Raw genomic sequence first — 71,156 nt, 5'->3', positions numbered from 1 at the left:
TTGACCACTTAGCCCGTTTCCTTAGGCTGAATCCACCGGTGTTTTCCAGTAGCACCGAGCCAATAGTAGCAGACGATTGGCTCCGCAAGATAGGAAGGGAGTTGACCACTGCAGGATGTACGGATGGTGAGAAAGTGAAGTTTGCCGCACACCAGCTTGACGGACCCGCGGCAGCATGGTGGGAGAATTTCACAGCCACTTACCTAGTTGACACTGTCACATGGGATCAGTTTCAGCAAGCTTTCCGCACTGCCCATGTTTCAGCAGGAGCTATGGCCATAAAGAAGCGTGAGTTTCGCAACTTACGCCAAGGAGGAAGGACAGTTGGCCAGTACGTTGACGAGTTTAGCAAGTTAGCACGTTATGCCCCAGATGACGTTGCTACGGATGCAGCTAAGCAGGAGAAGTTTCTGGAAGGATTGAATGATGAGCTAAGCATGAAGTTGATGGTAGCAAGTTTCAACAACTACCAGGAGTTGGTAGATCGTGCCATCATGATAGAAGGGAAGCAACAGCAGATGGAGAACCGTAAGAGGAAGTATGGACAGGGGAAGTATAACTCTGGAGCCCAGCAGCAGCCCCGTTTTACCCCTAAACCGGGATTTCAGTTTCAGCATACCCATGGAGGAGGTAGCACGCACAACCATAATGGCCACCAGAATGGTAATGGGAATGGAGGAAGCAATGGATAGAACCACACCATCCCATCAACCCCAACCAAGAGAGATCTGAGTAATGTCACTTGTTTCAAGTGTTCGAAGACCGGACATTATGCCAATGAATGTCCTGAAGGCCAGAATGGAAATGGCAATGGAAGCTCTGGGAAGAAGCCGAACCCTTTCAATAGGGGACAGGTGAACCACGTTAATGTGGAGGAGGTCGAAGATCAGCCCGATGCGGTAATCGGTAAGTTTTTGGTTAAGTCATTTACTGCACTCGTTCTTTTTGACACTGGTGCATCGCATTCATACATATCAAGGGGATTTGTGGATAAGTATAACCTGCCAACCCAAGCCCTTAGGTCACCCATGTTAGTAAGCTCACCAGGAGCAGAATTTATGGCTACACAATGGTGTGATCGGTTACAATTAAGGATTGGTAACTATGTGTTTCCCTCAGACCTAATAGTATTGGAATCTCAAGGATTGGATGTGATATTAGGCATGGATTGGTTATCAAAGTATGAAGGGAATATTGAGTGTGCTAGTAAGTCAATTTTGCTTACTACACCAGAAGGGAGAAGGATCAAGTATGTATCCCGGCATGTACCAAAAAGGACACAAGTGAATTGCCTAACAAGAGTTGTGCAAGAAGAAGTACCAGTGGTAAAGGATTTTCCTGATGTATTTCCTGAGAAATTGCCAGGCATGCCACCGGATAGAGACATTGAGTTTTTGATTGAGTTATTGCCAGGCACAGGCCCAATATCGAAGCGACCATATAGGATGCCAGCAAAGGATTTGGTGGAAATAAAGAATCAGATTAAGGAGTTATTGGATAAAGGTTACATTCGCCCAAGTTCTTCACCTTGGGGATCACCCGTACTTCTAGTGGAAAAGAAGGATGGATCATTAAGGATGGTTGTAGATTATCGGGGATTGAATGAAGTAACCATCAAGAACAAGTACCCACTGCCGATGATTAATGATCTGTTTGATCGATTGCAAGGAGCTAAAGTGTTTTCCAAGATCGATTTGCGATTAGGGTACCATCAGTTGAAGATTCGAGATCAGGATATACCTAAGACAGCATTCACCACGACATACGGATTGTATGAGTATACCGTTATGTCATTTGGATTGACTAACGCACCTGCCTATTTTATGAACCTGATGAACAAGGTATTTATGGAGTTTTTGGATAAGTTCGTCGTAGTGTTCATTGATGACATCCTGATTTATTCAAAGAATGAAGAGGAACATAAGGAACATTTGCGTTTGGTTTTGGAGAAACTAAGGGAACATCAGTTATATGCCAAATTTAGCAAATGTGAGTTTTGGTTGAAGGAAGTAGGATTCCTCGGACACGTTATATCCAGAGAAGGTATAGCAGTTGACCCCGCAAAGGTTGAGACCGTAACCGAGTGGGAAGCACCAACAACAGTTGGAGAGATCCGGAGTTTTCTTGGACTCGCAGGATACTACCGGAGATTCATTGAGAATTTCTCAAAGATTGCGAAGCCTATGACGGAATTGTTGAAGAAGGATACTAAGTTCAAATGGACTGAGGAGTGTGAGGCTAGTTTTCAGGAGTTGAAGAAACGTTTGGTCACCTCACCAGTATTGATTTTGCCAGATCAGACCAAGGATTATGAGGTGTATTGCGACGCTTCACGTCGAGGACTTGGAGCAGTGCTTATGCAGGAAGGAAGAGTTGTTTCGTATGCTTCATGACAACTGAAGCCTCATGAGTTGAATTATGCCACGCATGATTTGGAGTTAGCAGCCGTAGTGCATGCATTGAAGACGTGGAGACATTTCCTCATTGGAAATCATTGTGAGGTGTACACGGATCATAAGAGTTTGAAGTACATTTTCACGCAGGAGGAGTTGAACCTCAGACAAAGGAGATGGTTGGAGCTCATCAAGGATTATGACATGAGATTGCATTACCATCCCGGAAAGGCTAATGTAGTAGCTGACGCATTGAGCCGTAAGAGCCATGTCAATACGATAATAACGGGGAAAATACCCAAGGAGTTAGCAGAAAACCTTCGTGAGCTATGTTTCGAAATAGTTCCGAGAGGCTATGTAGCCGCATTGGAGATTCAATCAACATTGATGGATAAGATCAGAGAAGCTCAGAAATCTGACAAAGAGATTGCTGCTATAAAGGAGAAACTTAGCAAAGGAAAAGCAAAGGGATTTCGTGAGGATGAGCACGATACCCTATGGTTTGAGGACCGTGTTTATGTGCCCAATGACCCGGAGATCAGGAAGTTGATTTTGCAGGAGGCACATGATTCACCGTATTCGATTCACCCAGGGAATACCAAGATGTATTTGGATTTGAAAGAAACATTTTGGTGGACCGGAATGAAGAAGGATATTGCAGCATATGTAGCAGTTTGTGACGTATGCCAGAGAGTAAAGGCAGAACATCAGAAGCCAGCAGGATTGTTACAACCATTGCCGATACCCGAATGGAAGTGGGATAAGATAGGCATGGATTTTATCACAGGACTACCCAGGACGAAAGCAGGGTATGACTCGATATGGGTAGTAGTTGATCGTTTGACGAAGGTAGCACATTTCATTCCAGTTAAGACCACTTACACCAGTGCTAAGTTGGCAAAGATATAACATGACTAGGATCATTTGTTTGCATGGAGTTCCGAGGAGTATCGTATCAGATAGAGGAACCCAATTTACCTCAAAGTTTTGGAATCAGTTGCATGAAACTTTAGGAACCAGACTAGAGTTCAGCACAGCTTTTCATCCGCAGACAGATGGACAGACCGAGAGAGTCAATCAGATTTTGGAAGATATGCTGAGAGCTTGTGCACTAGATTATGGATCTAGTTGGGACGATAACTTGCCGTATGCGGAGTTTTCTTATAACAACAGTTATCAAACCAGTTTGAAGATGGCACCTTTCGAAGCTTTATACGGAAGGAGGTGCAGGACACCGTTGTCATGGAATGAAGTTGGAGACCGACAATTCTTTGGACCAGATTTGATTAAGGAGTCTGAACGGAAAGTTAAGTTGATTCGCGATAGGCTCAAGGTAGCCCAGTCCAGCCAGAAGAGCTACGCAGATTCTAAACGCAAGGAGATAGTTTACGAAAGCGGAGACAGAGTTTATCTTCGAGTATCCCCACTTCGAGGAGTTAAGCACTTTGGAGTTAAGGGAAAATTAGCACCGCGTTTCGTTGGACCGTTTAAGATCTTGAAACGTATGGGAGAAGTCGCGTATAAGTTGGAATTACCAGAGGGACTGTCAGGAGTTCATGATGTATTCCATGTTTCTCAGCTGAAGAGATGTCACGCCGAGATGGCGGAGGTACCGCTAAGAGATACGGTGCCGCTTGAAGCGATTCAGTTGAAGGACGACTTAACATATGAGGAGAAGTCAGTCAAGATTCTCGATTATGCCAGCAGAGTTACCCGCAGCAAGGTTATCAAGTTTTGCAAAGTTCAGTGGAACCACCATTCAGAGGATGAAGCCACCTGGGAGAGAGAAGAAGATTTGCTCAAAGACCACCCTCACCTATTTTCTAGCCAACCCGAATCTCGAGGGCGAGATTCATCTTAAGGGGGGTAGGTTTGTAACATCCCAAATTTTCAATTTGGAATGTTATACACTAGATCATCATGCATAACATATTTTCTTGCCTCTTGGCCGATCCTAGAAATTTCACACAACTCAAGGACCTCGGGAGAGATTTGGAAATTTCGTTATTTTCATATTTGAGAGTTTCTCAAATTTTGAAAAGAGGATCGTTTGATTTATTTGTTTTATCTTCAATAAATTTTCCGGTGTCAAAATATGAGAGAGGGAATAATATGACTTTCCCAAAATTTAGGAAAATGAAGATTTAATAAATAGATCAATTTTTGTTTGCCGGAGTTTTATTTGCATTTTATTCGGATAGGGAAAAATGCGCGTTTTCGAAAATTGCATTTTAGGTCCGGAGAAAAGTTCATTTTGTTGGGCTCATTTTTAGGAGTCGGGGAAAATTTACTTTAGATTTTTCGGAGTTCGTTTAGATCTCTTTTTGTTTTTTTTTCTCTGCGCACTGAACCGTTTATAAAAAAAAGACTGGAGCAGGCCGGCCAGGCCAAGGCCCAGCCGGGCCGAAGGCCACCGCGCGCCTAGCGCCAGGCCCCAGGGAGCCGGCGCCGCCGCCTCTTGCTCTACGAATCCTTTTAGGATTCTAGGGTAGCCCTTGCCCCTTTTTCCTTTGTTTCGTTATTCCTAGTCCTACTCCGTTTATTCTTTCCTATTCCTAGTCTAATTCCTTGCCCTCTACCCCAAGTAAACCCCTCCCCTCCCCAATATAAATACCCAAGCACCCCCCCCTCTAAACATCAAATCAAAGCCCCTCTCCTCCACACCGCACCTTGCCACCCCACGCGCGCCGCCCTAAGCCACCGCCTCACCCGCGCCGCCGCCGCACCTTGCCGCCGCCGCCCCACGCCCACGCCGCCGGAGCCCCTCACAGGAGACCTCGCCGAGGTTGCCTCGCGTCTCTTTTTTCTCGGATCGTTTTCTTCTAATCATTCCGATTCTTTTCTTCTCTAAACCGTTCCGGTTTTCTAGATCGGTTTTTCGTTCGGTTTTTCTTCTCCGAAACCCTAGATCGGATTCGTTTTCTTCTCCGATTTAGTTGCCTTTGGACCGCTCGCCGGACCATTCGTCCTAACGAACGTGATCACCGGATTCTTCTAGGTTAACGAACGCCCGTTCGTTTAACCGTTCTTCTTTTTCTTTTCGTCGGATTTATTCCGCGATCGCGATCTTAGATCCGATCTTCTTTCTAGTCTTTCTTTTCGCTCGTTTATCGGAATCAGGTGATTCAAGCGCCTGGAGTTTCGTCTCCAAAACGTTGTTCCGTCTAATCAACTTGAACAAGCTTTTACCCCGATAAAAATTTGACCTAGTTTCAACTTGCTAGAACCGAGTTGTTTTCTTCCGCCGTTTGTTTTCCGTTTCTTTGTTCGGTTCGTTCTTTCTTTGCAACCGGAGTTCTTAAATTGAACTTTATGGTTCGTTCTCTTGTTCGAGTTTTACCTGTGCATTAGATGAGTACTTATTGTATGCTTGTTGTTTGTCTGCGATAGATTACCCGGATTGCGCCGCTTGTTACTTCGAAACCCTAGGACTCGCGGATCATCAGCAAGGCAAGTAACACTTTGATCATACCTTTTCTACAACCCATGTTTTATTGCATTAGATCAATCCTCACACATTGCATGATTAGGATCTAATTAAATTGTGGGATGGGAAGTAGATGAGGTAGTACCTATTACCTGTATTATTATGAAACCTTTGGGAGTTACTTCTACGTTTGCTTATTATTATGCCATGCTATGCTAGTAGACGTGGATTGGGTGAGTGATATCCATGACAGATGTGAGTTGATAATTTTAAAAGGTTTATCTAAGGTGGCAACTTAAACACACATCTGGGTGGATTGAGGCACCTGATGTCTATCAGGACTTGCCTGTTTTTTTGGACCGCCACCCAGGCTCAAAGGGATCATAAGATCTTTCATGCTAGAAACTTCTGTGTGCAGCCACAAGCCATTATGGGCTCTGGCATAGTTGACTAAGTTGTGCGAACTCTTACGGGGTGGACTAGCAGATGTAGGGGTTGTAGGTGGTACGGTCTACCCCACATGTAAGGTGCTAGCACTTCTGAAAGACTGTGTCTCGGTCATCCGTCTTCTCAAACACCATGTAGTGCGAGAAACCAAACGGAGGCGATCGAGTCTTGTGGGGAAAAGTGCGCAAACCTCTGCAGAGTGTACAAACTAATCATGATTAGCCGTGTCCCCGGTTATGGACAACTTGAGTATCTAGTACTTGAATATCATTGTGAATCTCAACATGTTACTTCTAATTAATGTTGTTGGGTTTTAATTATTTTTAATTGGGATTGAGAATGTTGTCAACCATTCTCAATGTTTCACAACCACCATGATAGTTAAATAAATTTATTCCTTTGCAGTAGGGAAAAACTGGCTTTACGCAAAACTGTAACCATAGAGCTTTCCACCAGCCATATATGCATATAGTATAGCTGTTTCATTCCATTACTCTCTATGTGTTACATTGCCAGCATATTCCATGTGCTGACCCGTTTTCGGGCTGCAACGTTAATGTTGCAGACTTTTCAGACGACGATTGAGGTGCGTTTAGGTCGTGGCCCTATACTCAGTGATGCCGCTGGAGTTGATGGACCCATTTATCTTCAAAGTCTTCCGCTGTTATTTTTATTATATGGCCTTAAGCCATATTCAGTGTAATAAGTTCTTTTTGAGCCATCGATGTAATAAGTGTGTGATTGCAACTCTGCTATAAAACCTCGATGTACTGTGTGGTGTCAGCATTACTGATCCAGGGATGACACCGTAGCACAGTAGACGTGATCCATTCGGGTCAGGTCGCTACACTGTAGTGCACCTTTATAGCCACCCAGTTACGTTGTGATGTTTGATACACCCAAAGAATTCCTACGGTATCCGAGAGTTGCACAATCTCATGGCCTAAGGAAATGATACTTGACATTAGAAAAGCTCTAGCAAACAAACTACATGATCTTGTGTTATGCTTACGATTGGGTCTTGTCCATCACATCATTCTCCTAATGATGTGACCCCGTTATCAACGACATCCAATGTCCATGGTCAGGAAACCATAACCATCTATTGATGAATGAGCTACTCAACTAGAGGCTCACTAGGGACATGTTGTGATCTATGTATTCGCACATGTATTACGGTTTTCGGTTAATACAATTATAGCATGAACAATAGACAATTATCATGAACAAGGAAATATAATAATAACCATTTTATTATTGCCTCTAGTGCATATTTCCAACAACCGTATCATCCCATTATCTTTTGTCTTTACTTATTTTAGTTCGATCTTTTGCTTTAGATGAATAAAAGGTTAGTTCGATCCTTTCTTTTCGAGAGTTTGCTTAGTGATCTATCCTTGTAATTGTGTGCAAGATATATAATAAAGTTATAGTTTGAGGTTTTGCTTTCTTTACTTTCATGTTGCAAATTAAAATAAAAGAAATAAGGAAGAAAAAGATAAAGGAAAGAAATAAAAGGAAAGAAATTATGAAAAAGATCATATACTAATCTTATGGTAGGTGATGACACCACATAAGGAAAAGTATAAGTATAAAATTTTATTAGAGATTGACAAACATAGCATTAGTCAATGATGCAACTCATGAAATAATTAATAAGGGAAGAGAAGATTTACAGATAAATATACTATCCTAGAAATCTTTTGTGATTGTGAGCCCCCATCAAAATATTATATGGCAAAATTATTGACGTTGGACAAGGAAGACAACTTAATTGTTTATGTTTGTTTATATTCACATAGAAGTCATATTGTCATGGATCCTTTAATATGTGGTGCTTGCCCCTATCTTTGCTAGCCAAAAATTCTACACTAAGTAGAGATACTACTTGTGCATCCAAAAACCCTTCAACCCAAATCTTATTTTTAAGAGTCCGCCATACCTACCTATCGATTGAGCAAGATCCCTCAAGTATGTTGTCATCAGTGCAAAAAGGCAATAAAAATGCTTCTAAAAGTGTGAGATCATTTAGTGTAAGAGAAAATTGAGCGTTGTACGAACTTGTGATGGTGAAGAATAAAAGCGACAGACTACATAATAAAGGTTGCTATCACAAGGGGCAATACAACGTGACGTTCTTTTGCACTAAGGGGTTGAGCATACAAACAAATAAGCGCATGGCAACCACTGCTTCCCTCTACGAGGGGCCTATCTTTTACTTTTATGTATTTACTTTTATGCAAATAGTCAAAGTTTTCCTTCTATTCCTTTTTATTTTTCTCCTTTGGCAAGCATCATGTGGTGAGGAAAGATCTAGGCACATATGTCCATTTGAATATAGATAGCATGAGTTATTATTGTTGACATCGCCCTTGAGGTGAATACGTTGTGAGGCGAAACTATAAGGCCCTATCTTTCTATGTGTTCGGTTGAAACATTTTGCTCATGTGTACGCGGTGAGTGTTAGCAATCATAGAAGACTATATGATGGTTGAGTATGTGGACTTGCCTAAAGGCTCCGATACGTGACCCTTCCTGAAAAGATGATGAATTGTAGTTGCAAAGTTGACTGAAAACATAGTTTGTTGGTTTTTAATAGAGTTTTTGCTTTATACTTCAATAGTGTGATGAATTGTCACTTGTTCATGAGAAGTCTATGATAAGAGCTTTATGATAAGAGTCTTATGTTCAAGTTTGTTGTTGTTATAATAATGAACATTATGCTTCTATGTCCATATTTTGTTTTTATCAACACGTCTATCTAAGCATGTGGACATGTTTTTCGATTTCGGTTTCTCGCTTGAGGACAAGCGAGGTCTAAGCTTGGGGGAGTTGATACGTCCATTTTGCATCATGTTTTACTACTATTATTTATGATCTTTTTATCCATAATAATGCTTTTTGGAGTAATTCTAATGCCTTTTATCTCATAATATGCAAGGTATACACAAAGAGGTAGAATTCTGGCAGCTGGAAATCTGGACCTGGAAAAGCTACGTCAGGCCACCTATTCTGCACAACTCCAAACAAGCTGAAACTTCACGGAGATTTTTTATCAAATATATGATGAATATTGGAGCAAATAACTACCAGAGGATCCCACCAGGTGGGCACAACCCACCTGGGCACGCCAGGGAGCCCAGGCGCGCCCTGGTGGGTTATGCTCACCCAGGCCCACCTTCGGTGCCCATCTTCTGGTATATAAGTCATTTTGACCTGGAAAAAAATAAGGAGAGGACTTTCGGGACGGAGCGCCGCCGTCTTGAGGAGGAACTTGGGCAGGAGCACTTTTGCCCTCCGGCGGAGCGATTCCACCGGGGGAACTTCCCTCCCGAAGGGGGAAATCATCGTCCTCATCATCACCAACAACTCTCCCATCTTGGGGAGGGCAATCTCCATCAACATCCTCAACAGCACCATCTCATCTCAAACCCTAGTGCATCTCTTGTGTACAATCTTGTTACTGGAACTATAGATTGGTGCTTGTGGGTGACTAGTAGTGTTGATTACATCTTGTAGTTCATTACTATATGGTTTATTTGGTGGAAGATTATATGTTCAGATCCAATATGCTATTTAATACCCCTCTGATCTTGAGCATGATTATCATTTGTAAGTAGTTACTTTTGTTCTCGAGGTCACGTGAGAAATCATGTTGCAACTAATCATGTGAACTTGATATGTGTTCGATATTTTGATAGTATGTATGTTGTGATTCCCTTAGTGGTGTCATGTGAACATCGACTACATGACACTTAACCATATTTGGGCCTAAGGGAATGCATTGTGGAGTAGCAATTAGATGATGGGTTGCGAGAGTGACAGAAGCTTAAACCCCAGTTTATGCGCTATTCCGTAAGGGACCGATTGGATCCAGAAGTTTAATGCTATGGTTAGAATTTATTCTTAATACTTTTCTCGTAGTTGCGGATGCTTGCGGGAGGGTTAATCATAAGTAGGAGGTTTGTTCAAGTAAGAACAACACCTAAGCACCGTTCCACCCACATATCAAATTATCAAAGTACCGAACACGAATTAAACCAACATGATGAAAGTGACTAGATGAAAATCCCGTGTACCCTCAAGAACGCTGTGCTTATCATAAGAGACCATTTTGGCCTATCCTTTGCCTCAAAAGGATTGGGCTGTCTTGTCGCACTTTTGTTACTACTATCGTTACTTGCCCGTTGTAAATTATCTTGCTATCAAACTACTCAGTTACTTACAATTTCAGCACTTGCAGGCATTACCTTACTGAAAACTACTTGTCATTTCCTTCTGCTCCTCGTCGGGTTCGACACTCTTACTTATCGAAAAGAGCTACAATTGATCCCCTATACTTGTGGGTCATCATACCCATGTATGTTGCAGCATGTGACCTCGACACTCTAGCAGTCACATGAGTATCATCTATTGCCCCAATGCTAGACTGTGATGGCATGAAACATAGTGTTATGGTTGTATTCAGAACAATAAAAGCATGTCAAGGCATGAACTATGAGTGGCACTCACCTTGAAATACGGATACATCTTGGGCTGTTTGTGAATCTTGCTAGGAGTTTGCCAAGTTGATGCCTTGACCATCTCTCATTGATCTCCCCAATAGCATACAAGACTTGCTTGAAATGTTGAGAAATGGTCTCAATTTTATCTCTGGGGTGTGTCATGAATAACCCTAAAACTCTTATTATGACCCACAACATGCAGAGCCCCTACGTCGTTGCAGTTGCAATTGTAGTTCAAATTCACCAGCACCTCCCTATCTTGAATTGACATTGGACCATAACAGATGACAGAGGTATCACTCTGAGGTACAACTCTTTTGCGGACCAACCTAACCCAGACTTGAATCACAGCTATGAGTGATGATGCCTGAACAACCAGCTTCATTTGTTTGTCCATAACCTAATGGTGACATCGATGGTGCGATGAGCAATAGAGAAACAGACCCTACACCGTACCTAACGACCTAACATAGGGAAGGGGGGTTGTATGTTGCTTAACCCCATTGGAGCCGCCCACCCACCCATTGCACAGACAAGGAGGATGAGACGGGGTCAGAGACAAAGGAGAGAAGCATCCTGCCGCCGGAGATTGAAGTTGCCACATTCGCTGCCACCGCTTTCGCAGATCTGAGTCACGGGGGTCGCTCGTGGCAAGAACTGAGGTTGGGTTTGTCCTAGCGCTAAAGGTGAGCTAGTAAATAGGGGGGTTGGACAACACAAGGACTCGCTTGGAATCGGTGTATCTTTTTACACCTGTATTTATTCTACATGTGTATTTTACAACCAGTATGTGAATTTCAACTGAGAAAGAAAATGACGGACGGATGTATGTATTTTTTAAAGTGCTGGAAAACAAGAATCCAACATCAGCCTGCCAAACAGTCTATTTGGACTTTCTCGGATTTTCAGAATTATGCGGTATTATCCATCCATCGTAATTCCCGCCAATACCTCTCTACCGAACGATCCCGACATACTGTGATAGTAGACTATGAGGTCAGTGGCGGAGACAGGGGTGCCAGCATGGGCCTGTCCCTCCTAACATCATGAATTTACTACTAAATTACTGGTAAACAGTGTTGGATTAGAGATTTTTAAACATCTATTTTCCTATGGATTGGCCCTCCCCAACCTATTTCAATGGCACTTGGCCCCCCTAATCCAATTTTTCTGCCGCCGCCACAGTACGAGGTGCCTATGGTGGTTTTGTAAAATCTCAAAATGATATGCCAGCTCAATATCTAAGCAAGCAAAGGAATTCTTGGAGCTAACAGAAGTATTACCTCTGGTAACCTCTAGGTTCTGAACTTTTTTAATCTCTTGGGATTTAGCTATGGTATTCTTACCATCTCTAACAATCCTGTTGCTCATCCTAGTGGCAACAACAGGGCCCCATTTTCCTTTATCAGTCCTAGTGGCCTGAGGTCTGGGTGCAGGGCAAGAGAGGGTGGTGATAGCTGTAGCCAGAGAACTAGGGCCAATGTCACTAGTGTTACCCCTCACAGCTTCAAACTGAGCCAGCAGACTGTTCCCACAGCCTTCATAGTTGGCTTTCTTAGCAGCATCTAGATAGCTTTTAGTCACAGGGGCCCCCAGGTGCTTGGAAGAAACTAAGTGGGACTGCTCAATAGGGGTATGAGGTAGAGGATATCCAGATCTAGTCTTAGCTCCACTTGGCGCAGGAGTAGATTTCTTGGCAATCTGATTACTAGCATCTTGATCCATTTCCTCCCCAAGTAGATCATCATCACTATCATTATCCCCATCTCCATTCCTATCAGCATTCCCATGGCCTCCAACATCAGTACAAGGGCCAGGAGGACCATCTGAAGGTTTGTGGTTAGGAGACTCAGCAGCTGTAGTATCATCAACCTCAAAGTTGAGCAGGTACAGCTCCTGTTGAATCTCAAACAACCTATCTTTAGGAATCAGCTGAGGTTCTCTAACAGCAACTTGCACTCTAACCACTTCATAGAAACTCCTGAAGATTTCATGCCAGTCAATATTGACAATGACACCCAGGGAAGAAGCAATTTGAGAGATGACTGGCCAGGTGCACCAGACAGGAGGTATGCCAATGATATTTATCCAGACTTTTTTAAGAGAATCATAAGCAGGGAGGTCACTATGCCAATCCTTGAAGGAGATAGTAACACCTTTCTTCTTCAAGTTAATAGATTTGAAAGCAACCATATCAGAAATTTTCTTGTTGGGTGGTGGGGGAATCTAACTAGGAACTGGGTTTCATCATAAACTCTGATCTGCCAAGGCCAGTTGGTTTTCCACATCCCAACAAAGCAGCTTTCCAATTCTTCAGCAGTGATATTGCCTTCTTCAACAACAACCAGCCCAACATTGCCAAAATTGAGCCAATCACTGTCACTTTTGTCTCCATCTTCAATATGAAAGAATCCAAGGCCACTGTTGGCACTCCCCTAGTACTGAGCTGCAGGGTAAGGCTCATACCACTTGGGGCAAGTATCCATATGGTGGCCTGGGGTTTTGCAGATGAAGCAAACCTTGGGGATAGAGCACATGCCCACAAAATGGCTAGGAAGGCCACAATTGTAGCAGATAGTACCTATATATTTAGGGTCTAGCATAAATTCCTCAGACTCTGAGACTACTTGACCAATAGCACTGTCAGCAGACCCAGCAGCAACCGCAGGTTGTTTTTTTGCACCAGTCCTATTCTTCTTCTTGTTCTTCCCAGCACCAACCTGACCGCTCCCTCCAGAAGCACTTCCAGAACTCAGAGGTTGAGGCTGAGGGAATTGAATTGGAAGATTTTGTTGCATATAAGGGAATTGGAACTACAGTTGTTGCATCCAGGGGGCATTTGAGGGTATTGGTAGTTGTTAGCAGGGAAGCCAGGGTAAAGTTGATTCATAACAGGATGCATAAAATTGGAAGAACTGGGCCCTATAGGGATAATGGGGGGTTTGGTGAAGATAGACATGGGAGGACCCTGCTGGTTGGGGATGGGAGTAGGGGTAGGCAGAGTAGGAGTAGGATCACGGACCGGCGGCGCACTCACTGTAGCTGGTGGTCGCATAGCATCACGGCCACGCCCACCCCCCCGTTCTGCCTCCCCTAGGTCCAGTATTCTGCCCAGTAGCAGCCATCTTCTTCACTACAGTAGCAAAGGTGATTTTTCCAGTCTTCTTCGACCAGAAATCACGGGAAAAACTGAACTTCTTGGGCTCGATAATATGATCCGAAGGGCCAGCGGGGAAACAGTCTGTAGCCGAGAAATTGCTAGAAACGAAGAGATCACGCCTAATCCAGACTAGGTTTTGGTGGTCATGGCGGCGAAGGGGACGGCGATGAACCCTAGTAGGACGAGACACATGGTTGCTGTCGAGGGGGGGGTATAAATCTCCTGCCTACAGGCAGCCCAAGAAGCATCAGCGGTCCTGATCACTTGGGGGGGGGGCATCGGACGGCTAGCCCATCTACTGAGGCAAACAGTTGGGCCCCGCCCGATGATCCCCTTCCTTTGACCATCGATCCTCAATGGGGGTGGAACCACGAACGGCGGCGGCGATGGGGTTCTTCGGCGATTATAGCCATGATGAGCACATAATCTACAACAAGTATTAACTGAGGATCGATGCATACAGGCGCCCACAGCACACGTCGACCTCGCTCCGGTCAGATCTCGACCCTGAATAGCCGCCATCTCCTCCTCTGGACTCTGGATGTGGACACCGCCTCCTCTGCTGCCCAATGCAAAATCAGAGCAGGCGAGATGGGCTGACCCAGCGCGAAAATCCTTGCTCGCTCCAACTCCATGGTTCTGGACATTGCACGCAACGCCAAGTTCATCCGCGCAATCTCCACTTCTAGATTTGCTCGCTCTGCATTCCTCGCCGCCCGATCCGCCGCCCTCTCCCTGCGGGCTAGCTCCACCAGTAGTCGCCGGATCTCCTGGTCCGACGCCCCGCCTCCTGAGTCCATCAGTGGATCTCAGGATTGACGCAGCAGCGGAACCGTCGAAGGCGTCGAATCTGTGGGTGGGATCCCCAATCACCAGGGCGAGCCCCTGCTCCGCGCGCCGAGGGGGGCAGGGTGGGGCGGGGGGACTGTGAGTGTAACGCCCACGATGCGGCTATATCTCCCACGTGTCGAAGCACGACTTAGAGGCATAACCGCATTGTAAGCAATGTCGCAAGTGAGGTAATCTTCACACAACCCATGTAATACATAAGGGAAAGAGATACATAGTTGGCTTACAATCGCCACTTCACATAATACATGAATAAGCATTACATCAACCAGATACAATCAAGGTCCGACTACGGAACCAAAATAAAATAAGACTACCCCAAATGCTACACAGATCCCCGATCGACCCCAACTGGGCTCCACTACTGATCAACTAGAATGAAACAACACAAAGGACAAGATCTTCATCGAGCTCCGCCTTGAGCTCGGTTGCGTCACCTGCATGGTTTCATCGGCACTTGCAAACTGGTTTTGGGAGTATCTGCGAGTCACGGGGACTCAGCAATCTCACACCCTCGCGATCAAGACTATTTAAGCTTATGGGTAAGGTAAAGGTATGAGGTGGAGTTGCAGCAAGCGACTAGCATATATGGTGGCTAACATACGCAAATGAGAGCGAGAAGAGAAGGCAAAGCACGGTCGAGAAACTCTGATCAGGAAGTGATCCTAGAACAACCTACGTCAATCATAACTCCAACACCATGTTCACTTCCCGGACTCCACCGGAAAGAGACCATCACGGCTACACACGCGGTTGATGCATTTTAATTAAGATCAACTTCAGGTTTTTTACAACCGGACATTAACAAATTCCCATCTTCCCATAACCGCGGGCACGGCTTTCGAAAGTTCAAATCCCTGCAGGGGTGTCCCAACTTAGCCCATCACAAGCTCTCACGGTCAACGAAGGATATTCCTTCTCCCAAGACAATCCGATCAGACTCGGCATCCCGGTTACAAAACATCCTCGACAATGGTAAAACAAGTGCAGCAACACTGCCCGAATGTGCCGACAAATCCCGATAGTAGCGGCACATATCTCGTTCTCACGGCACACTCAGATGAGCTAGACGTCGGGTAGGCCAGCCCAGAGTTGCCCCTGGTAGCCCTGGACATCGCTCAGTTGGACCAACACTTAGAGAAGCACTGGCCTGGGGGGTTAAAATAAAGATGACCCTTGAGCCGGCCGACCCAAGGGAAAGAAAAGGCTAGGTGGCAAATGGTAAAACCAATGTTGGGCATTGCTGGAGGAGTTTTATTCAAGGCGAACTGTCAAGGGGTTCCCATTATAACCCAACTGTGTAAGGAACGCAAAATCCGGCAACATAACACCGATATGACAGAAACTAGGGCGGCAAGAGTGGAACAAAACACCAGGCATAAGGCCGAGCCTTCCATCCTTTACCAAGTGTATAGATGCATTAATTAAATAAGAGATATTGTGATATCCCAACAATAATATCCGTGTTCCAACAAGGAACAAACTCCAATCTTCACCTGCAACTAACAACGCTATAAGAGGGGCTGAGCAAAGCGGTAACATAGCCAAACAACGGTTTGCTAGGACATGGTGGGTTAGAGGTTTGACATGGCAATGTGGGAGGCATGATAAGCAAGTGGTAGGTATCGTAGCATAGGCATAGCAAAAGAGCGAACATCTAGCAAGCAAAGATAGAAGTGATTTCAAGGGTATGGTCATCTTGCCTGAAATCCTGCAAGGAAGAAGAACGAGTCCATGAAGAAGACAAGCGGACGTAGTCGAACGAATCCTCACAAACGCGACGTTACCGGATCTAACCCGAAGAAGCAACACCGGAAAGAAGCAAACAACATAGTAAAACAACCACCACATAGACATGGCATGATGCACAATCAAGTATGATGCATGTCCGGTTTAATGAAGCATGGCATGAAGTGCACAAGCAATCCTACAAATTAAGTGGAGCTAAATATGCCACGGAGTTGCATATTGAAGAAAACACCACATGACTTATTTAGTTCTCTCTCGTTTAGGTACTCAACAATATTAAATGTTGTTAAGCATGTCAAGAGGTGAAACATAACAAAACTATACCATCTAAACAATTTAAATGGGGCCGGATATAACAAATAGTGAATCCGGTAAATCCCCATATGCCTTAGTAATTTAATGCAACAACAATTTTAAACATTTAAATGTTATTATCATGATGCGAATGACATGAGCAAGTTTTATGCAATTTTATTAAGAGTTGACATGAGCATAATGAAGCATTTATCATCGTGGCGGAAACAAAAGGGGTGCCACGGCGACGATAACAAAACAGTGCCACGGCAACGTTCCGGTTCCGACAACTCATTGAGACGTCGGTGCAAAATAAAGTGTGGCGGGAGCGTGCAAAAGATGGTGGGGTGATCCCGGTTACCGGGTTCCCACATGTCGGTGGCAAGGCAAAAGAGGGGCAACGTGCACCGATAGTTCAGACTCGAGGCAAAACAAGGGTGCATCTCATACAACATGCATTCATTCGCTCACGGGCGTCGTCTCGAGGTTATACCTTCAAAGCGTGCAAGCGGGACAGTTCTCGTTCGGTGTATAGTAGAGGAAGTAGACGTTCTCGCGATGGCGGTAGTGGAAGTAGCCATTCTCGCACGCTCTAGGGTCGATGGTAGAGGTTCTCGCGATCTCGGCGATGGTAGTGGTACATGTTTATCGTTGCATGAGTTTCCGTAGACGTTCATGTCATCAGTGTCGTGGTACTTGGGGTCTTCGGACTTTCCGGTCCCGTTCTTGCGACGGTAGTCGTTCACGTTCGTTCAGAGAGGTACTTGATGACTCCAACGTCTTCGGAGCGACGGTAGTTGTACACGGTCCACGAGACATTGATCGTTCGGGGTCACGGCGAGGAACTCGGCGTTTCGGTCCGGTGTAGGGGTACATGTCGATGGTCGTGGTGGTACTTGGTGTCCTGCACGGGATGGTAGTTGTACATGTCTGAAGAGCAACTTGGTGCATCCAGGGTCTCTGGGCGTAGCGGTACACATTGTCTTGTCGAAACCGAGCGACGGTAGTGGAACTTGGCGCATGTCCGTCGGACCCATAGCCATTGTGTCATGCAACTTGCAATGTTTAGAAAGGTCTTGCGTATCCAAGCAAGGCAAAAAAAACCTCGGTTCATCGGTGGCCGAACTTGGCGAAAACCACGAAGGGGTCTTGGTGACTTGAACATGGGTCACCCGAACTCGGCGGGAGGCAGAGGCAGGGACTCGTCCTAATGCAGAAGCGAACCAGAGGAGGCGAGCAGTGTGCGGGGAAGGCCAGCGGCAAGGACTTGGCACGATGGAGCGTTCCAGCGAAGCAGCGGCGGCAGCAGGGATTCGGGGCGGCGGAAAGAGCTTGCAGGGGAGGTCCAGGGCGAGCAGAAAAACGAAGGAGGAGGCAAGATGGCACTGTGGTGGCCTGCTGGTCGAACTCAGGCGATTCAGCAAAGCAGCGACGGCAACAACTTCATGCGGTTGATCGAAGCAGAGATGAGGCCCTGCGGCGGGAGGTGAGCACGGATAGGAGGGGATCGGGACGAGGGCGGAGCTGGCCCAATCCGGTAGCAGAGACGATAGGGACGGGAAGGACACGCACGGCGGCCCCGGTCGCCGGCGGCTAGCGATGCAGAGGACTCGGCCTAGCGCGAGTGGGGGAATGCGTTGGTCATGGAGGAGCTTAGGCGTGGCAGGGCCGCGGCGAAGGGGACGTCGAGGGCGAGCCGGGTTGAGGGCGACGATGCTCAGAGCAGGTCAGACCCGGTCATGGCGATGGGAGAGCGACAGAGAGGCATGAGCGAGGAGGAAGATGGGGATCGAGCAACGGCTCTCCCGGCTCGATGCGTGGGGCGTGCGTGTGGCGGCGGCGTCGGGAGGGAACGAGGGAGAGAGGTGCGCGAGGGAATCGGGCTAGGTTTAGAGACTGCAGCGGGGCTGCTAGGCCTTCGAAGGCTGGCTAGGCCTAGGTGGGCCGCGGGGATGGAGCCGTCTTGGCAGGTTGCAGCTGGGCTGGGAGGCCCAGCCGGCTCTTCTCTCTCCCATCTCCTTCTCTTTACAAAAACAAAGAAATAAGAGAAGGGAAAAAAGAGAAGAGAAGGTTAGAAGAAGAATTTGGGCACGGGGATAATTTTCACGGACTCGAAAAAATGTGCACGGTCCGGGAAAATAGAAAAGTTCAAGTTTGAAAGATTAAATTCAAATTCCTTTGAATTTAATTCAAAAGGTTTGAGCTAGGACATGTTTTTTCAAAGTGCTCGAAAATGTTGAGAATTTAGGTGGAGCTCCGGAAAATGACGAAAGGACATATGGCAAAGTTAGAGGCCAAGAGTTGTGATGACTAAAGCATTGGGATTTTGCAAGTGCGTTATGGGTGATTCCAAGTTAACGGAATATTTAATATAGCTCCCTAATATTGGGAGGGTATGTTATAAAGAGAAGTCACCCTTCCCTCGATTTAAATGGATCGGAGATTCGTATGATTTATTTATTTGAGTTGCACAGAGTGATGGCATGATGACATGATGCAATGCAAAAAATAAAAGAGCAAGCACAAATGAAACACACGGCGAAACTCGGAAAAACAAGGAAGGCATCTGAAGCTCCGGTCTTGGGGCGTCACAACACTCCACCACTACGAGAGGATCTCGTCCCGAGATCTAGGAAGGCACCAGAGATAAATGGAAGAGGAAGAGAAGAGGTAAAACTAAGTTGCTTCTATGACCAATTAGTGAAACCAAAGAACCTTGCGAGGTTGAACAAATTGAAAGAAAGAATACAATGGAGATGAACGAAGTTGAAAACACTCCGTTAGAAAAGAGGAACAAGGAAGAACAAATTCGTATAGCACTCCGGTTGAAAAGAGATGCAAGACTTGATAGGAAGAAAAGGACTTGAGCAAAGGGGCACAGCACTCCGGTTAAATGGGTAAGCACGAAAAGAACACCATCCGAGATGATGAGAGAAAAGAGCAACATCACAACGCCTCCGGAAGAAATGAGAGGATGGGATGGAATGAATGGAGGAGAAAAACAATATCTTCTATCTCAAATGATCTTGAAAATCATCTTTAGGGGAAAGTTCGAGCGGAGTTGTTGGAAAACCAACAACGAAAAGACAAGGTTGTAGTGGGCTTATGGAGAACATTTGAAAACTATGAGGTGAAATTCTGCCACTAATGGAAACAAAAGATTGGATTGATATGAACAAGAAGACGAGAAACTTATTTCACTGGGAGGATAGCTGAAGAACTTGGGTCATTTATGAGCACCATAAATAGCAACAATCCTTAGGGAAGGCTTTAGGTGAAACATGACACAAGATAACTCCAACGAAGAGGTTGATGGATTTAAAATACCTCATTCTTAACAACATGTGAATCATGAAACATGAACTCAAATTATCAAGAATGACATAATATCACCTCCGATGATATGGTAGAAAGAATTGCACTCCGGATTGCAAGATGAAGAAAGCTTGAGCTCCTCTAAAAAGGATCTTGATGAACACTTCGAGAAGGAATTAAATCCTTTATGAACCAACATGTAGCACCTCCATGAAGAACTCCGGTAAACAAAAGGATAACGAAAAGAAAGAGAAGTTGAAAACACAAGGTGAAACCTTGTAATGATTGGATAAAGCTTTGAAATGATATAACCGAGAAAACTTGGAACTCCGGAAAGAAAAGATAAAGCATCTCGAACCGAGAATGTGATATGATGAACCACTCCGGAAAGAAGAAATTAGATCACTTGTATGAAACAATAATAAGAATTACGTTGTGCGCATCCTTCACCAATTTAGATTGATGACAAGCAACGGATTTGGCATACTACTTATTCTCGTAGAAAAGGATTAAGAGAGATATAGCGCAAACTTGGGAAGGTCTTCAACGAATCACCAGTCAAGATTGGAAAGAACAAAAAAATCTGCATGATAACGAAGGAAGAGAACTCTTGGACGAACCACCGTAAGGAATTGCAAAACGAACGAAGTAAAGGGATGAATCACCGGTAAGAATTAGCAAATGAACGAAGATACATGAGAGAGTTTAGATACAAGAGAACGAAAAGATCATGAACTTATTAGAGGATATTAGATCGATGCACCGGTAAGATTAGGAGAACAATAACTAAAAGCTGGGAATGAATAATTATGAGATGATGGGCTCCGAAGAATCAAACTGAAAAGACTCTTGAATTGCTCCGGATGGGTGAAAAGAATTATCACGACTGAAAACAATTATGAGAGGACGACATCAGGTTAGCACCATGACTCTTGAAGAAAATGGATCAAGATTAAAGAGAAACTCTTCTTCAGTCTTCAAAATCCTTGAAAGACGACGAGAAACACCACCATGAATCGTTTAGACACTCCGGAAGAATCAAAAGCGAAGAGGTTGAGCCAACGATGAAAAGAATTTGAGAGATCTTAGAGAAATACATATGACTGATGATGAATCATTCTTACGTCAAACTTTGAAAAGAATTTCGGGAGTCACTCCGGGAAAATAAGGCGAGTCAGGTAAGATCCTGGGAAAAGACTTGTGGGTTATGGCCCCACTCAAAAGATACACCGTAGAACAATTTGAAAGAGAGATTGCACCGATTGAATTAAATGGCTTGAAAGAGATTACAATCTCGAAAGAACTTGAATGGATCGAGAATGTAACCGTGAGTCTTCTGAGATATCTTCAGCACCCCGGAACAATAGAATAGCGAGAAGTGAATGATTATGAGGTGCACCAGTATGAGAAGGTATTTGAAACGGGGAAAAGGGATATGATCAACACTAACAGCTTGAATTGAATTCACCGGAGAAGAAAAAGAACGAAGAATGATGAACTTGAAGCTCCGTTAGCATCTTCATAAGCACCACCGGGTAAGAACATTGACGGAAAAGAATGGAGAGACTTTCTATTCATAAGATAGATACTTGATAAAGAAATCCGAGTCCTCGAAGAAAGAGGGTGGGTGGGCGGGAAAACAAAGGCAATTTGGAACGGATTAATCAACACCATTGAGAAGACTTGAGTTGATCTTGCGGATGTTGGAATGATCGGATCCACTAGAAGAGAAACTCACCGGTTGAAAAGGATTGACATGACAATCTCGATTATCATGAAGGATTGGTATTCACATAGAAATATGAGAACACCGGTTAGAAAAAGGTATGGAATCAACACTTGACTTCGAAGCAACTCGAATACCACAAACCAAAACAAAACAAAGGATTGGCTTGCAGAATAAGCCAGAACAAACATATGATAGAGATTTCGTCCAAAGTTTTCGTGGTGGGGCCTACACGGGCTCGATCGTACAGCACCATCATGTACAAGGCAGTGCACATGACATACGAAGCATCCCCGAGTCGGCATAGCCAAGGACTCTTTAAGACACAACGAGACCACTGTAAAACCAACCGTGGATAGGCGGACCACTAGACGTCGAACCCCAATTTCATATCATACATCTGTTGAAAAGATATCCTAAGAGCTACTTGAATTCCCACTTATCAAACTCCCGAAATTTTCCGGTTATGCAATCAGGTGTTGGGGATACAGGGGAAGCATAATATCTCACCCAAAACTAACAAATCCTACATCCAGCTGTATCCATCCTTCAACACATAACCAAGAAACCTTCGGAAATCGTTTACCTCAACCTTTGAAAAGCATCCGTTATACGAGTTATGGCAATGCTCCCGAACTCCCACCCTAGTACTGGGTGGCGTTGAGATTATCTCACCAACAACTGCATAAAAGAGATTTTCGATGTCGGCGAACTCAGGTATTCCCGAACTGCAACGATAAAATTGTGACGACAACACCTCAGAGCTCAACTCCGCGGGACACTGCCACAACCCCTAAATGTCAGGAGGCACCAAGAACAATGTTCTCGTCACAAAACCATCGGAACAATTTCAAGATACCCGCGTGATCCCAAATTTTTTTAGTGAAATTTGAGAAGAGAAGAGTCAAAACTCTATGTCAGGATGCCTCACCAGAGCGACGAAGGGACTGAGGAGTAAAAAGAATCCTACTCTCCTATATATATAAATCCTAAAAGACTCAAAACATTTTTCTAGACTCAACAACGCCAGCGATTCGATCAAGCAGGGGGCTCCTAAGTCGGGGAAGGCTCTGATACCAACTTGTAACGCCCACGATGCGGCTATATATCCCACGTGTCGAAGCACAACTTAGAGGCATAACCACATTGTAAGCAATGTCGCAAGTGAGGTAATCTTCACACAACCCATGTAATACATAAGGGAAAGAGATACATAGTTGGCTTACAATCGCCACTTCACACAATACATGAATAAGCATTACATCAACCAGATACAGTCAAGGTCCGACTACGGAACCAAAATAAAAGAATACTACCCCAAATGCTACACAGATCCCCGATCGACCCCAACTGGGCTCCACTACTGATTAACTAGAACGAAACAACACAAAGGACAAGATCTTCATCGAGCTCCGCCTTGAGCTCGGTTGCGTCACCTGCATGGTTTCATCGGCACCTGCAAACTGGTTTTGGGAGTATCTGTGAGTCACGGGGACTCAGCAATCTCACACCCTCGCGATCAAGACTATTTAAGCTTATGGGTAAGGTAAAGGTATGAGGTGGAGTTGCAGCAAGCGACTAGCATATATGGTGGCTAACATACGCAAATGAGAGCGAGAAGAGAAGGCAAAGCACGGTCGAGAAACTATGATCAAGAAGTGATCCTAGAACAACCTACGTCAATCATAACTCCAACACCGTGTTCACTTCCCGGACTCCGCCGGAAAGAGACCATCACGGCTACACACGTGGTTGATGCATTTTAATTAAGATCAACTTCAGGTTTTCTACAACCGAACATTAACAAATTCCCATCTACCCATAACCGCGGGCACGGCTTTTGAAAGTTCAAATCCCTGCAGGGGTGCCCAACTTAGCCCATCACAAGCTCTCACGGTCAATGAAGGATATTCCTTCTCCCAAGACAATCTGATCAGACTCGGCATCCCGGTTACAAGACATCCTCGACAATGGTAAAACAAGTCCAGCAACACCGCCCGAATGTGTCGACAAATCCCAATAGGAGCTGCACATATCTCATTCTCAGGGCACACTCAGATGAGTCGGGTAGGCCAGCCCAGAGTTGCCCCTGGTAGCCCCGGACATCGCTCAGTTGGACCAACACTTAGAGAAGCACTGGCCCGGGGGGGTTAAAATAAAGATGACCCTTGAGCCAGCCGACCCAAGGGAAAGAAAAGGCTAGGTGGCAAATGGTAAAACCAATGTTGGGCATTGCTGGAGGAGTTTTATTCAAGGCGAACTGTCAAGGGATTCCCATTATAACCCAACCGTGTAAGGAACGCAAAATCCGGCAACATAACATCGATATGACGGAAACTAGGGCGGCAAGAGTGGAACAAAACACCAGGCATAAGGCCGACCTTCCATCCTTTACCAAGTGTATAGATGCATTAATTAAATAAGAGATATTGTGATATCCCAACAATAATATCCGTGTTCCAACAAGGAACAAACTCCAATCTTCACCTGCAACTAACAACGCTATAAGAGGGGCTGAGCAAAGCGGTAACATAGCCAAACAACGGTTTGCTAGGACATGGTGGGTTAGAGGTTTGACATGGCAATGTGGGAGGCATGATAAGCAAGTGGTAGGTATCGTAGCATAGGCATTTGCAAAAGAGCGAACATCTAGCAAGCAAAGATAGAAGTGATTTCAAGGGTATGGTCGTCTTGCCTGAAATTCCGCAAGGAAGAAGAACGAGTCCATGAAGAAGACAAACGGACGTAGTCGAACGAATCCTCACAAACGCGACGTTACCGGATCTAACCCGAAGAAGCAACACCGAAAAGAAGCAAACAACATAGTAAAACAGCCACCACATAGACATGTCATGATGCACAATCAAGTATGATGCATGTCCGGTTTAATGAAGCATGTCAAAGCAAAGTGCACAAGCAATCCTACAAATTAAGTGGAGCTCAATATGCCACGGAGTTGCATATTGAAGAAAACACCACATGACTTATTTAATTCTCTCTCGTTTAGGTACTCAACAATATTAAATGTTGTTAAGCATGTCAAGAGGTGAAACATAACAAAACTATACCATCTAAACAATTTAAATGGGCCGGATATAACAAATAGTGAATCCGGTAAATCCCCATATGCCTTAATAATTTAATGCAACAACAATTTTAAACATTTAAATGTTATTATCATGATGCGAATAACATGAGCAAGTTTTATGCAATTTTATTAAGAGTTGACATGAGCATAATGAAGCATTTGTCATCGTGGCGGAAACAAAAGGGGTGCCACGGCGATGATAACAAAACAGTGCCACGGCAACGTTCCGATTCCGACAACCCATTGAGACGTCGGTGCCAAATAAAGTGTGGCAGGAGCGTGCAAAAGATGGTAGGGTGATCCCGGTTACCGGGTTCCCACATGTCGGTGGCAAGGCAAAAGAGGGGCAACGTGCACCGATAGTTCAGACTCGAGGCAAAACAATGGTGCATCCCATACAACATGCATTCATTCGTTCACGGGCGTCGTCTCGAGGTTATACCTTCGAAGCGTGCAAGCGGGACAGTTCTCGTTCGGTGTATAGTAGAGGAAGTAGACGTTCTCGCGACGGCGGTAGTGGAAGTAGTCGTTCTCGCACGCTCTAGGGTCGATGGTAGAGGTTCTCGCAATCTCGACGACGGTAGTGGTACATGTTTATCGTTGCACGAGTTTCCATAGACGTTCATGTCATCGGTGTCGTGGTACTTGGGGTCTTCGGACTTTCCGGTCCCGTTCTTGCGACGGTAGTCGTTCACATTCGTTCGGAGAGGTACTTGATGACTCCAACGTCTTCGGAGCGACGGTAGTTGTACACGGTCCACGAGACGTCGATCGTTCGGGGTCACGACGAGTAACTCGGCGTTTCGGTGCGGTGTAGGGGTACATGTCGATGGTCGTCGTGGTACTTGGTGTCCTGCACGGGATGGTAGTTGTACATGTCCGAAAAGGAACTTGGTGCATCCAGGGTCTCCGGGCGTAGCGGTACACATTGTCTTGTCGAAACCGAGCGACGGTAGTGGAACTTGGCGCATGTGCGTCGGACCCATAGTCATTGTGTCATGCAACTTGCAATGTTCAGAAAGGTCTTGCGTATCCAAAGGCAAAAAAAACCTCGGTTCATCGGTGGCCGAACTTGGCGAAAACCACGAAGGGGTCTTGGCGACTTGAACATGGGTCACCCGAACTCGGCGGGAGGCAGAGGCAGGGACTCGTCCTAATGCAGAAGCGAACCAGAGGAGGCGAGCAGTGTGCGGGGAAGGCCAGCGGCAAGGACATGGCGCGGTGGAGCGTTCCAGCGAAGCAGCGGCGGCAGCAGGGATTCGGCGCGGCGGCAAGAGCTTGCAGGGGAGGTCCAGGGCGAGCAGAAAAACGGAGGAGGAGGCAAGATGGCACTGCGGTGGCCTGCTGGTCGAACTCAGGCGATTCAGCGAAGCAGCGGCGGCAACAGCTTCATGCGGTTGATCGAAGCAGAGACGAGGCCCTGCGGCGGGAGGTGAGCACGAACAGGAGGGGACCGGGACGAGGGCGGAGCCGGCCCGATCCGGTAGCAGAGACGACGGGGACGGGAAGGACACGCATGGCGGCCCCGGTCGCCGGCGGCCAGCATTGCAGAGGACTCGGCCTGGCGCGAGCGGGGGAATGCGTTGGTCGTGGAGGAGCTTAGGCGTGGCAGGGCCGCGGCGAAGGGGACGTCGAGGGCGAGCCGGGTCGAGGGCGACGACGCTCAGAGCAGGTCAGACCCGGTCATGGCGATGGGAGAGCGACGGAGAGGCATGAGCGAGGAGGAAGATGGGGATCGAGCAGCGGCTCTCCCGGCTCGATGCGTGGGGCGTGCGTGTGGCGGCGGCGTCGGGAGGGAGGGAACGAGGGAGAGAGGTGCGCGAGGGAATCGGGCTAGGTTTAGAGACTGCAGCGGGGCTGCTGGGCCTTAGAAGGCTGGCTAGGCCTAGGTGGGCCGCGGGGATGGAGCCGGCTTGGCAGGTTGCAGCTGGGCTGGGAGGCCCAGCCGGCTCTTCTCTCTCCCATCTCCTTCTCTTTACAAAAACAAAGAAATAAGAGAAGGGAAAAAAAGAGAAGAGAAGGTTAGAAGAAGAATTTGGGCACGGGAATAATTTTCACGGACTCGAAAAAATGTGCACGGTCCGGGAAAATAGAAAAGTTCAAGTTTGAAAGATTAAATTCAAATTCCTTTGAATTTAATTTAAAAGGTTTGAGCTAGGACATGTTTTTTTCAAAGTGCTCAAAAATGTTGAGAATTTAGGTGGAGCTCCAGAAAATGACGAAAGGACATATGGCAAAGTTAGAGGCCAAGAGTTGTGATGACTAAAGCATTGGGATTTTGCAAGTGCGTTATGGGTGATTCCAAGTTAACGGAATATTTAATATAGCTCCCTAATATTGGGAGGGTATGTTATAAAGAGAAGTCACCCTTCCCTCAATTTAAATGGATCGGAGATTCATACGATTTATTTATTTTAGTTGCACAGAGTGATGGCATGATGACATGATGCAATGCAAAAAATAAAAGAGCAAGCACAAATGAAACACACGGCGAAACTCGGAAAAACAAGGAAGGCAACTGAAGCTCCGGTCTTGGGGCGTCACAGCGAGTGAGGTGTGGGGGTGTCGCCGGCGGGGAGTACAACAGTGGTGGGCGCGTGGTGGCTTGGGTGCGCGGGGGAGCGGAGCGAAGGGGGAGGCATCGGCGGTCTTCTTGGACCTTTTACATAATGCTGATTTATCTCGCTTAAAACTTGGGAATGATCCCATTAGCTGCTTTAATAATATTGAGATTATTAAACAAAAAGAACTTGAGAGGCTGTCTAGTTTTCAACAAGACAACCCTGACTTATTCCCCCCTCCTGACACTGATGTCAATGGAGTTGATTGCTTTAATACTAGTAGTGACACTGAGATGAACCCTCCTCCCTACACTAAAAATAACTCCGAGGAGGAGGAGGGTGAGATTCCTTGGATGGAAGTATCCCATCAAAGGTCCAAGAAGTGTCATGGTAGAAATAGATGCTCTAAGAATATTTCCTTATGATTGGTGCCTTCTGGAACATTAGAGGCCTAAATGGCTCTTCTAAGAACACCAGAGTGCAAGAGCTCATAAAAGCTTGATGCCCTGATTTTATTTGTTTATCTGAAACCAAAAAGCCAATTTTACTATTCCACAACTAGAAGCTATTGATTCTAGAAATGGATTTATGTGGAATTGGCTGCCTGTTGTTGGCACTGCAGGAGGTGTCCTAGTAGGAGTTAAAGAAGATAGTTTTGGCATTTTACATTGTGATATTCACACATTCTGCATCTCCTGTATTTTGAAGTTCAAACATAATGACACTAAATGGAGATTGATTTCTGTATATGGCTCTGCCTATGATGAATTTAAACCTGATTTTTTAAATGAACTCAATAGTGTCCTAGCTGAGTGGTTTGGCCCCACCTTAGTTGGGGGTGACTTTAACTTAGTTAGAAACACTAGTGAGAAGAGTACTGGCACCATTAATCAACACTGGGCTGACCTGTTCAATGATCGGGTCAACAAATTTGGGCTCATTGAGATTAAAAATGCTGGTAGAAGGTTTACTTGGGCTAATAACCAAGACAACCTTATCATGGCCACCCTAGATAGGGTTTTTATTTCTGTTGATTGGGAGGGTCTCTTCCCTAGGGCTTCCATGAAAGCTCTACCCAGATTGGGTAGTGATCACACCCCTTTGGTGCTGAACACTTCCACTGGGCCTCCCACCTCCTAATCTAAATTTTTTAGACTTGATAAATGAATACCAAGTGTAATGCCACCAAAGCCATTGATATTTGGCAGTTTAAAATCAGAACCACTAGAAAAGCTGCTAAGGGTTGGTGTGCTAACTATGAAGTAGACCAGAACAGGAATAAGCAGGCTATGGTGGCCGAATACAATTGTTTGGATATTATAGTTGAATCCCAACCTTTATCTCCTAATTCTAAGAAAAGAATGAAAAACATTGCAGGTGATTTAAATGAGATCTGGAGAAAGGAGGAGATCAAGGCTAGACAGAGATCCAGGGAGAAGGAGATTCTAGAGGGAGAGCTTAACACTGGCTATTTTAAAGCAGTAGCCAACCAAAAAAGGAGAAGGAAACAGATTGTTGTACTAGAAACCCCCTCAGGTCCTGTTGAAGACACTAAAGGTATTTTGCAGATAGCTGTAGCTTATTATAATAAGTTGTTTGGTTTTGTGCCTACTATTGATATTGATCTCAAAGATGACTTTTGGGACCATGATAGTTTACTCTCCACAAATCATTTTAATTTGCTAGAAAAGCCTTTCTCTGAGGAGGAAATCAAGGTTGTTGTCTTTGGCTCATATGCTGAGGGAGCACCTGGCCCTGATGGCTTTCCTTTTCTTTTTTACCAGAAATACTGGGATTTAATTAAGCATGATCTTTTTGCTCTTTTTAGAGATTGGGAGGCTGGAGAACTTGATCTATATAGACTCAACTTCTCCCTCCTGACCTTGGTCCCTAAAGAACCTAATGCAGTTAAACTAGATAGGTTCAGACCTCTAGCTATGGTTAATTACAGTTTTAAAATCTTTGCTAAGTGTGCTACAAACAGGTTTGGTCCTGTTTGTAATACACTCATCTCTCCAAACCAGACTGCTTTCCTGAAAGGGAGATTTATTCTTGAAAGCATTGTGGCTGCTCATGAGGTAGTGCATGTTGGGGAACGATGCAGAAAACAAAAATTTTCCTACGGTTTCACCAAGATCTATCTATGAGTTCATCTAGCAACGAGTGATTAGATGCATCTACGTACCTTGTAGATTGCGAGCGGAAGCGTTCAAAGAACGGGGATGATGTAGTCAAACACGACGTGATCCAAATCACCGATGATCTTAGCACCGAACGGACGGTGCCTCCGCGTTCAACACACGTACGGAACGGATGACGTCTCCTCCTTTCTTGATCCAGCAAGGGGGAAGGAGAGGTTGATGAAGATCCAGCAGCACGACGGCGTGGTGGTGGATGCAGGGCGTCACAGTAGCAGGGCTTCGCCTATACTACGAGAGAGAGACGTAACGGGGAGAGAGGAAGCACCAAAGGCTGAGGTATAAAATCCCTCCTCTCCCCCACTATATATAGGAGGGCCAAGGGGGGGGGTGCGCCAGCCTAGGAGATCCAATCTCCTAGGTGCGGCGGCCAGGGGAGGTTTCCCTCCCCCCCAAGGCACTCAGGGGTGCCTTCCACTAGTGGGACTCCTCCCCCATGGAAACCCTAGGCGCATGGGCCTATAGGGGCTGGTGCCCTTGGCCCATATAGGCCAAGGCGCACCCCCTACAGCCCATGTGGCCCCCCGGGACAGGTGGCCCCACCCGGTGGGCCCCCGGGACCCCTCCGGTGGTCCCGGTACAATACCGATAACCCCGAAACTTGTCCCGATGGCCGAAACAGCACTTCCTATATATAATTCTTTACCTCCGGACCATTCCGGAACTCCTCATGACGTCCGGGATCTCATCCGGGACTCCGAACAACATTCGGGTTACTGCATATACATATCTTCACAACCCTAGCGTCACCGAACCTTAAGTGTGTAGACCCTACGGGTTCGGGAGACAAGCAGACATGACCGAGACGACTCTCCGGTCAATAACCAACAGCGGGATCTGGATACCCATGATGGCTCCCACATGCTCCACGATGATCTCATCGGATGAACCACGATGTCGAGGATTAATCAACCCCGTATACAATTCCCTTTGTCAATCGGTATGTTACTTGCTCGAGACTCGATCGTTGGTATCCCAATACCTTGTTCAATCTCGTTACCGGCAAGTCACTTTACTCGTACCGTAATGCATGATCCCGTGATCAACCACTTGGTCACCTTGAGCTCATAATGATGATGCATTACCGAGTGGGCCCAGTGATACCTCTCCGTTATATGGAGTGACAAATCCCAGTCTCGATCCGTGTCAACCCAACAGACACTTTCGGAGATACCTGTAATGCACCTTTATAGTCACCCAGTTACGTTGTGACGTTTGATACACCCAAAGCACTCCTACGGTATCCGGGAGTTACACGATCTCATGGTCAAAGGAAAAGATACTTGACATTGGAAAAGCTCTAGCAAACGAACTACACGATCTTTGTGCTATGCTTAGGATTGGGTCTTGTCCATCACATCATTCTCCTAATGATGTGATCCCGTTATCAATGACATCCAATGTCCATAGCCAGGAAATCATGACTATCTGTTGATCAACGAGCTAGTCAACTAGAGGCTTACTAGGGACATATTATGGTCTATGTATTCACACGTGTATTGCGATTTCCGGATAATACAGTTATAGCATGAATAAAGACAATTATCATGAACAAAGAAATATAATAATAATGCTTTTATTATTGCCTCTAGGGCATATTTCCAACAGTGCATGCAGTAGCCTCCAACAAAATGTCTGGTTTTTGCTTTAAATTAGATTATGAAAAGGCCTATAATATGATCAGTAGAGAGTTTCTTTTGAAAATGCTGAGGAAGAGAGGCTTTGGTCCTATTTGGATGTATAAGCTTGAATCTTTACTCTGCAATGGATCTGTGGGAGTCAGAATCAATGACACCAATAATGATTATTTTATAGCTGGCAAAGGAGCTAGACAAGGAGACCCTGTCTCTCCTCTATTGTTTAACCTAGTGGCTGATATGTTTACTAGAATTTTGATTAAAGCTGCTAAAGCAAATTTAATTGCTGGTGTCCCCCCCTCTAATCTTGCTGGTGTTATTAGCATGCAATATGTTGATGACACTTTACTTTTCTTAGATAATAACCTTGACCATGCCAAAAACCTCAAATGGCTTATGTCATGTTTTGAGCAGATTTCTGGCATGAGAATTAATTTTCAGAAGTGTGACCTGGTCCCTATCAATATAGATAGAGATGAGGCACTAGTTTTTGCTCAAATCTTAGGCTGCAAGCTAAGTGCTTTCCCTATTAAGTACTTAGGGCCCCCTCTCCATTTAGCAAGATTGGGAAGGAAGATCTCCAATCCACTGTTGATAAGATCATTAAGAAAGTTGCTGGGTGGAGAGGTAGACTTCTTTCTTTTGGCAAAAGACTTATCTTAGTCCAAGCCTGTTTAGCCAGTATTCCATCTTACCTCATGGGTTTCATCAAGTTTCCCAAGTAGGCCATCAAACTTATCAATTCCCAACTAGCTCATTGCTTTTGGGATGATTATGAGGGCCACCACAAATACCACCTGACTGCCTGGAATTCCATTACCATGAGAAAGGAGTTTGGGGGCTTTGGGATTACTGACATTGGGGACATGAATTTGGCCTTATTAGCTTCTTGGATTAGTAGATACTATAACTCCGAGGGTAAAATTTGGAAAAATATTATTGATTCCAAGTACAAACCTCAGAGTAATATATTTGCTTGTCCCAATACTGGAGCATCCCCTTTTTGGAAAGGGGTGCTCTGGGCAGCTCAAGCTGCCAAGGTTGGCTTCTCTTGGAAGATTGGCAATGGCAAAAGGGTTAGATTCTGGGAGGATCATTGGTTTGATAATGCCACTCTGGTTACCCAGTACTGGGACCTGTATGTTCTAACTAATGAGCAAAATGCCACCATTGATAAAATCTGGGACGGCAGTAACCTTAAGCTTACATTTCGGAGATGTTTCACCCAGGAACTTATGTCTCTATGGTTCGAGCTCTTGGAAATTGCCAGTTCAATCCAACTCACAGTAGAAGAGGACTCCCCATTTTGGAATATGAATTCCAAAGGAGTTTACTCTGTTAAATCCTTTTATAAGTTTCTTAATTTCAGGGGAGTGCTTCCTGTCGGTTCTCCTGCTATTTGGAAGATCAAAATTCCACCTAGAATTCAGATTTTTCTCTGGCTCTTAACTAACAAGAAGCTGCTAACCAGAGACAACTTGTGCAAAAGGCAGGATGTAGGTGACCCTACTTGTGTATTTTGCTCTGAACAAGAATCTTGTTCTCATTTATTTAGTACCTGTGTTGTTGCTGCTAAATTCTGGAAAGCCATCTGTGTCCTTACTGGGATTAATGAAGACATTAATATAATGTCCATCTCCATGTACTGGATCAGAGGAGATAGTTTTGCTGCGACTAATATTGTTCATGCAACCGGGCTGTGGGCAATCTGGAAAACTCGCAATGACATGGTTTTCAATAATGTTTGTTGGCCTGACTTGCAGGCTATCTGGCGAAAAACTGCATCAAATCTATCTACATGAGAATGCCTTTCCTCAGGGTGTGTCAAGGACAAGTTGGAGTGGGCCGCGAAAGAACTGGAGATGAAAGCGAGAAGCCCACCTCTGCTGTTGTGGCCAGATCCTGGCTGAGGCGTGGAGACACCTTTTGAAGTCCTTCCCTTTGAAGAACCTGCAGTTTCTAGCAGCTCTGCACGTTTAAAAAAAATGATGTTCTCTTGTTGTTGTCTAGGCTGGGGCGTATGTCACCGGAGTCCTTCTCTTTATGTCTGCAACTCTCTACTTTCTAGTTTTATTTGCTGCTACTGCGGCAGTCCGCCGTAAACCTACCTTGTAAGACTTGTACTGGATTGCTGTTTGGAACAGGGACACAACCATTTTCTTCTAAAAAAAATATGTCACCTCAATTTTTCGGAGATGCTCGTAAGAGTAAGGGTGTACGTGGGTGTTCATAAAAATAAGTGTATGCGCGTATATATAAATGTTGTGTCCGTAATGTGTTCAGAAATAATATTAATAAGCGTCCCATACAAGAACGAAAAAAACTCTAGCGGCGTTGATTTAACAAAGCCGAACGCAACGGCCGTTGATTCCGGTCGCCGTGCCCCGTGCGTGGTGTTGCACGCGCGAAGCGAGTGGTGGAGGCTGGACGGCCACCGCGGATTTAATTTGCTCTATCCACTCTCTCCCGTCGACTCGTCCGTGGTCCTCTTCCCCGCCGTCGTCCTCCTCCTCCCCTTCCCCCTCCCCCTCTCCCTAATCCAATGGCTGCTGCTGCCTCTTCCTCGGCCTCGCCGCTTCTCCTCCCGTCAGGGCCGCGTGGCGCTAGCTCGAGGGCCTGGCTTCCCAGCGGCGGCGGCGGCGGCGGCAGGGCGTTCATCAGAGGTGGCAACAGCAGGGCGCCATGCTGCTGCAGGGCTGCCGCTGGCGGAGGAAGCGCGGCGCAATGCGGAGGAGCTGACGACGACAACGGTGGCGTGGTCACCCGGAGGGGCGTGGTCGGGGCGGTGGTTCTGGGGGTGTCGTCGTCCGCGTTATGCCTGCAGGCCGCGCTCGACGCCTTCGCCGGCGGGCTGCCGCCGGAGGAGAAGCCCAAGCTCTGCGACGCCGCCTGCGAGGCAGAGCTCGAAAATGTACGTTCGCCATGACAGCATCATAGGAATGCAGTATTCCGTTTGCTTGATTCATGCAGTATTTCCTGCAAAATCCATGGAATCAGGCCGCAAATTTTTCTCCTGCGTTTTCAGCTGCCTATGGTGACTACGGAGTCCGGTTTGCAGTACAAGGACATCAAAGTCGGGCAAGGGCCGAGTCCGCCCGTTGGCTTCCAGGTGCTCACCATTACCTCTTCTTTTTGCTCTCTCTTTCGACGATTGCCTGCCAACGCGTAAGCTTCTTGATCACCGTGTGTGTAGGTTGCTGCAAACTGCATCGCCATGGTGCCAAACGGACAGATATTCGACAGGTGAGAGATAACTGAGCTGAGCGCATTTGATGGGTGACAGACTGACCGTGCATTCAGCGTGCACATAATTGGTCAGTAACACTTCGTCCTCTTACCATGTCCTGGTGTTGTTGTGCAGCTCGCTGGAGAAAGGCCAGCCCTACATATTCCGTGTTGGCGCAGGACAGGTATTTACTGCAGGCTCTGATGCATTGCATGCCCCTCTTTTTTTTGGAAAGGGGAGTACCCTGGCCTCTGCATCAACCGATTTGCATGCCCCTCTGGAAGTGACGACTAAAATTAACCCACACAGCTGTGAATTGATCTGAACCTAGAAACACTGTTTATTGACAGTGCTCCGCATTCATCTTCATTGTTTTTTATATAGCTCACCATTCATGCCGAATGGTCTCGCCTTCATCTTCAAAGGATATAACCCTTTGTTTTAATAGTAGCACACCTAAATGAATTTCATGCTCATCTTTATCATCTGCAATTCTGGACTAACAAGCAGTTTTGCCTCGTTGCTTACCCTAGGAAATCTAAATTTGTCATATACTTACATATATGCAGTTCATAGCTTCAAAGTTTCAGATTTGGCATGGTGTTCTATCTTCTCATTCATATGTTTGGCAATGTCAGGTGATAAAGGGACTTGATGAAGGGATCTTGTCGATGAAAGTTGGAGGATTACGTCGGTTGTACATACCCGGTCAAGTAAGTAGTCTTGCCTTGTCAAGTTTAACAGAGCAATGCCGAAAACGAAACAAAACAAAACTAGCTGTTGTGCAAGAAAACTTTACCTTTTCCTCCAATGATCATGCGCTGTGTTTCTTCAGTCTGGGGTATCTGGACAGGATAGTGATGATTTCCCATCTTCTTGATCTGAGCAGTTAGCATTCCCTAAGGGCCTTACATCAGCTCCCGGGAGGCCAAGAGTGGCTCCGAGCAGCCCCGTCGTATTTGACGTCAACCTATTGTTCGTACCTGGTCTTGACGATGATGAGTGAAAGCATCATCTTGCATCTTTACAGGAGGCAACTGAAGAGAATGATTTTCTTTTTGTGAATTACCATGTGAGTAGAGTGACAATTGTTTTCGGCAGCAAAATATACAAAACTATGATGATTTGTATTAAGTGCATAGCAACCTTTGGTTGTGAATGGAATAATGTAGCCTTAGTGATATAAAGATATGTGCTAATCCTTCTACTCAATTGCCCAGTGTTTTATGTGGATATTTGGTGTGCATTTCAGTCATGTGTCAGATTCGCTCACCAAAAAAGGAACATGGAGCACCCAATAGAGCAGTTTCTTAATACATATCCTAGTCTTTCAATAAAAATTCATGGGTCTGTGTTTTTCCTTTTTGAGGGATCTGTGATTCCCTTTTACTTGCAAGGCATGTGGTTACGTGGAACCCTAGTCCCAAAACATGTGGTTTGCGCAATCAACTCAACTAGTATAAACGTACTCTGTTGGTGAACCTTTTTTAAATCACTAGTATAAATTACACTTGACAGATTGTCTTTGTTTCTTCTATGAATATGCTGCTAAATACGCATCATTTTGTATTCGAAGAATGCAGAGAGGACATTAAAACTTGCCAGTCACCAAAAGTGACCATGAATCCACGATGAAAAGGCCCCAGATCAAAACAAAGAAAACAATCTGTACATACAAAGGCCAGCGCATGAGATTAAGAAATGCAGCAGCATCTTCCTTTGTAAACCAGCTTCCTAATCAGATTGACAGCGCATCGACAAACCCGAAGAATCTGCATGAGTTGGTAACATTTTCCTTCAACAGACATCCGCACCTGTAGACCCCAGAAGTTCTCAAATCCGAAGAATCTGCATGAGTTGGTAACATTTTCCTTCAACAAACATCCGCACCTGTAGACCCCATAAGAACAGAACTATTTCTTCAGAAGGAAGACTCGACAACTGAACGTAACTTGAGCAGCCTTGAACCCTATATATAGGCTATATACTTGCTGGTGATCAATCTACACTTGGGTGATGCCCCACAACCCCCTGAATCCACCCGGCTCTGACAGATAGCATGAATTTTGCCTGGTGGGGGTTTTCGTTTCACGGTATCCCTGTGAAATTCCTGTATTCCAGACAGGAGCTCGATCAGTTGCCACTGCTCTCGGACCACCCACCAATCCACTGGTTCGGAGCGGAGATGGCCCGTTTCATCTTCGGGTTGGGTGGTGGTGCAGCAGAAGCCTGCTGCTGCAACAGCAGCTGCTGTGCTTGCAGTTGCAGCGGATGCAGCAACGGCTGCTGGTGCTGAGGGTGAATCTGCTGCATCTGGTGCAATGGCTGCATTGCAGCCTGGCCCTGAATGTGGAACATTGGCTGGTTCCCTCCGAAAGAGTGCGGCGGGGGTGGGCCGATCAAGTTCATCATTCCCCCAACGGTGTTGCCCATGTGGCTCGTCGCCATCTTCAGCCTTTGCAGCTCAGATTTCAGTGCGTCATTCAGAGCTGCAACAACAGCAGCAAATGGTAAGTTTTCGACGAAAAACCACAAAATGGTCATGACAAATTATCTTTCCTTCTTGTATGCGCCAGAGCGCCCCTCAAGCTGAGCAAGAAGTTCACAACACCTTTTAATCACCTTCTCCCCCACGGTGAACATGCAAGATTGTCTTACATTCATGGCAGAACGAAGAAGGTGAAAGACAACGAGTAACTGGAATTACTGACTTTACCATCTTGTAAGTGGATTTGTTGCTCCACGTTCTGCAGGCGCATCTTCAGTTCGCTGTTCTCGGTAGAGAGCCCAGCAGTGTCTCTCTGTGTCATTAACCAACGTGGCAAAGGGAGCAAGGTTAGCTATCTGAACAAGGTTAGCTATCGACTCATAATTAACACACCCTCAGTCATATCAAGCAAATTGTTTCTTCTCTCTGTTGTTAGCCATAACAGTGGGAACTGAGATGCAGACCACTACCTAGCAGCTAACAAGGTGGATAAAGCTACCTGACACAAACATAGGGATGATGGCATTGTCTACCTGTTGAAGGTAGCTAATGACATGCTTGGACAATTTTCATTATGATGGTGAAATTACATGAAATCTACAGGAGAGGGATACGCATGATCCGCATCCAAACACAAAAGGGTAATAGTATTCCTCTGTTAGATTTTCTAGTTAGTTCTAGTTCTTGCCGTATAAACAAGCATTATAGGTACCGATCAAAACAGATAGGTCAAGATATTCTTCCACATTTCTAAACATATTGGGAGAAGAGGAATAACAGAAGTTGAGGAGGGGCAGTTCTTACATGTAGAAGTGCCAGCTGGGTTGACAATGTTGTTGCTTCTGCATGCAGGGTTTGCACCTTCCGTTCAAGTTCAGAAATATACCGCATCTTCCTTTCTTTCGATCTGGCCGCCGATTGTCTATTAGCCCAAATCCTATCACATGAATTATGGAGACTAAGTAAACATAGATAATTAGGAACTTTTTGAACAGAAGGACTAACTAGGGTTAGTTGCCATTTTCTAGGTAAAGATTTGCCTGTTCTTCGGATCACATCGTGCATTTAGCTTATACTTATGGCTAGGAAGCATTTTCATCCGAGAGATTTTGACCTTAAAAACACCAGTTTGGCTACATGTCAGTCAGCTGAATTTCGAATTCGGGTCAGTCGATTTTGAATGGAGGAAGGAGAAGGAAGGGCCTCGCCAGAGAGAAGGAAGGGGCTCACCGTCATCGCCCCATTATCTATCTTAGGATTCAGGGTGCGGGCGGTGGTGGGGCTTTGCTAGAGAAAAAAAATTGGACGCGGGCGGGGCTAGAGGGATGGCCCGGGGCGGCGGCAAGACCGGCGGTGGGGGAGGTTAAGGGGAGGGCGGTCGCGGGCGGCGGCAGTAGGCAGCCCGGCCGGTGGCAGCAGTCAGCGGGAGGAGGATAAGAAAATGCAATCTGGAAAACGCATGGAGGAAGAAGACATAATGTGGGCCGTTCATTTTCCATCTAATGCTCCAAACTGATCCAGGATAAATCTTCTAATGTTCTATGTACTCCTAGTGACAAAAATGTTCTTATATTCTGGGACGGAAGGAGTATTTCGTTTCTTTTGACAGCATTTCAGACCCCTTTCATTCTTTGTTCATCCATATAACAGCTGTAAAAACTCGATAAGAAATAGCCTGGGATGAAAAAAATGTACTTATCAAATTGTGATGAACAGTGGATAATCCTACTGATGGAATTTCGCAAGAAGAGAAGATAAGAGACCAAACCTTTTTGCCTTCTTTGGGTCGACAAGCGCCAGTTCTGCGAGCTTTGCGTTGGACATTGCCTTCTTGGCCTCCACCGTCGACATCCCCTCCACCGACGGCGCCCCAAGCAGCTGCTCCGCGTCGAAAGAGCTCGACGCGTCCATGGAATGGCTGTGGTGATGGCGCGGCCTCGGCCCCGCGCCGGCGCCCGCCGAGGCGCACGACGACTCCGTCTCCGACGCCTCGCGCAGCTGCGCGTTGAGCTTCTCGGCGTCGAGGAACATGGAGAAGAACTCCTCCTCGTTCTCGTCCGACAGCGACGGCCCGTCCCCTGCGCAGCCCGGGACACCGAGGTCGAGGTCGTCGGGGAGGCCGATGATCTCGGAGTGCGCGCGGCGGTGACCGAGGCTGCGCGCGGGGGAGTCCGGCATGTGGCTGATGTCGCTCTCCGGAGGGCCCGTCGGCGACGGTGACAGCGACACCGACGGTTTCACTGGCGGCAAGCGATTGCCGCCGCCGCCATCCGGGGCCGGAGACCTGCTCATGTTCTTGGCTCCAAGAATCTCTCTTTAGATTATCCAACGTTCTTCTTGGATTACGGAGTTGAGAGAATGTGGTCAGGAATCGTGACGGAAACCGTTGAGGTCTGGAAGGCACTGCAAAAAGGACAAGATCTAAACAAACCCGTAAAGATCGCAGCATTTTTCTGTTATATCGATCACGCGAGGAAGAACAACAACCACCTTGGATTCAAACGAAGAGAGAAGAAGAGAATCCCTGGCCTATTCGTTCTGTTCATCGGCTTGCAGGTTGGACTCGCGTGCGCCTATTTTCCGGACGACGAACAGTGAAGAGGCCTGGAAAATCGCAGGGACACTCGTTAGGATTTCTATTTAAAACACACGGGGCATTGCACCGTTTATCTCGTGGAGATTGGGCCTTTGGTGGATGAGAGTGAAACCGTGCAAAATATATATAGGAAAACATGACGCCAACACGTTTTACTTGCAATGTAAGCTTAGCTTCATACACGTTTTGGCAAAAAGAGAGGTGTGTTGGAGGGCAACCCATAAACGTTTAGCATTTGTATCATGATGCACTTGTGGAAAGGATTAAGGTTGTACATTAACAAGTGTAAATACATGATGACAACAATGCAAAAAAGTACCAATTCGACCCAAAAATAATATGAATTGTAATTTGTTATTTACTAAATATGGAGAGTGCATTCAGTTTCTTAATGGGCACAACATTAATTGATTTGCATCAAGCTTATGTTACGGTACTTCTCCTTGGGGGGACATGACCTATACTTTAAGCCATTAGTTAACTTACTGCAAAGAACTTATGTTGTGATTCTATCGTATCTTGCAAATGATCATTTTTTTTGTATCAATGGGCATGCTTGTATTCTATTGTTTATATGCATGTGCTTTTCCTTGAAATTTGAAACACGATATAATTTTGATCAAATTTGAGAGCTGGACCACGAGAATGGCGTTTTGGCACATGAGAGCGCGCACTCCTGTTTTTAAAAATGTGTTTTAAACATATTTTGAAATGTCAAAAAAATCCAAACAAAAATTTGACGTCTACATCTCAATGTTGTACATGCTCATAAAGTCGTTTCACAAAAAAACGACAAGTTATGTGTCGCGTGTAAAAAAGACAAAATTCGGTGTTAAAAAGTGCTTTTCACAAGACATAATTTTTGTCTTTTTTACACAAGTCACAAAAAATGTCAGTTTTCTCCGAAACTTAATGTGCACACATATAATGTTGAGATGTATGTGCTGATTTTTTAATCTTTTCACACTTTGAAATATTTTTATCGATGGCAGGAGTGCGCGCTCCCAGAAGCACCAACAGATTTCCGGCTGGACCACCGTGTATTGAGAAACTGTTGCCTCTCGATTGTAACCCTATGCATTTGAAATAAAACTCTTTTACCATCGCAAAATAAAAACTCATATAGGATTAGTACAGTCCGTGTACATGGTTTCAGTGATATAATGTGAAAAGTCAAAAGTTATATATTAAACGTATACGTTTTCGTTTGTAATGACAATGTAACTTTTTCCCTGGACCCTTCCTCTCCGATAGGCGATATCTCGACGCACCACGTCGTCGTACCCCCTCCCTCCAGGAGTAGGCCACTGCCTCCTCATCCATTGTTGAAAATGTCAGCGCGGGGATGCTCCAATCTACTGGACAGAGCTGTAGCTTTCCCATTGTGGGGCTTTTATGTAGGTTTTTGCAGTCTGTCACTTCAACCCTTCCTATAGTTGCAGCTCCAACACACATAAAAAAATCTTATCTGGCGACGACTTCTTTTCTAGAGCGAAGGACAGAGTTGTAGCTTTCCCATGATGCCTTTTTGTCCATGGTTATAGCCAAGGTTGTCAGAATCACGATTTTGAATCGGATCGGAGCTCTGATAATAGAATCGTAAATCGTAGAATCTTCACTACCAGGATCGTAGAAACGTAGATTTTATGAACTAAAATCGTAGAATCAGATGGGTAAATTTGGATCGTAAAGTCGTAGAATCGTATAACAGAATCGCGATTCTGACAACCTTGGTTATAGCACCCCGGCCACGGTCCCCGGTTTCTTCCCGTTACACCTAACAAGATCTAGACTGACCTCATAGATCAACGCTAGCCTTTCTAGCGCATTTTGTACTTATAATTGGGCGCACTCCAGAAAAACTTTTTGATCGGTTAGCCATTCTCAAATTATCTCAAGCCAAACACGCTTATAAACTAATAGTTCTTGAGATATGATTCCAGAAAAGAAGGGCAACATGTTAGTATGAGTAATTTACGATGCCTATTTATGTCATGATGTCACATATAACCCCCACTCAAAAGAATCGACATCCTCATGCCATGCCGTGTGCCATGACTAGCCACACGAATCATGCGCCACATGCCCACACCCTAACCCGCACATGTTCGTGTAACCGCGGGGATTGGCTCTAATACCACCTCTATCACAACCATCACTTCTTGGGCATTACACCTGACGGGATCTAGATTGGCCCCATAAGACCAACACTAGTCTTCCCTAGGTACTTTGTGCTCACTCATGTTCATCCAGGGAAACTTCTAGATCGATCATCCATCCTCAAATTACTTCAGGCCAAGCACACTTAATCTGCATGTTCTTTGAAGATGAGTTTCCAAAAAAGAAGGCGCACCTTCTTGATATGAGTAGTCTATCATTCTTATTTAGCAAGGACGTCACAATGTCTCTGATTTTGGAGCATCATTTGATGGAAGTGTGCCATTAACCCATTATGGAGGACAAAGATTGTCGACTCCCATGGATTTTGACGTAGTTTCTCCTATTTCCGGTGATCTTTATATTGCTGGTTTGGATAATAGTCATGTCTTTTTTAAAACAAAAGTTGAATATGTCCATATCTACTTTTATAACAATCACCGGATATTATTCCATAGGACCACAGCAGTTGCGTTATTCATTCACATACCACTAAAATCACCTGCTTGAAAGCCAATCTGGCATGTTGTGCCTACAAGGCAGGCCAACATTGAATTGTCCCGTGGATGTGAATTTGTTCACACATGTCAGCGTCCTTATTTTTCTTCTTCGTTGCTTGAGCATGCACCAATGGCCAACATCATGAGATGTGGTTCTATGAATTATTAGCACAAAGTTGTGGTTTTATAAAACAGAGTAAGAGTCCAAAGGCTTGGTGATGTGTTATAAGTTCCTCTCAACATGAGATTTTGTTCACTCTAAAAAAAATAAACATACGCTTTAATGGTATAAGATCATGCACTATGCGTGAACCAACAATTACTAAACTATTGAGACGGTCGTATGAAACATAACTAAAACAATTGGGTTCTTATTTGGAACTATTTTAAGTTTTTTTAGAAATATTTTTTTATGGTTATGCTTTCATAGTTGTACATAACATATTATACATAAGAATACAACTAAAGCTTAAATTGAAATAAAATAAAAATCTATATTCGAAGCAAATAGAGTACTTGTTTGCTTTTTTCAAGTTCACCTCATCAGCAAAACAGTCCAACTATGATAGATTAGGTCCAAAAAATTGCATTATAAATTCAAACTTTGAATAGACCCTCTCTCATTTTCAACTAAACAGATATTTGAACTTTAATGCATGATAAATTCGGAAGGATTTTTTTATAGCTGGACTTTAAAAAGCAGTGACGAACCCAAAATGAAATGGAGGGTGTGCACACTTTTAAAAAATGAGGTCTATATTCAATTGGCTTGGGTGAGCCTTGAAAATCAGCTAATTATTACATGGTAAAAAATATTTCCTAGAATTCTGGGTTTGCCATGACACACCCGGCACACCTGCTAGGTACGCGAGTGTTAAAATGTATGTAAAACCAACTTGCTTTTTGGGACGAGGAGCAAAATATAGTAGCTCCAGTATTTACTGTTAATCCATCTGGTATATTTTTAAAATATTTTTTCTGATTTACTCTTACATAAATTACAAAAGTATCTTGATTTCTGAGATCAAGCTTGCCACTATTTTCATGACACAAAGTTAATCTAACTTCATCATGAATGAAATAACACCTTGCCACCCGCAAAAAAGAAGAAGACATAACACATTGCCATTTACCACCACTTTCTCCACTTTTTTCCTGTGAACTTTAAAAACAAAAAGGCAAAGATAATGAAAAATCGCACTAAATGGCCCACACATTTTTCTTTGTGAAAAAGTGAGACACACTTCTTGCCCCAACCAGGCCCGGCCCAACGAAACCTCCTTAGTGCCACCACGAATGTGCACAGCCCAGGTCACCCCTTCCTCCCGTTTGCCGCCGGCGACGTCTCGCCGAGCACGGCGGCGGCCGAGTCGACGTTGGTGAGGAGGTACTCGTAGATCTTCTTCCTCAGCCGTTCTATCGTCTGCTCGGGCACACCGTTGGATGCAGTGGCGGGCGCTGCGGCGGCGACCTCCTCGTCGCCCGCGTCGTGGGGCGGAGGTTCCACCGCCACCGGGGGCGGCTTCCCGATCTCGCTGAGCCAGTCGTTGACGCGCTTCAGCTGCGGAAGCATCCTCGCCGCACGGTCGCGGTCCCATGGCGCAGCTGCCGCCACGTCGGCGTCAAGGAACCGCTCTACGAACTCCAGGAACCACCGCCTTGCCTCCTCACCGAGCCGCCTTGCGAGCTCGCCCCTCTCCTCCGCGCCGCCTCCCCTCTCCCACTCCAGCGGTGGGGCGGCCGTTGCCGCCGCCGCCGCCACGACATGGACCGGTCTCCCCTTCCCCTTCGCGGGCGACAGCCGCGACTTCGCTGGTGGCGATGCCTTCGTTGTCGCGGCCGGCTTCACCGACTCGTCGACGAGCACGACGGCCAGCGGGGAGGACGTATTGGCGGGGGGCGGCCTGAGGTTGTAGAGGGAGAAGGCGGAGAGGTCAGTGGCGAGACCGGCGCCCACCCAGGATACCGCGCGGCGGCGGCGCTCCGCTGCAACGGCAAGGGATTCCTCGTCGATGCTCGCGGCTTCGCTCACTGTTGATCGGTCCGGTGAAGTCGCTGTAGAGGTCGCTGCGGCAGCCTTAGCAAGCGAGTCAGCAACGACGGTGGCACGCGACATGGCTGAGTGCAGAGCGAGGAACTGCTCCACGGCAAGCTGCGGGTTCTGCTCCTCCGCCGTCGAGCTCACCTCGGCGTACGTGCTGCTCAGACCAACAAACAACAGTGAAGGTAATTAAGTTCTTACTGCATCAATTTTACACAGTACTAGTTCACATTTTGGTGAATTGTAATGTTGGTGTTACTGTAAAACTCTTACGTGAGCAGAGCTGGAGGTAAAAGAAAATACAATGCATTTGCTTTTAAAACAGTTAATATTTCTAGAGGAACATTACAGCAGCAAGTACAAGTAGGATGTACTTCTGAACAAGAATCAGCACACAGACACAGTGACACACACTCTGTGAAGATGAACACTGGCACATCCTTAGCTTTCTGCGACAAGAACATGTGGAGTGTAAGCTCCAAACATGTGCAGAAGTAATCACAAAGTCCGTGTATGGGTCAAAAGGGGAGAGGGAGCCAGCCAAGATGGTTGATGGCATCATTGCCGCATCCAAGCCAGCTAGTGCCAAGACATTTGCAACGTGTGAATTATTTTCGGAACCATGTGAGGTGTACATCGACAGATGTGGAGTATCAACTATCAAGGCTGTCAACGGTTAGAAGCCATGTGAAATTTGGATGCTACTACTATCTATAAATTGTTTCATATTGCATGCTCAAAGCATAACTTAACAAGGAGTAATATAGTAAAGTTGGATATAATTGCATATGGTGTACATTGTACTGGAAGAATTCATTTCTTGATTTTTTTTAGGACTTCCTAACGTCTTGTCAGCATCGACTCAATAAGAGCTAACATAGGTGCCAGCCTATGACTAAGGTGACATTTGAAAATATGAAGTGTTGAGGTACTGTCAGAGAAAGGAGGAATGGAACAGCTAAAAAAGATGGGCTAAAGCTGAATTTTGAAACGATAACTCTTCTTCCTAAGAAGACAGACGCGGTTCGCATTGAGCAGTTTAGACCTATATGTCTGCTTAATGTGAGTTTCAAAATATTCACCAAGGTCGGGACAAACAGACTTACGCAGATTGCGCACTCTGTGGTTAATCCGTCCCAGACTGCTTTCATGCCTGATAGAAACATCCTTGAAGGGGTTGTTGTCTTGCATGAAACGCTCCATGAAATTCACTCAAAAAAACTTGATGGCGTAGTTTTTAAAGTGGATTTTGAAAAAGCATATGATAAAGTTAAATGGCCTTTCCTTCAACAAGCTTTGCGTATGAAAGGTTTTGATCCGGCCTGGAGAAACCAGATTGATTCCTTTACGCAAAAAGGGAGTGTAGGGATTAAAGTGAATGACGACATAGGTCACTATTTCCAAACACACAAGGGGCTAAGGCAAGGAGACCCGATGTCACCGATCCTGTTTAACATAGTGGCTGATATGCTCACTATCTTGATAGGTCGGGCAAAGGATGCACGGCAGGTAGGTGGCCTGGTCCCACATCTAGTTGACGGAGGGATTTCCATTCTTCAGTATGCTGATGATACTATCATCTTTATGGAGCACGACTTGGCGAAAGCAAGAAACATGAAGCTGCTGTTATGCTTATTTGAACAATTATCTGGCCTCAAAATTAACTTCCACAAGAGCGAATTGTTTTGCTTTGGAAGAGCAAAGGATGACCAGGACACGTATAAACAATTGTTCGGATGTGAATTGGGCTCCTTACCGTTTACGTACTTAGGTATACCCATTCATCATCGTAAGCTGACTAACATTGAGTGGAAATGCATCGAGGATCGCTTTGAAAAGAAACTGAGCTGTTGGAAAGGGAAGCTCATGTCATACGGAGGACGATTGATTCTGATTAATTCGGTCCTTACCAGTATGCCTATGTTTCTCTTATCCTTTTTCCAGGTTCCGGTGGGAGTCAGGAAAAGGTTAGATTTCTACCGATCTCGATTCTTTTGGCAGAATGACGAGCTCAAACTAAAGTATAGGCTTGCTAAGTGGGATATAATCTGTAGGCCGAAGGACCAAGGGGGTCTAGGTATTGAAAATTTGGAAGTCAAAAACATATGTCTCCTTAGCAAGTGGCTATTTAAACTGTCGTCTGAGACGGAAGCTACTTGGGCACAGATTTTGCGTAATAAGTATCTTTATGCTAAAACCTTGGCTCAGGTAAATGTGAGGCCTTCCGACTCACCTTTTTGGAAGGGTTTGATGAGAGTCAAACAACTTTTTTTCAACAAGTCAAAATTTATTGTCGGGAATGGTGCCACTACGAGGTTTTGGGAGGATACGTGGTTTGGGGAGACTCCCCTTGCACTTCAATATCCTACTTTGTACAACATTGTGCGATGTAGAGAAGCCTACGTTGCAATTGTTCTACAATCCACTCCCCTCAATATTAGTTTTCGGAGGACGCTAGTTGGAAATCGTTGGGAGGCCTGGCTCCACCTTGTTAGACGTTTAATGGAGGTCCGGCTGACCCAGCAACCAGATCAGCTGTATTGGAAACTTACTAAGAAAGGTGTGTTCTCGGTTAAGTCTATGTATTTGGATGTCATTAACTCTAGCGTTGTCCCTTCCTCGATTCACGTTTGGAGAGTAAAGGTTCCCTTACGTATCAAAGTGTTTATGTGGTTTGTGCATAAACAAGTCATTTTGACTGTCATTTTGACTAAGGATAACCTGGCAAAACGCAACTGGATGGGCTCATCTAGGTGTAGCTTTTGCGATCATAACGAAAACATCAAACACCTCTTTCTCGATTGTCCGTTGGCTAAGATTCTATGGCGGTCGATTCATATTGCGTTTAATATTAATCAGCCCACCTCTATCAACATGTTATTTGGAACATGGCTTGATGGGGTTGATTCCGATACTGCAAGACACATTCGTGTTGACGTTTGTGCTTTACTTTGGGCAGTATGGAACTGCAGAAATGATTTAGTATTTAACAAATCAATAAACATTCACTTTTTGCAGGTTATCTTCAGGGCCACGGCATTCATCCATATGTGGTCGCTACTCACTCCGACGGAGGCCAGGGAGCGTTTGATTACTGCGTCTACCCGATGGGAGATGGTAGCGCGGGATATTTTCAACCGGTTTGGATGGCGGTCATGTAATAGGATAGGCATGTAGGGCTCCTATTGTGTTTGCCAGCCGGTTGTGGCTTTGGGTTGTAGCTCTTTCGAGCTTTTTGTTTATCTTCGCACCTCGATACTTGGCGACTTTGTTACTGGACTTTATTTTTAATAATATGAGCCGGATGCATCTTTCTGATGCAGAGGCTGGGGTAAACCCCCTTTTTGAAAAAAGAAAAAAGAACAAAAAATTGGACTCTTGAAGGCAATTGACTTAGCAATGCCATGAATGGCTGTTAATTATATATGACCTCACTAAAATAAATTATGTAGTGAGAGGATAAAAATTACCTTAAACATCGAAGTAAGCTCTCTGCAGCAGAAGCTTCTTGCATGGCTTCAACCGCAGCCATTTGTGCCGCATCCCTGTATTTTAGAAGCTCCTGTAACAAAATATAATAAAATCATGAAGAACAAATACATAACGTAATGCATTTAACCACCACATACCAAACTGTTATCTAATCACACCCTCCTTGGCAAAAAATTGGTACATTGCTAGCAGGCAGTTCCATATTTGCATCATTCCATGGCTTAAATGAAATGAGAATATTTAGAGCAACAGCAAGATAAGACCTCAGCTTGTTAACATAAAAAGAAGTGAATATATTCGTATATTCACACATCAGTTGAAAAACTTCAATTGCGGACTTATTTATTTAGTAGATAACCATAAAAAACAGCATGCTCAAGGTGCCAGAAAGGTAGAAATGCTAGACGAGTATTAGCAGTTATTGATCATTTCAGTGAGCTATCCATACCTTTCCTAACTTAGCAAGTGATGGAGGAAGTGCCGTCCAGGAAGTGTTTGCATCCGTCAATTTTTTGTTATTTGCAGCAATCTTCACTATATTTGTAATATTGGGGTTGCTTAAAACCCCAGACGTCCTTCTTATAGGAGAAAGATGCTTATTCACCATTCGGTCAGAATCATCTGAGGGAGCACTTGCTGTGCTCTTCCTTGGAGGAGTCTGAATCTTAGTGTCATCCTTGTGTGAGGGCTTCTCATCTGCTGGTGGTGGTGGTCTTCGTCTAGGAGTCTAGTCATAAAACAACAACTAATAACGCTTAGTAATTCTGAATACTGTATGGAGCTGGGCACTAAAATGAATAACGGCAAGTTCAAGCATTGGTGTGATCTAAACAATTCTTAGAAGGTAACCAAGATGTTCAGAAGATAATCTTCTAGATCCTATATCAGGAACGGTAGGCACAGATTAAACATGACACACGTATTCACCAAGTTAAGCGACAAGCATAGTGCAGCATACCGATGTGCTTCTAATCTCAGACTTCCTGTCAGCTTTGGCTCCCTTTGAATCTGAATTGGCCTTGACGTTTGCATCTGCCTTCCCTTCCCAGCTTCTTCTCAACGCCTTTGGTCCCGATTCAAGACTTAACAGAGTGTTACTAAGGGAGTTGCCTGCAGAGGACTTCCTCCCTGCTGTAGTAACCTTCAACACAGAAGCTGCTTTTTCTAACAAGGATAACTTTGCTGGTGATGACTTGTCTGCTCCTTTCACTTTTGTTCTCTGCTTCATGTCATTTGAGAATCTTTCAAATGATGCAGGTAGAGAATGTACACTGGTAGGCGATGAAGGTGTCGACCTAGGATTGTTTGACTTCACCTTTGAGGTAACCACTTCCTTCTTGTCGAAAAGGCTGGCCAGCGCTTGTTTCGAAAGCGAAGAGTTCGACTTGGTCAGCTGCGGTTTCTTGCTTTCCGTCCCGTTGCTCTTCACAGAAGCATTTAGTTTCTCCAACTTGCTCTGCTCTTTCTCTAGTGACAAGGCCCCTGCATCCTTGGAACCGTTGGCGGGTGGTTGTGCCTTTTTCTCGCCAAGAAACTTGGAGGAACTAGTCATGACAAGATCTTCGGGAGTGCCGACGCACGCATGTCGGCCAGGAACTGGCCTGACTCCCCTCAAGATAGGCACCGGGGTGGCGGCCTCCAGACGGTCTACATGGATGAACTGCCCCAGCTGAATGGTGTCGCTCAATATGAGATCATGCTGGTCCTCCGGCAGGGAAACGTAGGTCGCGTGCGAGGAATCAGACACCTTGAGGTAGAACCCCTGGTTGGTGAAGAGGTCGCTGCCAGCAAGCGCGGGAACAATGCTGACGACCTGAAGAAGGGAGGACCGGTGCTCGCCTGCGACTTTGACGTCGCTGTTCATGTGCTGCAGGAGCTTGAGGAGGACCCCGGGCACAAGCGACGCCATTGCCGTAGCTCCCAAAGCACATCAGCTGCACATGATTCAGCACAACTCAGAAACGGCGATCATTGTCTTATACAAGAAAAAAAAACATGGATGACTGGAGAGAAGTGGAACTGGAAAAAGCGAGAAAATGGTGATGAGTCACTGGCAGACAACCTGGGCTATATATCCTACCAAAAGGGAAAGAAGGATCTCTCCAACTACCAAATGCAATAAAGGTTCCAGCTTTGTACTCCTTCCGTCCGGAAATACTTGTCACCAAAATGAATAAAAGGGGATGTATCTAGATGTATATTAGTTCTAGATACATCCTTTTTATCTATTTTGATGACAAGTATTTTCGGACGGAGGGAGTAGATGGCTTAATCCAAACTACTACTAACAAGTGTGTACTGCAAATCCTTTATAGGCTCACAATGAACACACACAAGTACTGTACCCAGTGGCCAGTGAAAAACACAGGAAGGATAGTGAAGTACAGTAGAAAACCATGCACTGCCGTTTGCTGAACCAGGAAAGCACAGAAGAACTCAAGTTGAGGAAAAATGGGAAGATTGGTGCACCCACCCACCCAACATTGCTAGTACTAGTACTAGCTGAAAGGAAGTAAAGCAGCACATAAATGGCAGCAGCTGTTGCTGCAAGGGGTGAGGGCTGGAGGGAGAGTAGGTACGGTGCTGTTTTAAGGAAGGGGTTTGATTGATTGATTCGATTCAGTGACAGTGGGAAGATAAACAGGAGCATAAATGAGCAGATCCAGCAACACAGTCAAAGCGGCCCTATCTCCCATCCCATTCCCAGCCCAGAACTGCATATAAACAAAGCGAGGTAAAAAGGAGAGGATTAAGCAGCGAATCTTGAGCAGAACAAGTGGCTATGTTGAGACTTGGCAGCCAGGATGGAGCTGCATAGGAGTAACAGCACATGGCAAATGCTGTGTGATGTGATGTCCCAGAATCGAGATAAATAGAAGCAGTCTCTCTCTCTCTCTCTCTCTCTCTCTCTCTCTCTACAGCTTGCTAGGCAATCACCCATGAGCAAATATTGAGGGGAGGAAGAAGTGGAAAAAGCAAAGATGGAAGCAATACAAGAAGATGATATACTAGTACATAAATAAATCCTGCTTTGCAGAATAATAGAAAGAAAGAGGCGAGGAAGAGAAGACATGTTCAGTTGTTGACACACGCACCTCTTGAGGGAAGCCTGGTGAATCCCGTGAGGCCACAGGTGACAGGACTCCTCTTTTCCTCCTGGTTGAGCTCTTCTTCCCGTGAAGAGGAAGAAGGGAGGATGGGTGTATGTGAGGAAGAAGAAGGCGCGGCGGAGAAGACGACTGGCTGATTCCTCTCGTGCCTGCGGTCCTCCCTCCTATGGCTATGGAAGAGAGGAGCGAGGGAGGCGGCCTGCTCTGATCAGGGAAGCTCCGCTCGATCGCTCGCTCGGCTTGTCACATCCAAGAATCCCCGCCCGTTGGCCCTTGCGCGCGCGGCTGTGCCAAGAGAGGAAATGGCGCTTCTGCCTCTCTCTCTCTGTCTCTCTCTCTCTCTCTAAATGTGAGGGGGGGGAGAGAAGGTGGCGACTTCTTCGAGCTGAGCCTGCGCGCGCACGCGGGCTGCGAGCAGTAGCGGCAGCGGCAGCGGCAGCAGGAGCAGGCACAGAGAAAGAGGGAGCAGTACAGTGGCTGGCGTGCAAAAGCGCTGTGTGTCTAGGAGATCGTATCGTAGCCATGCTGGGACCGGGGAGTCAGTCAGTGGGTGTGGTTAAGAGCATCTCCAGCCGTTGGCCTCTCCAGAAAGCATTTTTTCCGCCTATTGGGGGGCTGCCGGCGAAAACTTCGGTCTGGGGTAGAATTTTTTCCACTGGTTGCGCCCCCAGAGCTCCATCGACAGGCTTCTCTGACAAGACAGGGATCATTCATTCTCCCATCCCTCCTCTCCTCCATTCCTTCAAGCAAGAAACAAACAACAAAGCTCCATCACCAAGAAACCACCACCGAGTTGCTTGTCGGAATCAATGGCGACCACCAAGAAGAGGGAGATGGTGTTCTTCAACGTTGAGGTTGCGCAGTCCCCGTCGCTGCCCGGCGAGTGCAGCCTGCTGGAGTTCGCCGCCATCCTCGTCTGCCCGCGCCGCCTCGTCGAGGTCTCCAGCTACTCCACCCTCATCCGCCCGGACGACGCCGGCGCCGATGGTGGCGTCCTCTCTGCCTCCTCCGGCGCACCCTCGTTCGAGGACGTCTTCCCGGACATCTTCGAGCTACTGGACGACCGCGTGTGGGCGGGCCACGGCATCCGGCGCGCCGGCTGCCCGCGCATGCGCGACGCCTTCGCCGCCTTCGGCCTGGGCGCGTCGGAGCCCGTGGGCGTCGTCGACTCGCTCGACGTGCTCCTCGCGCAGGGCGCGCAGGGGTGTTTCGGGCCGGCCGCCGCCGGGGACGACGGCCAGGAGAAGGACGAGGAGGCGGCGGCGGCGGCCCTGGCGGAGCACTTCGGGATCGGCGCACGGCGGGCGCGGGGGCTCCGGTGCCTGGACGGCGGGCGCGTGAGCCTTGAGATGCTGGGACACCACGAAGGAATGAAATTTTTTCCACGGCGGCGGCGGCCCCCCGCGCCCGCGCGGGGACAGCGGCGGCGGCAGCGAGGGCCAAGCGCGAGGAGGATGCGGGGCGGCAAGCTCGGCGGGTCCGGCGCGGCTGGACGTCGTCGGCGAGGCGTTCTGTGCGGGCGGGAGTTGATGGGGGAGAGAAAGAGAAAAGAGATCACGTGGATGGGTCCAAAGGAAAAGTGAGGAGAGAGGGAGTGGGAGGTTGACAATGGGACCAAAGCAACTAAAGTAGTCTCTCTCCTCCCCAGCTGCCCCCTGGAATCCTGGAATAGGATGGAAGCGCCGGCCGTAGTTTTGGCCAAATCCAGCGATATTTGTGCTTCTGGGGGTGCGAGTGGAAACATTTTTGACCGCCAGCGCTGGAAAAATGCTCTTGAAGGCCTTTCTGAAGAGACGGGTGAAGATGCTCTAAGGTGGGGCGTCGCTTTCCTTTTCATGGGAGGGGGCAAACCAGAGAGTTCCCAGAACAAGCTCTACGTGCATGGGTAAAAATATTTTCCGTTGTTACGACACCAGCGGCTCGAGGAACTCTCACGCGCTTTTCATGAGATGTGTCAATTATGAGCAGCGTGACAGGCGCACGCGCATGCGGAGCATGGAGGCAACGCTACTCCCCAACAAGTCTTTCAAGACCTCTATTTGTTCCACTTCCTTGGACAATGTAAGACAATTTTTGCGTCCCGCGTCCTCGTTTCTTACATAATACTTCCTCCGTCCTATAATGTAAAACGTTTTTCAATACTATACTAAAATCAAAAAATGTCTTATATAATGCGGAAGGAGTACTTTCTCCGTGCGTAAATAAATGTACGTACATCTAGACTTTGTCCTAAATCAAAGTTTTAAACATTGACCAACTTTATAGAAAAAAGTAACAACATTTATGACGCTAAATTAGTATTGCTAGATTCGTTTTGAAATGTAGTTTTATAATGTATCAATTTGTTGTCATATGTGCTAGTACTACTCATTTATATAAAGTTGATCAAAATTTTAAAACTTTGACTTAGAACAAAAGCTAGATGTACACTTATTTACGGACGGAGGGGTACGCTTGCTAACGGCAGTTAAAATTAGTTTGGTCAACGGCCCAACGGCGTGTGCACAACCCAACTTGATTGGATTCATTGCCGACACTTTACACTGGTTTGACTTTAGAAACCAAACCACCAATCCACTATTACAGACGCATTGACTCTGGCTGCGAGTGCGCATGCCTTTCATTATCCATGTTACAGGAAAAAAATTCCACCATTTTTAACGGATCAGGAATATTTCTGTAGATTCTGCACAGCTGCATAATCCAAGGCATGATACAGAAAGACGGACAGGGTTGCCCCCATGCATCTGCATTTCGGTCAGCGTTGGGAATAATAATGCAGTCGCTGCCTCGATGATAGTACTAGCCGATAGGGATCTCGTAACCACTGTATAATATGCACACGCATATGCACTGCCGGTTGGTAAACCAGTTGCCTGACTATTTTTATGCATCGTCCAAACTAACAGCTAAAATCCATGCATGCTCATGTGTTGGATAACAGTTCAAACTTTTTTTTAAAACTGATAACAGTTCAAACTTACTTGGTTAAATTCAGCCATGCATGGAGTCCCTCGCTGATTAATTTATGCCAGTAGTACTAACTCACTTTTTAAATGTTTACAGTACTGGCTTACTTGAAAGGTAAGGAACAAACTCCACTTTTCCCCTCGTAACTGGAAATGAAAACGTGTGATACTGAACCCAAGTGCTCGAAGAAACAAAAAGGTGGCCTCGGTTGAATTAGCTCTCACAGTGCACCAGCAGTAGTAGTTTTGTACTGGTGAGTGTTCCATTCCATTAATCTAATCCAGGGATTTGCTAAATCTGTAAAGGCACCACTAACCCTCCAAATCTGCTTACATGTAGATCCAGGTTTCTCTAATTAAGTGCCTGACTGATTCAAATGTGCAATAGTACCTAATCACGATGATCCTCAGTATGCACCACAATAGAGCCCTTGACAGAGAAAGTTAATCACCACATGTAAAAATTAATTTTTGATGAAACATTATGGTCCATGCAGATGCAGGTACCCATGGCGGGGAGGATGATATATTGAGAGATGGCAAACTAAGTAGGTTCATAGGATAGAATTATCGTAGGAATAGGAATTTTGTAGGAAATGAGATGACATGTATCTCAAATCCTATGAATAGGAATAGGATCCTATGAGTAGGAATAGGAAACGAGATGTCATTTGGTTGACATCAAAGTAATTTTTTCATTGAGTCTAGGCTCATTTTTATTTTTCTATAAAATGTGAAGAATAGGAACCAATCCTATGTAGGAATAAGAATCCATTCCTATGAACCAAATGGCTCTAAAGGAAAAAAAACCTATAAAAAATCATATCCTCTAGAATTCCTATGAAATTTTTCCAAACCACAAACCAAGTTGTGCTTACTGTCAACTGGCCGAAGCCGATGCATGCATGCAGGTGTAGGTGCAGGTGCATCCAGATCATCACAGAGGTGAGCATGTGCTTTGTCTCAGCCTCCACTCGCCTATTCTATTCCTCATCTGAATAAAAACCAATTTATTCTTGGAAGCATTTTCCTGTAATAAATCCAAGTATCTTGTACTACTAGCAGTACCATTCCGTTTCTTTTTCTTGGAACAGCGGTGTGTGTTGATACATACGCATGTGGCAGCTTGCACAGGATGTCGGCGCCAACGTGGGCAGACCAGAAGAGGTTCATGGCCGGCCCCATCTCACTCTCACAAGGGTGACAAATCAGCATCACCCTGCTGGAGACAACGATGCCCAGATTTATCTGATCTGATCTGCGCAACCGAGGCCAATGGAATCACTCGGTGATTACCGCTGCAAAATTATCGTGATTATCACGGAGTACAAAATTCCTACAACTACTTACAAGAGAGCTGCACGCACGGATCTGTGTACTGGTAGATCTTACGAAATTCCTGCGTCGGCCCCATGGTCAGTCGGCAGCTGGGCACACTCATCACTGGATTTAGATCGCGCTACACTCTCACATGTGTGTGGGGGCGTATGGTTTCTTCCCCGGTGACCACGGTGTCATCTGTAAACATATGGGTCATGCGGGGTCGCAGACAGAGTAGCCGTCCCATGATGTATGGCCGCATGATAACTGTTCCTGCCGCAGCCTTCCCTGCCTGAACGTGAAATGCAGAGGCGGAGATGTACCTGTACCGCAACATTTTTCCTCTTTGAATTTATTGGCTTCACATGAAATAAATACTTCTGTTGATCTAGAGGTGGCTGTATTTTTTTTGCAGGGAATTTGAGCTTTATTCAAATAAACGCATTCGCTGGGCAATCAGGCAGAAGGCTGCTGATCAGGAAGCCACGGTCAGTCTCTAGCACTACATGCGAAAACCCTCCGAGACTTGCAAATATTGAAGGAAATATGCCCTAGAGGCAATAATAAAGTTATTATTTTATATTTCCTTATATCATAATAAATGTTTATTATTCATGCTACAATTGTATTAACCGGAAACTTGATACATGTGTGGATACATAGATAAAACACTGTATTCCTAGTAAGCCTCTACTACACTAGCTCGTTAATCAAAGATGGTTACGTTTCCTAACCATAGACATGTGTTCTCATTTGATGAATGTGATCACATCATTAGAAGAATGATGTGATGGGCATGACCCATTCGTTAGCTTAGCATGTTGACCATTCAGTTTTATTGTTATTGCTTTCTTCATGTCATATACATATTCCTTTGACTATGAGATTATGCAACTCCCAGACACGGGAGGAATGCCCTGTGTGCTATCAAACGTCACAACGTAACTCGGTGATTGTAAAGATGCTCTACAGGTATCTCCGAAGGTGTTTGTTGGGTTGGCATAGATCGAGATTAGGATTTGTCACTCCGAGTATCGGAGAGGTATCTCTGGGCCCTCTCGGTAATGCACATCATCAGAAGCCTTACAAGCAAAGTGACTAATGAGTTAGTTGTAGGATGATGTATTACGGAACGAGTAAAGAGACCTGCCGGTAACAAGATTGAACTAGGTATGAAGATATTGACGATCGAATCTCGAGCAAGTAACATACCGATGGACAAAGGGAATAATGTATGTTGTCATAACGGTTCGATCGATAAAGATCTTCGTAGAATATGTAGGAGCCAATATGAGCATCCATGTTCCGCTATTGGTTATTGACCTGAGAGGTGTCTTGATCATGTATACATAGTTCTCGAACCCATAGGATCTGCACGCTTAACATTCAATGATGATTTTGTATTATATGAGTTATGTGATTTGGTGACCAATGTTGTTCGGAGTCCCGGATGAGATCACGGACATGACGAGTAGTCTCGAAATGGCCGAGAGGTAAATATTCATATACATGACGATGATATTCAGACACCGAAAGTGTTTCGGGATGTATCGGGACATACCGGAGTACACCGAGGGGGTTACCGGAAGCCCCCGGGGGATTAATGGGCCTTATGGGCCATAGGAGGGGAGCACACCAGCCCACAAGGGGTGGTGCACCCCCCTAAGGAAGGAGGCCGAATAGGAGAAGGAGGAGGGGGTTCGGCCCCCCTTTCCTTCCTCCCCCCTCTCTTCCCTTCCCCCCTTCCAGTAATAAGGAAAGTGTTGGGAAATGTAGGATGCAATTTCAAAAAAAAAAAATCCTACGCTCACGCAAGATCTATCTAGGAGATGCATAGCAACGAGGGGGGGGGGAGAGTGTGTCCACGTACCCGCATAGACCGAAAGCGAAACCGTTTTGACAACGCGGTTGATGTAGTCGAACTTCTTCTAGCTCCCACCGATCAAGCACCGAACGCACGGCACCTCCGAGTTCTGCACATGTTCAGCTCGATGATGCCCCTCGCCTTCTTGATCCAGCAAGGTGTCGAGAAAGTAGATGAGTTCCGTCAGCACGACGACGTGGTGACGGTGATGGTGAAGTGATTCTCGTAGGGCTTCGTCTAAGCACCACAAAACTATGACCGGGGGTGTAAACTGTGGAGGGGGACACCACACACGACTAACAATTGATGTTGTGTGTTTGTGAGGCGCCCACTCCCCACATATATATAGGTGGGAGGGGAGGGGAGGCAGCCACGGCGCACCCTAGGGTTGGCCGCCGCCCCCTAGGGGCCCTACCTTGCACCGCGCCCCCTTTCCATGTATGCATGAAGGGGAAGGAAAGAGGGGGGTGAGGGAAGGAGGTGGGAATCCTAATCCACACTTCCCTTCCCCTTTCCCCATTTCCTTCTCATCCTCCTATGGCCCTATAGGGCGCACCAGCCCCTTGTGGGCTGGTGTGTTCCTTCACAAGGCCCATATGGCCCATAGGATTACCGGGGGCACCCGAAACACATTCCGGTGACAGGATAAGTACCCGATACCCTCCGAAACACTTCCGGTGTCCGAATACCATCGTCCTATATAACAATCTTCACCTCTCGACCATTTAGAGACTCCTTGTCATGCTCGTGATCTCATCCGGGACTCCGAACAACATTCGGTCACCAAATCACATAACTCATATAATACTTGTTGGAGAATGCAGTATTTCAAAAAAATTCCTACGATCACGCAAGATCTATCTAGGAGATGCATAGCAACGAGAAGGGAGAGTGTGTCCACAACTCCACATGCCCTCATAGACCGAAAGCGGAAGCGTTTAGTAACGCGGTTGATGTAGTCGAATGTCTTCGCAATCCAACCAATCCTAGCACCGAACGTACGACACCTCCGTGTTTAGCACACGTTCAGCATGACGACGTTCCTCGAGCTCTTGATCCAGTTGAGGATGAGGGAGAGTTCCTTCAGCACGACGGCGTGGCGACGGTGATGATGAAGTTACCAGTGCAGGGCTTCGCCTAAGCACTATGACGATATGACCGAGGTGCGTAACTGTGGAGGGGGACACCGCACACAGCTAAGAGATTGTCTGTTGTGCTATTGGGGTGCCCCCCTCCCATGTATATAAAGGAGGGAGGGAGAGAGGCCGACCCCCTAGGGGCGCGCCAAGAAGTCCTAGTAGGAATCCCTTTCATTTTCGGAGTAGGAGAGAAGGAAAGAGGAAAAGAGAGAGGGAGTAGGAAAAGGCAAGGGGAGCGCCGCCCCCTTCCCCTAGTCCAATTCGGACCCATGGGGGGCGTGCACCACCTCCCCTTGGTCTGCCTCCTCTTTTCCCGTATGGCCCAATAATGCCCATTACTTCTCTCGGTGAATTCCCGTAACTCCACGGTACTCCGAACAACACCCGAATCACGCGGAACCTTTCCGATGTCCGAATATAGCCTTCCAATATATGGATCTTTACCTCTTGACCATTTCGAGACTCCTCGTCATGTCCGTGATCTCATCCGGGACTCCGAACAAACTTCGGTCATCAAATCACATAACTCATAATACAAATTGTCATCGAACGTTAAGCGTGTGGACCTACGGGTTCGAGAACTATGTAGACATGACCGAGACATATCTCCTGTCAATAACCAATAGCGGAACCTGGATGCTCATATTGGCTCCTACATATTCTACGAAGATCTTTATCGGTCAAACCGCCTAACAACATATGTTGTTCCCTTTGTCATCAGTATGTTACTTGCCCGAGATTCGACCGTCGGTATCCTCATACCTAGTTCAATCTCGTTACGGCAAGTCTCTTTCTCGTTTCGTAATGCATCATCTCGCTACTAACTCATTAGTCACAATGCTTGCAAGGCTTATAGTGATGTGCATTACCGAGAGGGCCTAGAGATACCTCTCCGATACAAGGAGTGACAAATCCTAATCTCGATCTATGCCAACCCAACAAACACCTTCGGAGACACCTGTAGAGAATCTTTATAATCACGCAGTTACGTTGTGACGTTTGATAGCCCACAAGGTGTTCCTCCGGTATTCGGGAGTTGCATAATCTCATAGTCAGAGGAACATGTATAAGTCATCACTACTGCAGAATGCTGCTAACGCGACACTACGATCAGAGACCCTTCGAAGAAACTGTGTGCGATGCCATAATCGCAAACGGTGGTGTAAAATAACCGTAAAAAAGGTGCAAAACGTTTGCGACGGAGGATGCATCAAACACGGTTCAGATTTTAGTTGCGTGTGCGATGCAGGGCATACGGTTCAGCTCAATTAACTGTCTGCGATGAGGATGAACAAAAGAAACGGGCAGCCAGATGAAGGCATGTGCGATATACAACATACGGTTCACTAGGATGAACTGTGTGTGATTAGGAAACACAAAATAAACGGTCAATTCGATCAAGGTGTGTGCGATGTACAACATACGGTTCACTCGGATGAACTATTTGTGATTAGGCAAGAGAACAGAAACGGTTCAATATAAGAAGATGTGTGTGATACGCGGCAAACAGGTCTGTAATCAGAAATGTGTGCGAAGACCGATGATAATGCAGACGATTGCTTCTAATAAGACGTATGTGATATGCTTTGTCTACACAACATCTATTAGCCATTGTGGGACGGGTGGTCATCCGGATACGCCATAAGGATGTGAAGAGGCATTCCTATCAGCAAGGACTAGCTGTTCCACCAGTAGCTCATGTAAGAAAACTATCAACTTAAGGGTGCTCAGGCTGGAGTAGCCATCAGATGGGTGACTGGATGGGAAATTGTGTCGATGTTAAATTTAACTTCGAGGTCCTTGTTTTTTATTTTTATTTTATTTTTTAACACATGTTAAGAAGGTCTACCGCATTACTTTTTGACAATATGCGATACGTGGCATACAATTGATTCATCCGACCTATTTGTGATGGAATAGGCCGCGTGTGTTGTGGGAAAACGCTTGCTAGTATTCAACCGTTTGGGATTGATGAATTCATTACCGACGGGTTTCCTAGTGTGGTCCATGTTCATCTGATTATCATCTACTTCTTGTGCTAGCTCGATGATAAGTTTCTATTAATTGATGGTGTTTTATGAACAAGCCATCGTTTTCCGCCATTTCCTCACCTGTTTCCCGCCACCCTGCTATATTGCGCATAGGGGGCGCGCGACGCACGGAGGCGACAAGCGCAGTCTGTAGCACATCCACCTTTTCCAAGCATGCCAACCCACCAAAGCGACGCCTCTGCCATCAACCTCATCGACAAGGAAAACGAGCAAGCGCCACGGCCCGTCGAGGCCGAGGCGCTCCCCGGCAACGCGACGGACGACGCCGTGATGCGCGTCATCGCCAGGGTTGAGCAGACCTTTGGCGCATGGCGCTTGAGCGCCGCGGATCAAGATAGGCATGTCATCGCCGACAGGCTGCAGCTCGCCGCACAACATGACCGATGGTGCGCCGCAGAGCAAGCTAAGCGCGTCCGCGCCGATAGGCTGCGGCTCGCCACCCGGCGAGACCGTTGGAGTGCCGCAGAGCGAGAGGTGCGCCGCGCCGCACAGCAAGAGCAGATCAAGCGGCGCTTGCCTACTGTCGACACGGTGTTGCAGCTAGGTACACATCCCGTCAGTACCCCCATTCCTCGCCAGGAGTGGGCAGAGGCTCTCAACGCCGTACTTGCACCAGAGGCCGGCCGCGCCGTTCACATTGGTGCCGCTGTTCGCCTTGCCGCGGCCCGCTGGATGCCAACGTGCTGGTCCATAGGCTCGACCGCCTCCTTGGCCCAGGTGTCCACCTGGGCGCAGTAGAGGAACATGGCCGTCGCATCCTCGAGCTGGTGATCTTCGATGAAATAGCCAACTTGGAGCTCGAGATCGCGCTCCAGATGTACCGTGAGCGTGTCGACCGCTTGGACGAGTGCCTGCACAAGTTCAGGCAGAGCCAAGAGCTACCCTAGGCAAGGGCTGTTGGTCATGGTCTCATGGACGCGCTTTATTTTGAAAAGTCGTTTTGACGTGGATAGCTATGCATTTACAACAATCATAGTATTGCTCTGTTTATTGCTCTGTTTCAATGTGTGTACTCTGTTTTCCATTCTTATATGTTCTGTTTCAATGTGTGTGTATACGCTTTCCATTCTGTATATGTGGATGATAACAGCTAGATTCAAATTAGTACACAAAAAACAGATAGAAAATGGAATTCATAATATATATATATTAATTGTTTATTAGATCTTCATAGAATATATATATATATATATATATATAATATCATCACATATACGTGATGATACTTAACTATTAGGTAGAATGCATAAAATTGAAAACGATCAATACTAAAACTAGTAATCCCTCCTGGGGCCAGTATTCCAGCAGCCCCTCGCCAGCAACTCGCTGGTGCGCGACGTCTTCCGACTCCTCCACCTCGCAACGCTTGACGTACCGATCTGCCTCTTGTTGGCGGACGCGCGCGGCCGATCTTGCCATTTCATTGGGCGCCCACCGGAGCTCCTCATCGGTGGCACGTTGGAGCTTATTGGCCCACCTCCACACAGCGACGAGGCGCCCAGCGCCTATGACCTTCCTCGTGAAGTACCCGTCTTCGTACACCTCCTCGGCACGACGACGCACCCGCCCCCAAAGCTCCGCCACCTCCTTTTTCCAGGCGGCATCACGGGCTTCACAGGCCGCCTGGTACCTGGCTTCCTCCTCTGCCATATCCTTCTTGAATGCCACTTTCCTGACTTTCTCAGCCGGCGGCAGCGACTTCCACAGACAGAGATTGTACTGGCCCCAAAACCAATCCAAAGTTGGGGGGTCCGGCGCAACCTTGTTAGGCAGCGCGTAGGGGTCTCATTGTTGCTAATCGAGTGAGCGTCCTCGGGGGCGGCGACTCCTCGTCAGCGCGTGGGCAGACCGGCGACGCCATGGCAGAGATTTGAGAGAGAGAGGGCGAGCAAGGGGAGGATGTAGATGAGAATGCAGGCGGGACGACGTGAGAAAGGTAGTATTTATTGGCGGACGGAATTTATGAGTACTGTAGTTTGAATTACACACAATTCCCGTAGCAAATCTGTGTGTGAACATAATAGCCGACAGTTTCCAATACAGAACCGTGTCTGATTAATGATCCCCGCCAATCACCTACCAAATCTCGAGCCGCGAGATAGAGTGCCAATCGTGTGGGGGCTGGTTGTCTTGCCAGATCTTTACATTTTCTTTTTTGAACACCAGATATTTATATCGTCTGATGATTTTTTTAACTCGCACACAAGTACACAAAAATATGATTTTTCAAACTGTTTTGGTTAGGCATTACATGTAGATGTAGTTCAAATTTGAATTACGGTCATTAAATGGTTAGAAAATCACTTATGTCTTTAAAAGGTCAAATGACCCCTGCAATTTTCCAAATTTTCACATGACAATTGTATTAGTGCACGTTAAACATAGGAAAAAATTTGAAGGCCATAAGAGGAAGCTATCTCCCGTCGGTCAGCAAACATGCATTGTTCCCTCTCGGAACCACGAACCTTCTAGTGAGTTGCTCCGGTTTGTGACGGGTGTGTGTCCAAACTTTCGTCAAACATGCCAATTTTTTTACCACATCATCTTGGTGGCATGACATTAAATCAAGCAAGGTTTCATGTTTTTTTGATCATTTTTTAATTTTTTGGAATTAAGGAGGTGTTTGGTTGCAAAACGGTAATGCAAACGCAAACGTAAATGGGTTACACCGTCAACGTAAATGGTATGGGCAAAAATCATATCTTGTTTGGGTACCTACACTGTAACGTTAACAAATACCAGAGTTGCGCATGTATTAGTCGAGGACGGACCGCCGGCTAGAAGCATGGTGTCCAGGTCCAAGCAGAGAAGGAACAGACACATGGGACACCGGCGTTCGTGTCTTGGAGGCGAGAGCGAGGCCAACACTAAAGACTGCGGCGGCCGCCGGTGCAACGACGGCAACAGCGGCGGCCGGTGAAACGATGATGACGGCGACATCGACCGGTGCAACGACCGCGAGGGGGGCGCCGGTGGATGCGACGACGGGGGCGCCGGCAACAGCGCCGGCATGGCTAGTTGCGGCGTGATACGTCTCCGTCGTATCTACTTTTCCAAACACTTTTACCCTTGTTTTGGACTCTAACTTGCATGATTTGAATGGAACTAACCCGGACTGACGCTGTTTTCAGCAGAATTGCCATGGTGTTATTTTTGTGCAGAAATAAAAGTTTTCGGAATGACCTGAAAATCAACGGAGAATTATTTTAGAATATATAAAAAATACTGGAAGAAAGATCCACGTCAGGGGGCCCACGCCCTGTCCACGAGGGTGGGGGCGCGCCCCCTACCTCGTGGGCCCCCTGACGCTCCACCGTCCTCGACCTTGACTCCATATATTCACTTTCGGGGAGAAAAAAAATCAGAGAGAAGGATTCATCGAGGTTTACGATACGGAGCCGCCGCCAAGCCCTAAACTCTCCCGGGAGGGCTGATCTGGAGTCCGTTCGGGGCTCTGGAGAGGGGAATCCGTCACCATCATCATCATCAACCTTCCTCCATCACCAATTTCATGATGCTCACCGCCGTGCGTGAGTAATTCCATTGTAGGCTTGCTGGACGGTGATGGGTTGGATGAGATTTATCATGTAATTGAGTTAGTTTTGTTAGGGTTTGATCCCTAGTATCCACTATGTTCTGAGATTGATGTTGCTATGACTTTGCTATGCTTAATGCTTGTCACTAGGGCCCGAGTGCCATGATTTCAGATTTGAACCTATTATGTTTTCATCAATATATGAGAGTTCTTGGTCCTATCTTGCAAGTCTATAGTCACCTATTATGTGTTATGATCCGTTAACCCCGAAGTGACAATAATCGGGATACTTATCGGTGATGACCGTAGTTTGAGGAGTTCATGTATTCACTATGTGTTAATGCTTTGGTCCGATACTCTATTAAAAGGAGGCCTTAATATCCCTTAGTTTCCATTAGGACCCCGCTGCCATGGGAGGGTAGGACAATACATGCCTACATTACATTGATGAACTGGAGCTAGTTCTGTGTCACCCTAGGTTATCACTGTTACATGATCGATCGCATCCGGCATAATTCTCCATCACCGATCCAATGCCTACGAGCTTTTCCATATATTGTTCTTCGCTTATTTACTTTTCCGCTGCTACTATTACAATCACTACAAAACCCAAAAATATTACTTTTGCTACCGTTACTTTTTGCCACCGTCACCACTACTATCATATTACTTTGCTACTAAACACTTTGCTGCAGATATTAAGTTTCCAGGTGTGGTTGAATTGACAACTCAACTGCTAATACTTGAGAATATTCTTTGGCTCCCCTTGTGTTGTATCAATAAATTTGGGTTGAATACTCTACCCTCGAAAACTGTTGCGATCCCCTATACTTGTGGGTTATCAAGAACATTTTATGGCACCCTTGCCGGGGAGCATAGCTCTATTCTTTGAGTCACTTGGGATTTATATCTGCTTATCATTATGAAGAATTTGAAAGATCAAAGAACCAAGATTTTTCCCTCCACTATGATGGGAGGTAAGGAACTGCCATCTAGCTCTGCACTTGATTCACCTTCTGTTTTGAGTAAGCCCGCAACACCTAAACCTGCTTCTGCTATTAATTCTGATATGTCGCATGTTATTGATGATGCCACTTCTGCTATGCATGATACTTATGATGAAACTACTTCTATGCTTAATACTACTGTGCCACAATTTCTTGATGAACAACTTGCTAGGGTTAGAGAGAATGAAATTATTGAAACTGATAATATTGATGAAAGTGATGATGAAGATTCTCCCCTAGATATGAATTGCCTGTTGTTCCTGAGGGTTATGTTATGGATGAAGAAACCGCTAGAGACTTTTTTGCTTGCAATGATAGAAGTGATCTTAAGAAATTATTAGCTAAGCTTAAAGAAAAGTCTTTGAATGCTAGAATGACATATGATCCTGCCTATGCTACTTCACCTATCTTTATTACCTATAAGGATTATGATTTCTCTGTTGATCCTGAGTTATTTACTTTGGTTGAATCTGATCCTTTCTATGGCTATGAATCTGAAACTGTTGTGACACATCTTACTAAATTAAATGATATAGCTACCCTGTTCACTAATGATGAGAAAACTTGCTACTATTATATCCTCAAATTATTTCTGTTCTCATTAAAGGGTGATGCTAAGATATGGTTTAATTCTCTTGATCATGGTTGTGTGCATAGTCCCGAGGATATGATTTACTACTTCTCTGCTAAATATTTCTCCGCTCATAAGAAACAAGCTGCTTTAAGGGAAATATATATTTTTGTGCAAATTGAAGAAGAGAGTCTCCCACAAGCTTGGGGGAGGCTTCTCCAATTACTTAATGCTTTGCCTGATCATCCTCTCAAGAAAAATGAAATACTTGATATCTTTTATAATGGACTAATCGATGCTTCCAGAGATTACCTGGATAGTTGTGCTGGTTGTGTTTTCAGGGAAAGAACAGTTGATCAAGCTGAAATTCTATTGAATAATATGTTGACCAATGAAAATAATAGGACACTTCCTGAACCAACTCCTAAGCCAACTCCAAAGAAAAGGGGTATTCTATTTCTCAGTCTTGAAGATATGCAAGAGGCAAAGAAATCTATGAAAGAAAGAGGTATAAAAGCTGAGGATGTTAAGAATTTACCTCCTGTTGAAGAAATACATGGTCTTAATTCATCATCTATTGAAGAAACACACGGTCTTGATAAAACCGACACAGGTAGTAAAGGTAAATTCTCTCTATAGATATGATAAAGCTGAAATCCCTCCTGCTAAGTTTGCTAGCCAATGTTTGGATGAATTTGATAACTTTATGGTTAAGCAAGAAGATTTTAATGCTTATTTTGGTATACAATTGAAACATAATGCTTATATGATTGAACACTTGAGTAATTATATGGCTAGTGTTAAAGGTGAACTTAAACTTATTAGTAAACATCTTCTATGGTTACCACTCAAGTAGAACATCTCAATGAATAAACAATAAGAATAATGACTTTGCTGTTAGAGTTGCAACTAGAGGAGGTAAAGTGACTCAGGAACCTTTGTATCCCGAGGGCCATCCTAAGAGAATTAAGCAAGATTCTCAGAGAATTAATGTAGATGCACCTAGTCCTTCTAAAAGGAATAAAAAGAAAAATGATAGGACTTTGCATGCTTCTAGTGAACCTGTTATTGACACACCTGAGAATCCCAATGATATTTCTATTTCTGATGCTGAAACACAATCTGGTAATGAACAACCTAGTGATAATGTTAATAATGATGTTCATGTTGATGCTCAACCTAGCAATGATAATGATGTAGAGATTGAACCTCCTGTTGATCTTGATAACCCACAATCAAAGAATCAACGTTATGATAAGAGAGACTTTGTTGCTAGGAAGCACGGTAAAGAAAAAGAACCATGGGTTCATAAACCCATGCCTTTTCCTCCCAAACCACCCAAGAAAAAGGATGATGAGGATTTTGAGCGCTTTGCTGAAATGATTAGACCTATCTTTTTGCGTATGCGTTTGACTGACATGCTTAAAATGAATCCTTATGCTAAATATATGAAGGAAATAGTTACTAATAAGAGAAACATATCGGAAGCTAAAATTTCCACCATGCTTGCCAATTATACTTTTAAGGGTGGAATACCAAAGAAACTAGGAGATCCCGGAGTACCAACTATACCATGCTCCATTAAAAGAAACTATGTTAAAACTGCTTTATGTGATCTTGGAGCCGGTGTTAGTGTTATGCCTCTCTCTTTATATTGTAGACTTGATTTGAATAAGTTGACACCTACTGAAATATCTTTGCAAATGGCTGATAAATCAACTGCTATACCTGTCAGTATTTGTGAGGATGTGCCTGTTGTGGTTGCAAACGTTACTATTTTAATGGAGTTCGTTATTCTTGATATTCCCAAGGACGATAATATGTCTATTATTCTTGGAAGACCCTTTTTGAATACTGCAGGGGCTGTTATTGATTGCACCAAAGGCAATGTCACTTTTCATGTCAATGGTAATGAGCATACGATACACTTCCCGAGGAAACAACCTCAAGTCCAAAGTATCAATTCTATTGGATAAATTTCAACAGTTACTATTGGAGGTTTTGAATTTCCTCTTCCTACTGTCAAGAAGAAATATGATATTCTTATTGTTGGGGATGTGCATATCCCCGTTGAGGTAACCTAGTGTTATTAAAAAATTCTTCGATTTCATGTTATTCAAAATGAGTTTGTTAACAAGACCTGATCAACCTTGTTAGTGGATTCCTTTTGATGAGCATGAGATGGATGAATTTAGAAAACACAACTCTCCGTATCCTCTTTTTACTTTCTGTTATTTATATTAAATAAAGCAAAAATAGTAATTTTCGTCTGTTTTCTGAATTATCAATGAAATAAAAAATACCCCAAAAATAAAAGTTCTCCAAATGCCCTGAAAATTAAATATGATTTTTTTTCTAGAATATTTGAGAATATCTGGTACTGAAAACACAGTAGGGGGAGCAGCCACATGCCCACGAGGGTGGAGGGCGCGCCCTACCCCCCTGGGCGCGCCCCCTACCTCATGGACCCCACGTGGGTCCCCTCCACCTATTCCATCTACCACACACTCCTTCCTCCCAAAAAATCACTAGCCAGCTCAAACCCGAGTCCAAGCTCATCTTGCTGCCATTTTCGATCTCCTAGCTCAAAGCTCCATTCACAAAACTGCTTTGGGGGATTGTTCTTTGGTATCTGACTCCTCCAATGGTCCAATTAGTTTTTGTTCTAGTGCTTTATTTATTGCAAATTTTTGCTGCTTAGGTGACCCTGTTCTTGAGCTTGCATGTCAAATTTATATGGTCAAAAGTAGTTTTAATGCATGATATTGCCTCTAGGCACTTGTAGGAGTAGTTGCTATCAATTTTATTGAGTTTGGTTCACTTTTATTTTGAAGTTACTAAAAATTTCAGAAATTTTCAGAAAAAGATGAAGAGATTTTTGAGGGGCTCATCGAGCCGAAGCTCGAAGGATAAACAAAGTGAAGAGAACAAGAAGCCCAAGTATAATCTCCCTCGCACCGCGGAGGTTCGGCCGTGTGAATGGCCTTGTGATGATTTCTTGAGAGCAGCCGAGATTGATGATGATTTCTATGAGTTGGCTGAGAATGCAGGCCTCACCGCCTTCCTCCATGACTAAGGCGAACAGTATCTCTTACTCACCAATATCTTTGCGCAAAACTTTCATTTCCATGCTAGGAGCTCACCACCTACGGTGGAATTTTATTTATATGATGAGCATAAGGAGATGTCACTTCGTGATTTTTGTCGGGTTTGTTTGATCCCTTTTGAGGGCAGTGTAGAGGAACCACATCATGACGATGTGGAAGGGTTTATTGATACAATTGTTGTAGGGGAAACGAGGAAGGTTTCTGATGCAAGAATTACTAGCATACATTTTCCTGTTTTACGTTACTTTGCAATATTTGCTAGTAGATGCTTAATTGGTCACGGAAACTGTGGCAACCTTAGTGCCCCTGATATTGTTATTTTGTGCCATGCCTTGTTCCGTGATGACACATTTAGTATGGGCGCTATTGTTGCAAAGCGGTTAAATCTTAACCGTACTAAGGGCCCCGTCCTTGGAGGCATCTTCGCCTAGCGCCTCGCTGCACACTTTAACATACCTATTAGGCATTATGAGAAAGAAGAAAAGTTGACGCCTCCTGTTTTTCTAGACTATAAGAGTATGGTAGCACATGATTTTATCGCTAAGAATAAGGAAAAGATGCTTAAGTACAAGCTAATATTTGATAAAAATCACCCTGAGACTATTACTTTGCCTGCTCCTTCCTTGTTTGACTTATCTGCAGGCAAATACCTTGTTCTGCCGGAGGCCATTCACGCCTACCGAAACCCCAAACCAGCTACAGAGCCAGAGCCGGAACCACAACTTGATCCTCACCGGCAGTCTGTTTATCAGTGGAATCCGGAAGAGGTCGCCAACCAGTGGCACCAAGGGGATCCTTCTCAGTACAACCCCAACTATAACTTTGGATATCCGCCAGGCCAGCCGGGCCATAGACCAACTTAGGCCAAAAGCCTAAGCTTGGGGGAGTACGTATCTCTCACCGACATTACATTCCTGTTCACACACTCATGCTAGTTGTCGGTGCTCATACTTTTTCATTGTAATATCCATGCTAGTTTATTTCCCTTTTTATGCTTTCTTCTTGTGTGTTTGAAAAACCTTAAGAAAAACAAAAAAAATATTTGTAGCTTTTAGCTAGTTTACTTTTCATGCTGTAGTAGTAATTAAAAAAGAAAACCCAAAGAGATTTCTCATTCTTCTTTTGCTTGTTGGGAGCTTTCCCGTGTAAATAGTTTTATTTCTTTCTTGTTCTTTGGGGGTCGAGAGGAGAAGACCATAATGAAAATGTTGAGTGGCTCTTATATGCATTATTGTTGATCTAACAAAGAGCCCATATTACCTTGTCTTCTCTCTTGAATTGAACGCTTGCAGATTCCAGCTTAGTCCAATGCACGTGCACTACTATTATTATCCACACTATTCGGTCGTGCAAGTGAAAGGCAATAATGATGATTATATGATGAACTTATTGAGATGAGAAAAGCTGGTATGAACTTGACCTCTCTTGTTTTTGTAAATATGATTAGTTCATCGTTCTTGATTCACCCTATTATGAAAGAAACATGTTTGCAATGACAATTAGAGATTGTAGTTGCTTATGCCATGCTTAATTAGCTAGGAGTTTATAATGGTTTACCTTGCGTGCCAACATGTTATTAAAATGGTTGTGATGTGGTATGATAGGGTGGTATCCTCTTTTGAACGATTCGAGTGGCTTGACTTGGCACATGTTCACGCATGTAGTTGAAACAAAATCAACATAGCCTCTACGATATTTATGTTCATGGTGCATTTATATCCTACTGATGCTTGCATTCGGTGTTGATTAATTTTAATGCATGTTCATGATTGTTGTCGCTCTCTAGCTGGTCACTTCCCAGTCTTTTTCTAGCCTTCACTTGTACTAAGCGGGAATACTGCTTGTGCATCCAATTCCATAAACCCCAAAGTTGTTCCCTATGAGTCCACCATACCTACCTATATACGGTATCTACCTGCCGTTCCAAGTAAATTTGTATGTGCTAAACTCTAAACCTTCAAATAAACATTCTGTTTTGTATGCTCGAATAGCTCATGTGTCAACTAGGGCTGTTTGTATCTTCCATGCTAGGCGGGTTATTCTCAAGAGGAGTGGACTCCGCTCCTCACTCATGAGAAAATGGCTAGTCACCGGGATGCCCAGTCCCATGCTTTATGCAAATCAAATCAAAATAACTGCAAACAAAATTCCCCCGGGACTCTTGTTAGTTGGAGGCACTCGTTGTTTCGAGCAAGCCATGGATTGATGCTTGTTGGTGGAGGGGGAGTATAAACTTTACCATTCTGTTTGGGAACTTTGATTTGTTTGCAGTTATTTGATTTGATTTGCATAAAGCAAGCCATGCTTTATGAAAATCAAATCAAAATAATTGCAAACAAAATTCCCCCAGGACTCTTGTTAGTTGGAGGCACTCGTTGTTTCGAGCAAGCCATGGATTGATGCTTGTTGGTGGAGGGGGAGTATAAACTTTACCATTCTGTTTGGGAACCACCTATAATGTGTGTAGCATGGAAGATATCGAGACCTCTCGGTTGTTATGTTGACAATGAAAGTATACCGCTCAAAATATTATTCATATCTATTTCAAAACCGAGCTCTGGCACCTCTACAAATCCCTGCTTCCCTCTGCGAAGGGCCTGTCTATTTACTTTTATGTTGAGTCATCATCCTCTT

At 45.4% G+C, this 71,156-nt stretch overlaps 4 protein-coding genes and 1 long non-coding RNA gene across 8 annotated transcripts; 3 read left to right on the top strand and 2 right to left on the bottom strand.

Annotated features, from left to right (window-relative positions):
• Window positions 1-33,741: 33,741 nt before the first annotated feature.
• On the top strand, window positions 33,742-35,787 carry LOC125523608 (peptidyl-prolyl cis-trans isomerase FKBP16-3, chloroplastic). Its single transcript, XM_048688635.1, has 6 exons — window positions 33,742-34,260; window positions 34,375-34,458; window positions 34,543-34,592; window positions 34,711-34,759; window positions 35,214-35,288; window positions 35,465-35,787. Exons 1-6 carry the CDS (start codon window positions 33,892-33,894, stop codon window positions 35,579-35,581), a joined length of 744 nt encoding a protein of 247 aa, XP_048544592.1. The 5' UTR covers window positions 33,742-33,891; the 3' UTR covers window positions 35,582-35,787.
• A 137-nt stretch (window positions 35,788-35,924) lies between these two features.
• On the bottom strand, window positions 35,925-39,941 carry LOC125523606 (transcription factor RF2a-like). Of its 2 annotated transcripts, none has more exons than XM_048688632.1 (5): window positions 39,554-39,941; window positions 38,832-39,484; window positions 37,868-38,000; window positions 37,292-37,376; window positions 35,925-37,064 (listed from the first exon to the last, which is right to left on the bottom strand). In XM_048688632.1, the coding sequence occupies exons 2-5, from the start codon at window positions 39,353-39,355 to the stop codon at window positions 36,709-36,711; spliced, it is 1,098 nt and encodes a 365-aa protein (XP_048544589.1). In that variant the 5' UTR covers window positions 39,356-39,484; window positions 39,554-39,941; the 3' UTR covers window positions 35,925-36,708. The 2 variants fall into 2 exon arrangements, with proteins under 2 accessions (XP_048544589.1, XP_048544590.1); XM_048688633.1 differs by having other exon boundaries at window positions 38,832-39,466.
• LOC125523609 lies at window positions 37,332-47,631 on the top strand. The gene is made up of 2 exons (XR_007290305.1): window positions 37,332-37,428; window positions 47,376-47,631. It is a non-coding gene; the product is annotated as an uncharacterized LOC125523609 (long non-coding RNA).
• LOC125523605 lies at window positions 43,274-51,407 on the bottom strand. 3 transcript variants are annotated; one of them, XM_048688631.1, is made up of 6 exons: window positions 50,945-51,407; window positions 49,165-49,783; window positions 48,808-49,068; window positions 48,298-48,576; window positions 47,828-47,919; window positions 43,274-44,514 (listed from the first exon to the last, which is right to left on the bottom strand). In XM_048688631.1, exons 2-6 carry the CDS (start codon window positions 49,756-49,758, stop codon window positions 43,629-43,631), a joined length of 2,112 nt encoding a protein of 703 aa, XP_048544588.1. In that variant the 5' UTR covers window positions 49,759-49,783; window positions 50,945-51,407; the 3' UTR covers window positions 43,274-43,628. The 3 variants fall into 3 exon arrangements, with proteins under 3 accessions (XP_048544588.1, XP_048544585.1, XP_048544587.1); XM_048688628.1 differs by having other exon boundaries at window positions 48,808-49,783; XM_048688630.1 differs by lacking the exon at window positions 50,945-51,407 and adding an exon at window positions 50,323-50,792 and having other exon boundaries at window positions 48,808-49,783.
• Window positions 51,408-51,604: 197 nt separating this feature from the next.
• Window positions 51,605-53,066, top strand: LOC125523607 (protein NEN4-like). The gene has a single exon (XM_048688634.1). It carries the CDS (start codon window positions 51,769-51,771, stop codon window positions 52,540-52,542), a length of 774 nt encoding a protein of 257 aa, XP_048544591.1. The 5' UTR covers window positions 51,605-51,768; the 3' UTR covers window positions 52,543-53,066.
• Window positions 53,067-71,156: the final 18,090 nt, after the last annotated feature.

This window comes from Triticum urartu, chromosome 7 (genome assembly GCF_003073215.2).
Source record: "Triticum urartu cultivar G1812 chromosome 7, Tu2.1, whole genome shotgun sequence".
NCBI classification, from domain to species: domain Eukaryota; kingdom Viridiplantae; phylum Streptophyta; class Magnoliopsida; order Poales; family Poaceae; genus Triticum; species Triticum urartu.
This window is presented reverse-complemented; position numbering and strand designations above follow the sequence as displayed.

Excerpts from the sequence above, each read along its gene's own strand:
- LOC125523608 (XM_048688635.1), top strand. The coding sequence starts at position 33,892 with ATGGCTGCTGCTGCCTCTTCCTCGGCCTCGCCGCTTCTCCTCCCGTCA. Across the intron at positions 34,459-34,542 it reads GTCCGCCCGTTGGCTTCCAG|GTTGCTGCAAACTGCATCGC; the intron begins GTGCTCACCATT and ends CCGTGTGTGTAG. Across the intron at positions 34,593-34,710 it reads AACGGACAGATATTCGACAG|CTCGCTGGAGAAAGGCCAGC; the intron begins GTGAGAGATAAC and ends GTTGTTGTGCAG.
- LOC125523606 (XM_048688632.1), bottom strand. The coding sequence starts at position 39,355 with ATGAGCAGGTCTCCGGCCCCGGATGGCGGCGGCGGCAATCGCTTGCCG. Across the intron at positions 38,001-38,831 it reads GACCCAAAGAAGGCAAAAAG|GATTTGGGCTAATAGACAAT; the intron begins GTTTGGTCTCTT and ends TTCATGTGATAG. Across the intron at positions 37,065-37,291 it reads ACAAATCCACTTACAAGATG|CTCTGAATGACGCACTGAAA; the intron begins GTAAAGTCAGTA and ends CTGTTGTTGCAG.
- LOC125523605 (XM_048688628.1), bottom strand. The coding sequence starts at position 49,758 with ATGGCGTCGCTTGTGCCCGGGGTCCTCCTCAAGCTCCTGCAGCACATG. Across the intron at positions 48,577-48,807 it reads CTGAGATTAGAAGCACATCG|ACTCCTAGACGAAGACCACC; the intron begins GTATGCTGCACT and ends TTTTATGACTAG. Across the intron at positions 44,515-47,827 it reads AGCTTACTTCGATGTTTAAG|CACGTACGCCGAGGTGAGCT; the intron begins GTAATTTTTATC and ends TGGTCTGAGCAG.
- LOC125523607 (XM_048688634.1), top strand. The coding sequence starts at position 51,769 with ATGGCGACCACCAAGAAGAGGGAGATGGTGTTCTTCAACGTTGAGGTT.